Raw genomic sequence first — 72,089 nt, 5'->3', positions numbered from 1 at the left:
TTTCACAGGGGACTTTACGGGGGGAAAAAGAAAATCTTTTTTTAAATTAATTTCTACAGTAAAGATCACCTCTTATTTAGTATACCAATATTTTCCTTATGTGGCCACAAAGCTCTCAGTTCTGCTCAGGGGAAAAGCCTTATGCTGAAAAGTAAAGAATCCCAGTTGTTCACTTAATGAAAGCTGCGTGCTCCACACTTTGTTTTTGAGTAATTTCTGTAGCAAACTCATGTGAGCTGCATGTCATGCTTGTAGTAATCAAGTCCAAAGTTTGAAATTGACTCACTTGTTTTTCATGGTGACAGGCTAAGGAAAAGGGGTTTTGACTTGATTCAAGCTGCTGCAAAGAAATGAAAAGAATGATTTAAAAACCACAAACACTCGGATGAAAGATTACAGATACTGAACAAAACTGTCCACAGTAAATTGTTGATTGGAGTATCTGTATTAGGTGATGTTTGTAGTCTCTACATGTAGAGCGATGGAAAACACAGATTATGGCAGTGAAAGTAGAACAACAATGGAGTCTGACGCTTTGTTTCCACTTTTCAAAGGCTTTTTTTTTTTTGATAAGGCCCAGGAAATTGTTAGCGACATGCTGGTGGGAACCTATGGAAAAGAATACACACTATATCAATGGTGCAGTTCTTATCCCAAGAGCTGTGTTGGTGGGTGTGGGAATAGCATGCTTTCAGTGTGTGCTGTTGCAATGAGATAGTATTGAGAAACCAGGGCAGCGAACAGTACAGATTCAGTCTAGGGAACTAGGGGCTTTATTCAGCAGTAATGTGTGTAAGGACAGACAATGTAGCACTATATTTGGTTTAACAACAAAGAACTGTAAAAGGATTTGATAGTAAGGGATTGGCAGAAAGCTGAATATGTCTGCAATAAAATAAGGATCTTTTAAAAAGGTATTTAAGTGACATACTTATGACCTAAAAAGAAGGTATTTAAAATTATTCATTATCTCTAATAGACATCATTATTTTACAGTGTGTTCATTTAACACAGGAGGAGCACTATTTAATAAAAGCTTCAGGAAGTATGTAATATGCCACAGTAATTTGAGAATAAGATGCAAGCAATTGCATGTGTGGAAAAGCAGATTTAATAATCAGTTAAACCTTAGTATGAATCATATTGACATTTTTGAGATCTACTGATGAAAATTGCTATAAAAGAACTAGGTATTTTTTATTTTTATTCATTATTACTTAGAAGTGAATGAGAGCCCTTAAGACGCTCATAACTCTCCCCTATCCAGGGTTCATGCATACTGTTTTGGTACATAAATTACTGCAAGTTATGGCCCTAACTCAGCAAGATACTTAAGCACATCAATGATGCTACTCACATGCTTAAAGTTAAACACATGCTTAAGCACATGACTGAATTGGGGCCTATATCAGCTAGGAACAGCAAGCTACTATTTCTGCAAAAGAGGAAGACTGTCTTGCTGACAGAAACAGTACTTATATTATTATGCAGTTCAACCACCTAAACCTATGTTCAGGGGGCACTTGTGCCCCAAGTGAACCTTACGTTACTTCGAAAATATGCAGCATGCCACCCTACCGCACCTGGACAAGGCTGTAGGATGTCAAGTGATCATGTATGCCAGTAAAAGTGCTGATGAGGGCAGGGATACAAGTCAGGAAATTTAAAGTGGATATCTCTTCTAACCTTGTGCATGGAGACAAGTCAACCTTCTTCTAGCATAAAACTGGATTGATTTTTAAAAAATCATAAAGAAGTGAAGAACATCTATGGCAAGTTGTGAATGAAAGTAATTATTAATGGCTGGCACTTGATAGGTGCTGGAGAGAAGTTTCCATATTTTTTGATTCACCAGGCTAAAAAAGAATAAACAGGATGGTCATATATCTGATATAAGTCAAAAGAGAGTGTAATTCTCTAATCTTGCTGAAAATCAGTGTTAGGCTAAGAGAAGATATTCAGCTAACTCCTTCCACAAAGTGTAACTATTTCTGATCAGAGAAAACTTACAGTATCAATTTGATGGTTTTGTGACCTGCATGTCTTTCACTAGGGAGTGAAGAGAGGCATCTAAATTCATTGCAATATTTTTAAATGCCCTCAGGAATCCCTACTGTTGTATATTGAAGTACAATTATGTGTTCAACATTTTGAATGTTAAGTGAATGGCTACCACTGTGTCAATATTTTAAATTAATATTGTAGAAAGTGCAAGTTGCATTGTAAATCTATAGACAGTGCATTCCATACTACTTATGCCCCAAATAATATGGCATTGTCCTGATCCAAGGATAGCTTTTAGTGACCTTCAGCCAGCATCGCAGAAATTTTAACATTGAATCATTTGGTTGGTAAGATATATAAAAGCAAGAAATAGAAATGAAGATAAAATCCCCACCATTTCTACACACCAACTTTTAGAAAACAGGATGATAAGATTTAAAAGGCACATGAATATAATAAAATTGTCCTACCTGCAATTGCACATCTAAATGAAAACAAAAGGATATTAACTTAACCATGTTATATCCCACATGCATTCATAAAACATATCTTATAAAGACATTCTAATAATTCCCAGTGAATAGACAGGCTATACCATGTACGTCATAATGCTATAGTGTCCTGGAGGACATTTGCTGTTCATCTTCATGCACTGAACAGGTTAAATAAAATTCATGGTAAAATTGTTGTTGTATTTTGTTTTGTTCTGTTATTTTTATTTTCATGGGCAAGGTTTAGAGCAAGTAGAGTCGTCTTTGCAACATATTTTCGTCTATTTCAGTGTAATATTTTTCTTTTTTTTAAAGCGGCTACACTTCAAAGATAATGCAAAATTGGAATTATGAATATCACTGCTTTGTAGTGAATGTATTGCAAGCTTCTTAAATAATTAAATTATGTGAGTTCGGAAAATGGAGTGTAATTAGTCATTAAGGAGAAAACTCTAATGCTGCATAGGGTTTATACACTCCATGCAGAATATCTTTGAGCTTTACAGTGTTTGGGGTAATTTCTAATGCTGATGTGGTACAATCAACCATTATGTACCTTGTAACATAAGCACTAACTTGCTAATAAGCTATCTAACATGTCCAATATTTAATTTTATTGCAATCAATTAGAGTCATTGTGGAATACTGTATTTGTGCTTCTGTTTCTGTTTATGTAATCAAAAGTTAGATATAAGGTGACAGATAACAAAACATTATTCAGATTAATATTAAGGTTGTGACACTAACAAAAATCAAGACATTCAAAATTGATGGGACTGGCTGGCTCACGTGCAGTCCCTTTACTTGTAAGTCAGTGATTCAAATTTAAACCGAGTCATTATTGACTGAAAGCTGTCATCATCTAATGGCCATCTAGATATAGAAACAAATGAACTGAACTCTGTCCAATTCCTAGTACTCTGATTACTCATCTCAAAAGCCACTTTCCCACTTAGCACTAACTAGCTCTTACCAGGTTAGATTTCTCAACCCAGAGTCCAAGGACTGACTGGAGTTAGGAAGACTACACAGCCCTCTCATCCTTGTCACTAGAGATCAAGACAGAGGCACATGGATGGTGCACTGTGAAGAAACTTGCACTGCTGCTCCTGGACTGTTCATTTGAGCTTCTAGTGCTCTCAGTACAGCCATTTCACTAGCACTAAATTAAGCAGAGTACATAACTACGTGGTTAACTTCAAGCACCTGTGTAGTCCCTTTGAAATCTATGGGACTACTCACGCACTTAAACTTATGCATGTGCTTAAATACCCTGCAGAATCAGGCCAGACAGTGAATGGCTTGGTTTTTTAAGTAATGTTTAATGGAAGGTTATAAAAAAGGTATTATTTATCTATAAGACTATTTCTTTAGGTAAACGTGTTTAAGTCACTATTAAATACACAATATACAATTAGGGTTGGCTGAATAAATACAGAGCGCAGTCAATTTAAAAGTGTGGCTAACCTGAGTACGTTTGCTCTTTGAGTTCCAGAAATCACTTATCTGAACATCGATCGATACAGGTCTCCAAAATCTCCCCTAAATCCCACATTAACTCCTAGGATCCCACAAACCACACGGCAGGGATCAAGAACATTTTAGATTGTGTCCTGTGTTTAGACAATTTTTAATTTTTTTTGTTTGATGTTAGTGTTTCAACATTTGTCACTGTTTCATCTGACTCAGTAGTGAACCACTGACCTGCACAGTGTTAGGGGGCATATGCTTTTGCAAGGAGTTTTGAATGAGATGTAAAACCAGTTATGATCATTAACCATCTGGTTGCACTTCAGCAAGATCCAGGATGAGAAGCCTGGATTTGTGGCCTCAATCAAGATTGGGGTTATTACTTTTATCTACTTTATCTCCTCTTTAAGGACACTAGGTAGTTACTAGGTGAGTGGGAAATTCTGATATGGATTAGAAACTGGACACTTCAGTGGGTCAGCGGGTGGGGGATAGTAGGGAACGTGCTGGTATTTGTATTAAAGCAATGACAGCTTGTATTTTATAGTTACATTATTCCCTGGTTCGAATATTATGTAACACAGTAACCAGAGCCTGTGGAAATCTGTAGTGTGCTGTTCTATCCCTCCTGCCCAGAAAGCCCTGCCTTCCAAGATGGGGGGTGACCTTTTGCCTCTGCAGACACATCCTTACAGAAGAACAGCCTGTTCACCCTGAGGATGAGGGAAGAAAAAAGGTGCCCCATTTTTTCTCTCAATAACCCTCTCCTAGTGAGAATGAATAGCTTAGCCTGGAACACATCACAGTACAGAGTGATTGGGATTAATGTTGCTACTTTTAAAAGATTACTGGTGTCCAAAATTCAAACAAAATGTTTGGCTGTATTCAGAAAGAGAGAGAGAATAATGCTGAAAATGTCCTAATTCCAATACAGTCATCTATATTGGCTCACCCTCACCATGTATACTCTGATCAGCTTCATTACCTAATCCCAAATAGGATACAGCAGAGACAGAAAAGATCCAGAAAATGGCAATGAAATCAATAAGAGTGGGAAAACTTCCTTACAAGGAGAGATTTTAAAAAATGACAATTTAGAGAGGTCAATAAGAGGTAACAAATATCGGTGACACATAAAATAATTTATGGTCTGGAGAAGGTCACGGAATGCTCCTATTTACCTTTTCTCTTTCTACAGCAACCAGGAGATAATCGATGAAAGGGCAACAAATGTAAAACTGATCAAAGAAAATGTTTTACACAATGCAGAATTAACTTGGGGTCTTGAAGGGAGGGATTACATTGCCTGCATTGCTTAACAGCAGGTTATTTTATTTTTGTTGTGGTATCATTTTTTTAAAACATGTAAGTAACATGTGCTGTGTGTCAGAGTGAGTGCTGCATAGTGATTAAAACAGTCTGGAGTCAGCAGTTCGAAGTTCTGTTGGTAGAGTTCTCTTTGGTGAGTCACATAACTTCCCACAGAGTTCAGTTTCCTCCTCTGTAAAATGAGGTACTTCCCCACCCACAAGTGTGTTGCACAGTTTAATCAGGGCATGCTGCAAGGCCTACCTTTCTGCCCTGCCAGCTGAAAAAGTTGGGATCTAATGAGGAATGATGATTCATGGGGGGTGGAGGTTTGGTGGGGTAAGTGCCACCTGTCAGGCTGTATTGGAGTTTCACTTTTTGCTGCAGGTTTTGTTTTGTTGTATTTTTACTTTAAATAATGTCAAATGTGCCCAGAGTAGCAGATGCACTTCTTTTAATGTGTTGTTAAAAATAACTATAATGAATTAATTAATGCTTGTAACTTTCTTAGAGCCTCCAATGGAAGGCACTGTAAAAGAGCATAGCATTATCATTCAAGTATTTATTAATGGTTGCATATAAAATAAAAAATCTTTAAACACCTAAAAATAGAGAAATTAAGTTTATTTTTTTCTTAGTGTTTGCAAAAACACACACATTGTAAAATGACTTGTTCTTTTAAATTTATGTTAAACTGGTAGCAAAAAATACATATGGTTACATTCACTGCCAAAGATATGCTCTGTTGATCATCCTTTAGTGCATTTTGAATGATAGTTGGTCTATAGGGACCAGTGAAGACCTCCAATTAATTATTACTGGAGAACATGAAATCATAAACAAAATTCCTTGTAATAAATTTTTAAAATGAGATTGCATGTTTTATTTACAGTACTGGTCCATTTTGGGCTTTAAATCTATGAAAGAAAACAAACATGCTTTTTATCAAACTGAAATAAAAATATCAATAGTATTTCTTTCTTATCAAAGTAGGACACACAATATATAAAGTGGACTTCTAAAACTCTGTGGGGAGAAAAGCCAGGGATCACTGAACTGGAAGAAGAGATTTACTTTTTCCTGTTTGTGGTAAGTGAACGATAAGAATATATAAGCAGTAGGGAAACACCAAATGCTTCAGAGCAATGAGATTACTTTGTAGCTTGTAAAGGTAGCTAATACTGTTTGACTGTGTTTTAGGGGAAGTTTATTTTTTAAAAGAGCTATTCTAAAAAAAAGGTAATTACCAAATTCTTTAGTAGCAGAAATTGATTTCTCTTTGGGTACAATAGCAATAATGCATAGGAGATCCTTCCTAGAGATGATTACTATTATTACAGTAGTGTTCAGAGGCCACAACTGAGATCAGGGCTCCATTGTGGTAGGTGCTGTACACATGCATAGTAAGAGACCATTCTTACCCCAAAGAGTTTACAATCTAAATAGACAACAGAGACAAAGAATGGGAGAAAGGAAGTATTATTTTCCCCATTTTACAGGTGGGGAACTGGGGCACAGAAAGATTAAGTGATTTGCCCAAGAGAGTCTGTGGCAGAGCCTGTAATTGAAGCCAGATCTCCAGAATTGCAGTCCAGTGCATTAACCGTAAGACCATCTCCTCTGAGCTAGTCTACAAAGCCATTCCCGTCTCCTTATTTAAACACTTCCTGAAGACCCATTTCTTCCATGACACCAACAGGATGCTAACTGATTAAATCCTCCACCTATTTGTTTTGTTTATCTAAGTGAACATGTCAAAGTGGGGGAAGAGAGTCAAACATTAAGATAGAGGAGCATATGGACACTAGGGGTATGTCTACACTACCCGCCGCATCGAAGTTGTTCATGTAGCTGAAGTTGCGTAACTTAGATCGTTCCCCCCGCCCCTCCCCCCCCACACACACAGTGTAGACCAGGGCTAGGACTGAATCTTGTGAGTGATATGGGGTTAGACAAAGGGGTTGAAGTGGGGAATTAGGAAGGGGAAGATAATGTGTTTATCTTAATTTTTTTTTAAAGGAACTAATAAAACAGGTGGCCATCCTCACCAGATCACTTTGCTTGGGTCTTATATCTCTTCACTCCACCCTCCATCTGTCATTAATGTGTGTCTTCACGTCAGTCAGAAGAGCGACTGCAGCTGGGATACATATACCCAATGCTAGCATTCATCCAGCTGACCTGGCTAAAAATAGCCGTGGAGATGCAACAGCATGGACTTCAGCGGGGGCTGGCAACACGAACAGGCACCCAGTGTTCCAGCCAGGCTTGTACAGCCCATGCCGCTGTGTCGTCATTGCTATTTTTAGCCGTTCTAGCTAGATTAAAGCTAGCATGATATTGCCTACCTGAGCTGACTCTGAATCACGCCTCTGAGTGCACTGTAGACCTACATTTTGTCTTCTTGAATTGTAAACTCTTTGGGGCAGGGACTGTGTCACCCTTTGTGTTTGGAAAGTGACTAGCACATCACGGGGCTACCTCAATTTATAGAGCAAATAATAGCAAATGGGATTACGGGGCTTCTTTCAACTAAATTCACAGAAATTCCCATAATCCCCCTTCTCCTCACCACGTCACATCAATTCCTCCCATCCCAAATCAATTTATCTACTTTCCCCTGCTCCATCAAACCAATTTATCCTCCTTTATCTCATCAGATCAATTCACCTCTTTTCTTCTACTTCATCTAGTAACTTTATATAGAGCCATTTTAAGGCTTAGGCACTATAGAACTATGGCTAGGGCCTCTGCTCCTGGATCACACGCTGACACCAGAATCTCAAATTTCATTAAAAAGAAAATATATTAGCCGCCATGGCTTCAAAGGAGCATTTGTAACAGGGTGTAACCAGTATCTGCCTGAGTCTGCAGACAACCTGAAACAGCCAGAGATGTGAACAGCCCTCCGCATCTTTATTTAGAAACCTGCTGCTTGTGAAGAGTCCCACTGATACCCCTTCAATAGAAGGCTGTAAGGGAGGTGGCCCTCCCTGGTGGCCCTCCCTCATCATAACTGTGCTGGGATGTTGTTAGCAAGGATACACACACACAAGGTATGCCTGCACTGCCAAAAAAAAGCTGTGGCAGCGAGTCTCAGAGCCTGGGGCTCACAAGGCTCCTGCTACAGAGCTAAAAGTAACAGTGTAACACCTTAAAAGTAACAGCTTAATCCTGCTCATTCTATGAGACCCAGCCTCCTCGCTGGGTTTCAGAGTCCGAGCTCCAGCCCTAGTGGGAACGTCTGCCCTGCTATTTTTAGCACCATAGCAGAAGTCACGCAAACCCAAGTCTGTAGACCCAGACTCTGAGACTCACTGCCACTTTATTTTTTTTTGGCAGAGTAGATGTACCCAAAGAGTCCTCTGCGAGAGTGAGTGGGGGTCTGAGTCATCTCTCCTCTGGGACGAGGCTTCAGCCCACCTAAGGACAGAGAGCAGTGAGCCAAGGATAGCGGTGGCCGGGCCTGCTCAAAGAGGAGCATTGGCAGGTCTCCCATGAGCCAATTAGACAAAATGATGTCCATTGCCTGTACCACTGCTATCCCCAAGGAGAGGTGGGGGCACAGCATGGGGGTGGGGCAAAAGGGGCATCCTATGTGAGGTATATCTAGGATCCCAAACTGCTTTAATCCAGCAGAGAGTTTGTCAAATTTATTTAACCCCTTTCTGCCCACTCCATCTAATCAATTCATCACCTTCCCCTTCATTTCCTCTTTGTAGGCTCCTCAGCATTGCTATGTAACTGTGGTGCCTGCTACAATATCTGCCTGCTGTGGTGACTGCCTTCTCTTCATCCCTAGCCCTCAGGCCTGGGGAAGAGCCACCATGCAGATATATTCAGTTTTCCCTTCTACCCCCCAGCCCTGGGAGCAGCATTTCTGAGATCTTTACTGTCCTTAGCCCTGAGGGCCAGTGCTGCCAGGACATTCACTTTCCCCACACCCCTAGCCTGGAAGAGTGGCATGTGGATCCTCACCCACCCTCCAGGCCATTAGGGGTCTTCCTCTTTGCTCCCAAAAGGGGAAGGAGTGGAAGCTGCAATGTGGGCTCCCCTCACTCTTCCTGCTATGAGACTAGCATAGGGGGAAAGATGATTCCTAATCACAGATCCTGCTCTGAAGCTGCACCAGCTTGGCTTTCTCATCTCACCCCCATTATGAATTAAATGGCTTGCAGAAGAAGTGGTGGGTGGTTCTGGCTTCAGGCAGGGTAACCTTGGGCTCTGTGTGGTGGTTGGGGTCTGTGTTATGTTGGAGATCAGAGTAAATGATCTAATGGTCCCTTCTGACCTTACAGTCTGTGTGGTTGTTGTCTTCTCTCACAATAATCATATCAGGCCATGAAGTTCGAGAACAAATTCAGCAACTCATACAGTGTCCAATCTAAAAAGCTTCAATTTCCTTACAATATTACATTCAAAAGTTTGGATAGGCTAAACATTCCACCAAGATTATCAGACTCACATATAATGATGAGGATACAGCTGTTGCAAAACACACAAGACCGAACATTCACCAGTAAAGACAAAGATAATTTAAAAATGATCTAACTGATCACAGATCTAACTGAATACCTTGGCTTTGGAAAGATCTCTCTCATACAGGATCTGAAAGATGCAACAGAGAAGCTTGAATCAAGAAAATCTCCTGGGTGGTACCTCATCAATGGCAATATGATAAAGCATTTTTCCTCTACAAGGATCCAGCCTTTCACAAATCTCTTCCCAAAGCCTTCATCTACATTCAGCTATTTTCACAGTGACCTCTTTTGAGATTTTTGTTCAATTTTAGTCTGGCCTCCTCATCTCCAGGGTTCTGATCAACCTCAAATCAAACTTGATTCCTTTCCTTAATAAGATTTTAATGCCAGTATCATTCCAATATTAAATCTATTTCTTCCTTTTGCCTCTTGGGATGCTCTTCTTTGCTGATTTCAGCACTACAGATTCAAAATCTTTCTCAAGGTTCTTCCATAGGTGTTTGAGAAATACTATTCTCACGCATGTCTGTGAAATAGGACCAATCAACCTAATAACCTAATAAACCTAATAAAAGTTTCACCTATTTATCAGCTGGGATCTCACTATCTTCCTATTCCAACAAGTGAGTACAGGTTGAGGATCACTTCCAACATCCTCTAAAACATTCCATGTGCAGTTTATGGACATGCTCCTGTTCACCAGAGGTACATCTAATGCTGACTATGTTCCAGACGATCTTGGCATATAAACCTATGAATGACTGGACCAGTTTGTTCCTTTTTCTGGAGTTCCTGCTCTGCTCCTTTCCACAATGTACAGCCCAAAGGTGCTGGAGGTGACTAACTCCTGAATAATTGGATAGCTATTATTCTTCCAAAAACTCTGGGTGCTGTTGGTGCCCAAGTCATAAAGAGATTTCTCCAAGGAAATGCAGTGCTCGGTTGTACCTATCAGGCACACACTCCTGTGTGGAGACAGTATGGAGCCACACCACCCCAAAGGAAGCACTGGGAAACCAATTGCCTCTGGGAACACAGAGGCAGTGATCCCACGACTGCACCTCTTTATGGGGTACCACTGACTACTCCCTGAGCAGCTGAACAGCTCTCTGCCCCTTCTCACACCTCCTATTGCACACCCAAATAAACAACAGGTAACATCTAGCACTAAAATGGTCAAACTGTTCATGTGCATCCATCCATTGATAGTTTGTCCTCTTGACATTAATCTCAGTTACTTCTGCATCTTTGCCCTTCTTAAATTAGTATGCATCGCCTGTCTTCCTTGATCTGATACAACAGAATAAAAAAAAACATTGAGAGAACTCAGTGGCTCTGAGAATTTCAAGGCAATGGCTAAGTAGACCACCAGTAAGGACTTTAATTTTGTGTTTATATGTTAGTTATCAGAGGGTGGGAAGGAGGCAGATTTTAAATCATTAGGCTACTGCACAGCTAATGTTCACGCTTGATCTCATCACCATTTCCCTCCTCTCCAACTCTTTTACTATTTCCTACTGTTTGCTATACCAACTGTTGTGTCATGACTAACTGTTGTGTCATGTCTTAACTCAAATTGTGAGCTCTTTGGGGCAAGGTCTGTGTATCTATCTAGTGCAATAGGGCCCAGATCCTGCGAGGGTCTCAAGATGCTGGTATAATCCATATAATTAATAATAACTGCATACTATGCTATATTACTGTACCTTATGGAGATCTGCAAGGGAATTTGATGGGCATTTCTTGATCCACTGGGATAATCTTAATTTATCCATGGCTTTATTTGGTTCCTGGATGCTTTAAGAAGAAATGGGTTGCTCTTGGCATTTTCTTTCTTTCTATATCGAGTGGATCTTTTCTTCATCTGTTTCTGTATCTCTCTAATCCTTACAGTGAAAATGCTATAAATATCCTTTGTTTACAAAAATGCATGGCAGACTGACAGTGCATGAAAGGTACTGCTGTGTAGGTCCAACCAGAGATGGGAACACTATGATTGGTTCATCTCTCTAGCAAAGGCAACACCCATGGACGTTTCTGCAGATCAAAGGGCCTTGTGTTCATAAATTTGGTTTACTGGCAGTCCCAGTTCAGATTATGAACTGTCACTTTTGTTGCTACTGCTGCCGGTCAAAAATGAGAGAAAGCCATGAGAGTGGGAGAGTTCTTATGGTCCTAACATCAGAGCAATATCCCCAAAGACCAGAAAAATGCCCCAAAGACCTCCAGAGTGAAAAAGCAGATTGTCTTTAAGAAACATGCCCAGCACTAAGAATAGTATCGGAAAGGAAAACTGTAAAAGGCTGAGGACAGGAGCAACTGAGGCCAACACATATTTCAGTATTTCTTTTAGAAGAGTTACAATATTCTCGTGTAAAGTTATTGTGCCTTTAACAGAATTATTCAGTCGTGGCTGTTTTTTCTTCTTTTAGCCTTGCATACTGATTGCTATTGAACAGGAGCCTACAATACAAACTGTGCTAGGACTGATGTCTGATCTACATTTTTAATTACATTGTTGTCTGTGCCATCTCTTTAACACCCTTATAATTCCAGCAAGAAAGGAGAGAATAAAACAGTCAAATTACCCTGGGTACATGTCCTACAGTGGCCCTTTGTAGTACCTTGGACCAGTCAGAGCTGCAGCATGCAGACTCAATTATTTCCTGGTCTTTCTCCAAAAAAACTAATGTATGTCTCCAAACCCTAATATTGAAAGTTAGGGTAATCTCTAGAGTCAGACACCCTAAGAATACTAATCAGCAGAATTTAGCCCTTCACATATGTTGTAATTTGTTTTACATCCTCCTGTGAAAGTTAAAAATGAAGAAATATTAAATAAGAAGTGAGCAATTTGCAGTACTCTGCTTCTAAGTGCATCTACCCATGTCTGTGCGCTGTGAGTGGATGAACCTGGATGTGTACAAGGAGACATGAATACACATGGCAATCAGCTAATGTTGATTGAGTTGTCAATATTAGTATAATTTATTTGCATTATTCTGGTGTTGTCAAGTGAAGCTGTGCAAAAATATTCACCAAAAGTGAAATTCATGAGTTAAAACTTCACATTTAAAAAAAAAATCGAAACACTACTTTTCTCATTGCAGTTTTGGAAACAATTGCCATTATATAAAAATGATTGTTCTATCATCACTAAGCTCTCACTTGCTTTACTAAAAGTGGGAAAGTTTGCACAGACTGAGTCAGACTATGAACAAATCAAAATTAAGTTGCTTAACAAGATTCAAAAAGGGATTGGACATTTTTCTGGAAATCATAACTATTCAGAATTATCATATGATGAAAAAAAATTTAAAAGGTGTAAGATATTAAATCTCATGCTTCAGGGTTTAAGCCAATCTCTAACTATTAGAGATCAGGATGAGACCTAATGTACGGGGCAGATTGCTCCACACCTGCTTACTTTAGGGTTCTTATACATTCCTCTACGATATTTGGTACTGGTCATTGTTGGAGACAGGATACTGGACTGATGGACTTTTGGTATAATCCAGTATGGCAATTCCTATTATCTGTGTTCAGATTATTTTTAGTCCCTGGCACATATAGAGGGTATGTGGGACTACACACCTTCTGGTAGTGCCAAAAAGGATTGGTACCCTCTTAGCAGCTGACCAGCTCTGTAGACAGGTGAGGAGGTAAAGGGTGGAGACATGGCATGATCCTTTCCTTTTGGGATGATTTGTGATGGGTGCAACAGTCACTGTGCTTGCTCAGTCCTTTCATAAAAAAGGATTGGCCCCCTGGCATGGTCTTCCCTCTCCCCAAAGTTGCACCCAGGCATACAACTAAGGACAATTTAACCAACTCTGAAAAATGACGTGAAGAGTGGACAACATGCCCAATTGAATCCATAATGTGAAACAAGCAAGTTTGTCAGTGCTCCTTTCCAAGCACAGTGTTGATGCTCTTTTCCACATTCTGGTTATGGAACATACAGAGTCTCATCCTTGTGTCTCTGGTGCCTTTGAAACCATCCACCACCAGTTTTCTTGAGACCCTTCCTTCTTTGGCTCCCAAGACACTCTCCTTTCTTGGTTCTCCTCCTGTTTTGCTGACTGCTTATGCAGACTTACCTTTGGTGGTAGTGGTTCTTCCTCCTGCCTCCGCCTCTCTATAGGTCTTCCCTGGGAATATGTTGTCCATGGTCTCTTCTATTTTTGCTTCTACACTTACCCCATAAAATGATAAGAGGTTCCGTACTGTGTCAGACCATGGTCCATCTTGCCTAGTATCCTGTCCCTGACAGGAGCCCATATGAGATCTTGTGGAGGAGTGTACAGATTAGAGCAATTATGGAGTGATCTACCCCATCTCTCACTCTAGGCTTCTGATAGTCAGAGGTTGAGAGTCGCCCTGAGCGTAGGGTTGTGGCCCTGATCATCTCGGCTAATAGCAATTGATGGACTATCACCCATGAACTTAGTTGGTTTTTTTAAACCCAGTTACATTTTTGGCCATCACAACATCCCATGGCAATGAGTTCCATCGGTTAGTTACGTGTTGTGTGTGGGTGATCTCAGCTGCTCTCTGGTTCTCTGTTATCGTCTGTCTGATGTCCACTGTAAAATCCACCTTTCCACCATGACCGTCCTCTTTTACATAGACTCTCATCTCTTCCTGTCTGTCTGATATTTCTTTGTGGATGTCCTGCCCCTTCTTTAAAACAAAATTGGCAAAAAACAAATTTAGTATTCATCCTCCTAAGATTTCTCCTCTCCTTGCACTCTCTGTCATAGAGGATAGTTCCACTATCCGCCATGAGACTGAAGCCCCAAAGGAATTATCCCTCTGTTCTTTCCCAGGAATCCCTCCAGGAAACCAAGATGCAGCCTCATATTCTGAGCTGAGCCTAAAGACAGAGTCTAGCCTTAAGACCTTATTAGTAATAATTACAAAATAGTTAATAACTGCAAGCATTCTACTTACTGAATAGCTGCACAAAGATCAATAGGAGAAAGATCAGAACTGAGCCTTTCTGGTCCTATCTTTGTGGCTTATGAACTTCAGGACAAACTTACAAAGCAGGGTGCAATGGCACCGTCCACACAAACCCATATCTGCAAGGCAATAAACACAAGTGGCCATTTGCATGCATGCATCTGAATCTTCGTGGAGTGACTAAGATCAGGCTGGAGGTTATACATAGCCTGGCATGCTTTACTGGTCATTTGAAAAGTTGGCACATAAAAGAGACCACACCATATGTGCTAGCCACTGAGGGGCTGGCCACACCCCTAGCTAGCACCTCAGACCCCCTTAATGTCATAGAGTTCTGGCCAGCTGGGATCTCTTCACTCTCCAGAGTGCTAGGTACAGTGTTTGATCTGATGCATGTTTGGAAAGAAGGGGCTCCCTCCACTCTCACCTCCAGCATACCTGCATAGCACAGGAGCGGTTTTGTCCCTTAAGTATCATGGGTGGGATTTTGAAAAGCTCTTGGCTTACCTCTTGGGTGTTTTACCAGTGCGTGCATTGGGAGCAGAGTTAGGCCAAGGCTAAGTGCTTTTGAAAATCTCACACTAAGGAATCATGCATCCCTTTATCATTCAATTTGAAATTATTACTGTAATTTACTTTCAACATTTTTACTGGGGAAAAATGTTAACTATCAGATTATTTCTTTCAAAAATACATTTTTAAAAGTCATGCTTTTTGGGGGGAAGGGAGAAATAAAATGGAAAAAATATTCCTTTGTTGTAAACAGTTGTTTTATAAAAGTAAACAAATAATGAATTCTTGAAGTGCTCAGCCATCACCGTTTGAACGTCTGTGGCAGCATCTGAAAGACAAAAAGGGAAATAATTGATTAGTGGATTTTGTTTGATCTGTTCAGGGATCAAAGGGACAAAAACTGACTGCAGGGATGAAAGGGGGGAGAATTGCTTTCTGTACTGAGTTAGTTATCTGGTTATTCATATGCTCTTATTGTGTGTTAAAGTTGCATGTGCCTGACCCTCTGTCAGCCTGAGGGAGAAAAGTACAGTGTACAGTCATTTTGAAAGGTCCTTATTAATCATAGCTGAAGAATGTCATTTTAAAGTGTATAGATAAGAGCATCCTAGGACTATTTTTCTTCCTGTCCTTAACAGAACTGACACACAGTTGCCTGTATTCATAATTGTGGGCCCAACTCAGGCCATATAGGCCCCAATCCTACAAAAACATACATGTGCTTGACTTTCAACATGTGAGTAGACTCTGGGTCTTAGCCATCATACCCTGCTGGAATGATCAGACATCTTACAGTGCCCACTAAATACTGTGGGTGTAAAACGGTGCCTGCATTTACTTATACATTATAAGCACTAAAAAAAAAAATTCCAGCTTTTGAAAATCTGGCCCATTGTGTGCATATCTTAGTATGATATATTTATAAAATAATTAAACTGAAAACAATCATAGCTATATCATGCCATTTCCATGTATGATATTTTGGCTGTTGATTGCTTTTTGGTTGTGTTACGTATTATGTGTACACTGTAGTAAGTTACATATTATACCTCTATTGTAATGTAGATATCAAAGTACACTATACTGTACATTATATTATTAAGCACATTACACTGATTACCTAGGAAAACAGACATAAATAATATCATGCTTCAGCCTTTAACATGTCTGTTCCTTCCACTTGCCATAATCTGAATCGGTACCAGATATGTGGAGTTATCCTTAGAGCAGAAGGGGTATTGTCTGTCTCCTATTGCTACCATGAAAATGCTATCTTCCAAGTCCTCTTTGTCCTCAGCAGTAACAGCTCCTTTATGTTTCCCCTTCAAGTCCAGGTCCCTGAATACTAATCCAGCTAATTGATATGAATCCACATATAGCACATTAGTATTATTGTAGGTAGGAAAATTATGGTATATAGTATATTTTATATTAGGGCTATCCACAGAGGCTAATATCTCGGTTTGTTTTGTGGAGGTTGGGAATTCAGCTACTTGAGAGGCTTCATTCTGGGGGAAAAAACTATATAAGGCCTAAGCTTGGTAGCCCTTTCAGTGAGTTCTCCAGAAGATTAAAAATGTGGGGGACTTATTTGGTTCTGGAAGCAAAACAAGCTTCTAATGTTGTCTTGTTGCCTAGTAGCTCAGCCGAGCCGAGCCATGGATGAAAAAAATATAAATTGTGTGTGGAGATCCATGCCTTCATCCTCTGTTCCCTCCTCACGTCTTTCCAAACCTGCAAGATGTAGGGTCTAACCAAGGCCAGCATGTGTCCCTGGTCACTGCCAAGGAGGAAGTTCGCTTTAAATCCCTACAGGTACTGGGAGAGACTTCAAGAGAAACAACTTTATTTAAACAAGTGTTTGAGGAGATTAAGAGCACTTCCTGAAAGAGTTAGGGCAGGCAAAGGGCAGAAGACCCATAATGAAAGGGTTGTTTCCTCCTCATTCATTTGGTGTGAAGGGACTTCACGCTCTACCAGGCAGGCTGGAGCACTGCACACTTTGTGTGAGTGGGGTGGGAGGGTGACGGTAGGGAATGAAAATGTATGTTGAACAAAAATCAGGTACAATATTTGCCTTCTGAAAATGTAGCAGGAATTAGTTTTTTTCTTATGAAGGAGGAGTTGCATTGGAATTCTGACTTAAAGAACTGTCCTCCTCTACATACTGCATTGTAAGCAGTATTATTAATTATCTAATACTAATATCTTTAGCATTAAAGATGTACAGTAGTTAATAACGTTATCTGAGGGCCTGTACCCACTCCCATTAAAGTTAGTTGCAAAATTCCAGTTGACTTCAATGAGAGCAGACTCAGGCCCTGAACTAGAAGAAAATTTAAGTGCAGTACTTATAGAGATTATGAATACTCCTCTTCATGCTTACCATGTCATCTCATAGCCATTTTCATGATTTTGTCTCATGTCCATTTACTTACTAAACTAAACTGAGACCAAATGGATGGTTCACCTCTTAAGTAGCTGTGAGAGCTGGTAAAAAATATATACTTCAAAATATTTCAACAAAAAGGGGACACACATTTCAAAGAAGTTTTTAAATGAAATGTTCCCCATTTTTGATTAGTTCTTACTGTTCGTTTCTCTTTGTCCTTTCCTGTTTTTAAAAAAATCTGTCTTTTTTTTGCAGTGTATTTCTCTGACCCAAGAGAAAACTTTTACTGCCCTGAATATTTCCTAGTTACCAGTTTTGATTCCTGTCTACTCAAAGCTTGTATTTACTCTTTCCATATTACTTGGAGAAATAGCCTGTTCCCATAGAAGTCAACAGAAATTTTATGGGATTGGGCCAAAATATATATAAGAAATCTTTTAGATGTCTACATATCTCCAGTGTTTTGTTTAAGCTACTCAAGTAGCTACTATAGAAATCAAATAGCTTAGTTTTCTGCATCACTTTTTGATTTTCAGAAAATCATTCTAGTCCCTCAGTTTAGTGAATTAATTTTCAAATAACAGCTTTGTACTATAACTACTGAACCCAACTCTACACTGTACTCTTGAAGGATTCATTCAAGTACTCTGCAGTCCTAGTGATCCATTCCCTTCATCTCACATTGCCAGTATCACTTTGGTCCTAGAATAATTTAGACACCATTTGTATTACAAGATTTCCATACATAACATACACACCTGGCATGTTCTGCTTTCTCCCCTTTCCCATTTCTCAGTTGTTGTTTCTTTATTTCACCTTTCCTTCTGACAGGCCTTCAGTGCTCCTCTCAAGACTGGGACACTATCACTCTCTCTCTCTCTCTTGACTTTCAAACCTGGTCCATTTTTTCCCTATAATTGTCTTTGTAGTTCCAAATTCACCAATTTCCCTTTCAGTTCTGATACAAATACTCATCCAGACTCATTGATGTCACTGTCCCCAGCAATAGTTGCGCAACACATTTAACAAAGATGACACACAATAACTGTTCTTTTAAAAAATTAACTCATTTTAAAGATATTCACTTTCTTTCTACAAGGGACGATTACTCTGTAACATCCTGCATGACTGTAACATTCTCAGCAATATCACTGTTTATCCAGAACTGTTCATATATTTAATCATATGATGAAATAATATTGGCCAGGAACAGATCCCAGAGGGAAGTTAGGCAGAGGCCAGCACCACTGAGTTTCTTGTAAAGTCTAAGGCCAAGAATGAAACTTTAAAGAACACTTAGTTTTACATTAACAACCTTTCAACTCCAACACCACTTCTTTTTACATGGCCTGGCTTCAGTCCTATCGCAAAGCCTAATTTCCATGGGAATTACTAGTGGCCTTGACTTGACACTTTAATTAGGTAAATGCAATATTGAACTTCCGTAATCAGCATGACTAATGTTTTACAGTTGCTTTTCTCAGTACATTTCACTAAAACCAATTCACCAATCTGTTGTAGTAGCCAGGCAAGGTACTAACAACCTTCAAAAAGACTTTATTTTTTAAAGTGAAAACCTCTTTACCAAGCTGCTGCTGCACCCTCAAAAAGAAAAGGAGGACTGATGGCACCTTAGAGACGAAGAAATTTATTTGAGCATAAGCTTTCATGAGCTATAGCTCACTTCATCGACTAACATGGCTGCTACTCTGAAACCTGCACCCTCAGTAGCTCTCCCTCAGCCCCTTCAACTCCTCTCCCCTCCTTCCTGTTTCCTGTCCTTTCAGACTCCCAACAGCCAGTCCTCCCGATTCTAATAATTACAAGCAACATCTAAACACCACATTCCCTCCTCTCTTAAGAAACTCTCCCAATTACAATAAACATTGTTGTTCTAACCACAGGAAAAAATAGGAAACAAGGCACTATACTGTTGACAGAAATATTACACTAAAACACTATAGATACTACATAACATAGTCTCTAGTCCAGACAGGTGGTCGTCTGTGTCTGACAGGCCATCGCTCAAGCCCTGGTTCCAGTGCAATGTCTTGTTGTGTTGATACTACGGTGAAGTCATCCAATGCAGACTGGGTGTTGGCATAATCTCCTCTTGGTGCATAGGCAGGTGCAAGATAAGAAGCATTCCATACCCACCCATCAGAAAGTCGATAGGTGTAAGGTCCCTTCTTTTCTATGATTTTAAGAGGAGCTGTGAATTTACGGTCCCCTTTGCGTAAAATTCCAGGTTTTCATATTCTAACGAAGGAACCACACTGAAACTTTGGTTCCTTAGCACCCTGCCGCTTGTCTGTGAAAGCCTTATACTTTGCTTGGTTCTGTTCAACTGTTTTACTCACATCATCCTTGGTTGGGGCCTCAGGTCGTGCCTTTAACAATTCAGCAATGTTCAGTTTAGTATTCATCTGTTTCCCATGCAGTAACTCTGTGGGTAATCTTTGTGTTGTGGCATGTCATGTAGCCAGTATGCTTGCAAGAAATCAGTAGTGAAGGTTATCGACAATCGCCCTTCCAGTTTAGCTGTTTGCAAACTCTCTTTCAAACTTCTGTTAAACCGTTCAATTTCCCCATTGGCTTGAGGGTAGTATAGGGATAACCTTCTGTGTAAAATGTTCCTCTCTGCTAGAAAAGTTTCAAACTCCAGGGAAGTAAATTGACTACCATTATCTGAAACCAGTTCTTTGGGGTTACCATCCCTGCTAAAAACTGAAGAGAGGAACTTAATTACTGTAGCAGAAGAGATTTGCGATGTAAATGCTACCTCAGGCCATTTACTGAAATAGTCTATTAATGTGATGGCATAATGACAGTCAATTGGAGCAGTATCAAAGAGTCCTACAATGTCAATCGCCACTTTTTCCCATGCAGATTCAGGAAGAGGAACAGGCTGTAATGGAGGGGTACATGTCACTGCTGTCTTATCATGCATTTGGCAAGTGACACAGGATTTTATGACAGGTTTCAGAGTGCTTCAGTTTGAGAGTCCATCCCTGGCCACCAATACAGATCCCGTAGTCGTTGTTTGGTTTTGACAATTCCTTGATGAGTATTGTGTGCCAGGTGTATGAGTTTTGACTGTAATTATTCTGGCACAAGTAGCCGGGGTGTACCTCGTAGCACACAGCCATCAAGCAAAGAAAGTTCATCCCAAACTCTAAAATAAGGCAGCAAAACTGGGTCACGGTTTTTAGGGTTACTGGGTCATCTCTTTGTCAGAAATTCCCATAGGTTTTGTTGAATTGGACACCCTGAACAAGCAGCTTGAAATTGTTCTCTTGTAACTGCAGTAAGAGTGCTTGTAATAAGCACAACTATTACATCCTCATCCTCCGGTGGACCATCTGATGAAGGCAAAGGCAGGCGAGAAAGGCAATCAACTACCACATTTTCGTTTCCAGGCTTATATTCCAGTTCATAATTGAAAGAAAGTAGTCTTGCAGACCATCTAGAAATACAATATCCTGCTCTTCCCAGTCCTTTCATGGTGAGCAACATCGTCAAAGGGCTGTGGTCTGTGCGCAACTTGAATGTGCAGCTCCACAGGTAAGTTCTCCATTTTTCAGTTGCCCAGACACAAGCAAGTGCTTCTTTTTCGACTGTAGAATATTTTCTCTCAGCATTCATTAGTGTCTTTGAAGCAAATGCAACAGTCCTCTCTGTGTTGTCCTCATGAAGTTGTGTGAGGACAGCCCAAGTCCATAATCAGAAGCATTTGCGGGCAATGCAGGACTGAATAATGCAAGTACTGGACTATGTACAATCAAGTCTTTCACTGTTTTGAAACTAGCTTGTGCATCCGTTGTCCACACTAAGGTTAAACTTCCCCATAGTGATTCTCGTAACGGTTCAATGACAGAAGCATAATTGGGAATGAATTTTGCATACCAGGAGGTAAGACCCAAGAAGGAACGTAAGGTTTGCAAATCTTTTGGAGGAGGAGCATTTGAAATTGCCAGGATATGAGCTGGATCAGGTTTTAGTTCAGCCTGTGGAATTGTATGCCCCAGAAAGGAGAGTTCAGTTTTTCTAAATTTGCATTTGGACCTATTGAGCTTGAGGCCTGATTTGCTGATGCAGTTTAGTACAGACTGCAGGTTATTGTCATGCTCCTCGGAAGTATTTCCAAACATGATAATATCATCCAAATAGCACTGAACTCCATGTTGATTCTTCAAAATCAATGACATCATTTTTTGGAAGGCACTTGGGGCTGATGCAAGACCGTATGGAACACGTTTAAAACGGAATAGTCCTTCATGTGTAATAAATGCTGTGAGGTCTCTGCTATCTTCATACAACATAACCTGGTGGTATGCGCACTGCAAATCAAGAGTAGAAAACATATTTGCTCCATGGAGTTTGGCAAATATTTCTTCTATGTGAGGAAGAGGATGGCTGTCAATCACAATAGCTTTATTTGGCTCCCTTAAGTCCACACAAATGTGAATGCCTCCACCCTTCTTCTGCGTCACTACTATAGGTGAAACCCATTCTAAGGAGTTAATCTTTTCAATAATGTCCTCTTGAACAAGTTTTTTAAGTTCCTCTGAAACAGCTTCCCTGACTGAAAATGATAAGCACCGTAATTTCTATCATACAGGCATCACATTGTTCTGCATTTTAACTTTATGCAGAAACCCATAAGCACAGCCGAGGTTCTCCTCAACCTGGTGTGTGTACCACAAGAGTGCTTTGCTGAGGAAGATCAATTTGTCCATTAACTACCCTGAGATTTTAAGTAGCCAAAAAATCTCTGCCAAGGATAGAAGTTCCTTTGTGGACAATGTAGAACTCTGCAGTTACACAGCAATCACCAAAAGCAACTATTGCTGGCAGGCAGCCACGTACTGGAATATGGTTTTTCAAATAGCACACCAAGTGAAGCTTGGGTTCAGTAAGAGGCACATCTTTAAAGTAATGCAAATAAATGGAATCAGGTAGTATAGATATTGCTGAGCCAGTGTCCAACATTAGCTGAATAGAGTGTGATTTGCCTAGGGTATGGCAGAAATGTTTACCCTGCACTTTATTTGTTCTGGAATATGTGCAGTAGTGATTTTGTCCATGCTCAGCACAGTAACATCTGGTATTGTAACTGCATGCACCTGTTGATTGAACTGGCTCCTGCAACATACTTCAGCAAAATGGCCAATGATTGCACTGAGCTCCTTTTGCCGGACATTGTGTGTAGCTTGCAAGGTGTTGTGAGGATCCACAGTGAAAGCATGCTTTTACTGTATTTTGAATTTGCTGATTTGGTGGTTTTTCATTAGTTTTACTCTTGTAATTGTTTGTCTGCAGCTATAGTGAACTTTTCTACAAAGGAGTCACAGCCTGGACTGTGCCTTTTTTATCCATGCTCATTATTTTGGCTTCAGCTGTAGCTGACTCAATCTGGGTAGCAATGGTTATTGCTTTTTCTAGTGTAAGTTGTGGTTCTAGAAGTAAACGCTCTCTTACACAAAGCCTGGTTGTTTTCTCAAGGAGCTGGTCTCTAATCATCTCATCTGCCATATTCCCAAAGTCACAAGTTACAATCAGACTCCTCAGGGAAGCAATATACTGCATTATAGTCTCCCTTGGTTTCTGCTTACGCTGGTGAAATCTGTAGTGATTAGCTACTACATTCACTCTTGGTACAAAACAGTTCTTTAATGCAGTGAGTGCAGTCTCATATTTATCGTCTGCAAGGGGAAAAGTGTAAAATATATGCTGCCCTTCTGCTCCAAGGCAGTGGATTAGCAGTGCATGCTTTCTTACTTCAGAAATCTCTGTAGCATTGTTCCAAGCAGATAATTCTCAAACATATGGATCCAGGCAGTAAAAGCAATTGGAGGCTCACCTGGGCTTTGCAGAAAGGGTGCAGGTGGGATCAAAGGCAGAAGATCCATCCTCGTTGCCAAAATGTTGTAGTAGCCAGGTAAGGTACTAACAAACTTCAACAGGACTTTATTTTTTAAAGTGAAAACCTCTTTACCAAGCTGCTGCTGCACCCTCAGTAACTCTCCCTCAGCCAACTCTTCCCCCCTCCTTCCTGTTTCCTGTCCTTTCAGACTCCCAACAGCCAGTGCTCCCAATTCTAATAATTAGAAGCAACATCTAAACACCACACAATCACAATTTATTACCCTTGTCAGCAGTCAAAGCAGACACCAAAGACTGACATGGCAAGGAGAATGAGCTACCTTCTCATTCCCAAAGGTGGTTCCTTGAGGCATGTTGGCTTGGTGACGTGGAGAATTTGTGCTCCACCCACCTATGCATTTGTCAAGGTTCCTCCCCCAACTCTGAACTCTAGGGTACAGATGTGGGGACCTGCATGAAAAACCTCCTAAGCTTATCTTTACCAGCTTAGGTCAAAACTTCCCCAAGGTACAAAATATTCCCCCCCGTTGTCCTTGGACTGGCCGCTACCACCACCAAACTAATACTGGTTACTGGGGAAGAGCTGTTTGGACGCGTCTTTCCCCCCAAAATACTTCCCAAAACCCTGCACCCCACTTCCTGGACAAGGTTTGGTAAAAAGCCTCACCAATTTGCCTAGGTGACTACAGACCCAGACCCTTGGATCTTAAGAACAATGAACAATCCTCCCAACACTTGCACCCCCGCTTTCCTGGGAAATGTTGGATAAAAAGCCTCACCAATTTGCATAGGTGACCACAGACCCAAACCCTTGGATCTGAGAACAATGAAAAAGCATTCAGTTTTTTTACAAGAAGACTTTTAATAGAAAATAGAAGTAAATAGAAATAAAGAAATCCCCCCTGTAAAATCAGGATGGTAGATATCTTACAGGGTAATTAGATTAAAAACATAGAGAACCCCTCTAGGCAAAACCTTAAGTTACAAAAAAGATACACAGACAGAAATAGTTATTCTATTCAGCACAATTCTTTTCTCAGCCATTTAAAGAAATCATAATCTAACACATACCTAGCTAGATTACTTACTAAAAGTTCTAAGACTCCATTCCTGGTCTATCCCTGGCAAAGACCAGCATACAGACAGACACAGACCCTTTGTTTCTCTCCCTCCTCCCAGCTTTTGAAAGTATCTTGTCTCCTCATTGGTCATTTTGGTCAGGTGCCAGCGAGGTTACCTTTAGCTTCTTAACCCTTTACAGGTGAGAGGAGCTTTCCCCTGGCCAGGAGGGATTTCAAAGGGGTTTACCCTTCCCTTTATATTTATGACACGCCCCCCAAATCTCAGCTAGGGTGAAACACTGGCTGGGATTTCTTCCTGGAGCTCTAGGAAAAACAGAGTTAATAAGACACATGCATCTCTAAATATACTACCAAGTACATAAAGACTAACAATATTTTCCACATCTCAAGGACGATTTTAACCAGTTGATTCTGGGAAACTTTCACGGGAGAGTGCGTCAGCCACTTTGTTAGAAGCTCCTGAGATGTGTTGGATGTCGAAATCAAAATCTTGGAGAGCTAAATTCCACCGAAGAAGTTTTTTGTTAGTTTCTTTGACGGTGTGAAGCCACTTCAGTGCAGCATGGTCGGTTTGCAGGTGGAAACGCCGTCCCCAAACATATGGGCGTAGCTTTTCCAGAGCGTAGACAATGGCGTAACATTCTTTTTCAGTGACTGACCAGTTGCTTTCCCTCTCAGACAGTTTTTTGCTGAGAAACACTACAGGGTGGAATTCTTGATCAGGTCCTTTCTGCATTAAAACTGCTCCCACACCACGCTCGGACGCATCTGTGGTTACTAGGAACGGTTTGTCAAAGTCTGGGGCCCTTAGTACAGGGTCAGACATGAGTGTCGCTTTAAGCTTGTTAAAGGCCTTCTGACACTTTTCGGTCCACTGAACAGCATTTGGCTGTTTCTTTTTGGTTACGTCTGTCAGTGGGGCAGCGATTTGGCTGTAGTGCGGTACAAATCGTCTGTAATAACCGGCCAAGCCTAAGAAGGATTGAACCTGTTTCTTTGACTTTGGGACAGGCCACTTTTGGATAGCATCCACTTTGGCCTGTAGGGGGCTGATAGTTCCTTGACCCACCTGGTGTCCAAGGTAAGTCACTCTGTTTAGGCCTATTTGACACTTCTTAGCCTTAACAGTTAGTCCTGCCTCCCTTATGCGCTCAAGGACTTTGTGTAGATGTTCCAGGTGGTCTGCCCAGGAATCCGAAAATATGGCCACATCATCAAGGTAGGCGACTGCATATTCTCCTAATCCCGCTAGGAGACCATCTACAAGTCTTTGGAAAGTGGCGGGTGCATTTCGCAGCCCGAAAGGGAGTACATTAAATTCATACAGCCCGAGATGCGTGATGAAGGCTGACCTTTCCTTGGCAGATTCATCTAGCAGTACCTGCCAGTACCCCTTGGTTAAGTCCAAGGTAGAGATGAACTGGGCCCGTCCCCGTTTCTCTAATAGTTCATCTGTGCGTGGCATTGGATAGTTGTCTGGGCGAGTTACAGCATTTAGCTTACGATAGTCCACGCAAAAACGTATTTCCCCATCTGGTTTGGGAACTAGAACCACTGGAGATGCCCATGCACTTTCAGAGGGGCGGATTACACCCATCTGTAACATATCCTGGATCTCCTGTTCTATAGCAGTTTTAGCTTGAGGAGACACCCGGTAAGGTTGGACCCTAATTGGGTGAGCATTACCTGTGTCAATGGAGTGGTATGCCCGTTCAGTCAGTCCTGGGGTGGCTGAGAACGTTGGCGCATAGCTAGTGCACAGCTCCTGGATCTGCTGTCGCTGCATACGCCCAAGGGTCATGGAGAGGTTCACCTCTTCCACACCACCACCACATTTCCCTTCGTAGTAGACACCTTCAGGCCACTCAGCATCGTCTCCTCCGTGGGCTGTAAACTGACAAACCTTTAATTCTCTGGAATAAAAGGGCTTTAGAGAATTAATATGGTACACCTTAGGCTTTCGGTTGGAGGTGGGGAATGCTATGAGATAATTAACAGCTCCCAGGCGCTCCTGGACCGTGAATGGCCCTTCCCACGATGCTTCCATTTTATGGGCCTGGAGCGCCCTTAAGACCATGACCTGGTCTCCTACTTTGAAGGAACGCTCTCTGGCATGTTTATCATACCAGGCTTTTTGCTCTTTTTGAGCATCCTGTAAGTTTTCTCTAGCAAGGGCTAAAGAGGTTCGGAGGGTGTTTTGTAGGTTGGTTACAAAGTCCAGAATGTTAGTTCCTGGAGAAGGTGTAAATCCCTCCCATTGCTGCTTCACCAACTGCAATGGCCCCTTAACCTCATGGCCATATACAAGTTCAAATGGGGAAAACCCTAAACTGGGATGTGGTACAGCTCTGTAGGCAAAGAGCAACTGCTGCAACACTAGGTCCCAATCATTGGAGTGCTCATTTACGAATTTACGTATCATGGCCCCCAAAGTTCCATTAAACTTCTCCACCATGCCATTTGTTTGATGGTGGTAAGGAGTGGCAACCAAGTGATTTACCCCATGAGCTTCCCAAAGGTTTTTCATGGTTCCTGCCAGGAAATTAGTCCCTGCATCTGTGAGGATGTCGGAGGGCCAACCTACCCTGGCAAAAATGTCTGCTAGTGCCTGGCACACACTTTTAGCCCTGGTGTTGCTTAGAGCTACTGCTTCCGGCCATCGGGTGGCAAAATCCATGAAAGTCAGTATGTACTGCTTTCCTCTGGGTGTCTTTTCCGGAAAAGGACCCAGAATATCCACAGCTACTCGCTGAAATGGAACTTCAATGATGGGGAGTGGCTGGAGAGGGGCTTTGACCTGGTCTTGGGGTTTTCCCACTCTTTGGCACACCTCACAAGACTGGACATAGGTAGAAACATCCTTGCCCATTCCCTCCCAGTGGAATGATCCCCCCAAACGGTCTTTGGTCCTGTTCACCCCAGCATGGCCACTAGGGTGATCATGGGCTAAGCTCAAGAGCTTGGCCCGGTATTTAGTTGGAACTACCAACTGTCTGAGGATGCCAGTCTTCCTGGTGTCCACCAGAAAGAGTTTCCTTGTATAAAAGTCCTCTTTCTACAACAAACCTGGATCGATTAGAAGAGCTGAGAGGCGGTGGGTTGCTCCGTGCCGCCATCCAAGCTCTCTGGAGGCTTTCATCTGCTTCCTGTTCGGTCTGGAACTGTTCCCTTGATGCTGGGGAATCAGTTCCTCATTGGATTGTGGACCTAGGCTTGGTCCCTCTGGAAGCGATATAGGGGATGGAGCTGTTTCTGTTGACTGTGAACCGCTCTCCGCTGGTGCACTATGTTGGGATTCAGGCTCCGGCTGAGCCTCTTGTGTAGGGTTATCGGCTGCTGCCAGTTCAGGTTCAGTGGGGCCCTCTGGTGTTGAGGTTGCAAGTACTGGATTCAGTGCTGGCACGGGGTCTGGTGTTGGTTGTTTGGCTGGTTCCGGTTCTGGGACTGGTTCCGTCTGGGTCTCTGGGACTGGATCCACTACTGCTGTTGCAGACATTGGCCTGGGGTCCGGGTCCATCACCTCTGACTGGGTCCTGATAGAAGTTTCTGGAACAGAGCTAGGCCTCACGGCTTGTTTAGCCTGGCTGCGGGTGACCATTCCCACCCTCTTGGCCTGCTTCACATGATTGGCCAAGTCTTCCCCCAACAGCATGGGGATGGGATAATCATCATAGACTGCAAAAGTCCACATTCCTGACCAGCCCTTGTACTGGACAGGCAACTTGGCTGTAGGCAAATTGAAAGAGTTGGACTTGAAGGGTTGAATCGTCACTTGGATCTCTGGGTTGATTAAATTGGGGTCCACTAAGGAAGCATGGATAGCTGACACTTGTGCTCCGGTGTCCCTCCACGCGGTGACCTTCTTCCCGCCCACACTCACAGTTTCCCTCCGCTCCAAGGGTATCTGGGAGGTATCTGGGCCTGTGGACCTCTGGTGTGATTCCGGTGCAATGAACTGTAACCTGTTGGGGTTCTTGGGGCAGTTGGCCTTTACATGCCCCAGCTCGTTACACTTAAAACATCGTCCAGCTGACGGGTCACTGGGGCGAGGAGGGTTGCTGGAGAATGGGGTGGTGGGACGATAAGGGGTCTGGAGGGTTCTTTGGGAGGTAGGTGGGGCTTTGGGCGGCCCCCGGTAATAGGGTGTGGTCTGGGGTGGTCCCTTCTGGTCTCCGCTCCAACTGCGACCAGTTTTCTTCTTCTCTGCCACCTCCACCCATCTGGCTCCAATCTCTCCTGCCTCAATTACAGTTTTGGGTTTCCCATCTAGGATGTATCTTTCTATTTCCTCAGGAACACCCTCTAAGAATTGTTCCATTTGCATTAGGAAGGGCAAATTTACTGGAGATTCAACACTTGCTCCTGATATCCAGGCATCCCAATGTTTCACAATGTGGTAGGCATGTAGGGTAAATGACATGTCTGGTTTCCACCTTAGGGCTCTGAACCTCCGACGAGACTGCTCGGGTGTTATCCCCATTCTGACTCTCGCCTTGGATTTAAACAGTTCATACTTGTTCATGTGTTCGTTAGGCATTTCAGCTGCCACCTCAGCTAAGGGTCCACTGAGCTGCGGCCTCAGCTCTACCATGTATTGGTCAGTAGAGATGTTGTACCCAAGGCAGGCCCTTTCGAAGTTTTCTAGGAAGGCCTCAGTATCATCGCCTGCCTTGTAGGTGGGGAACTTTCTGGGATGGGAAGTGGTACTTGGAGAAGGATTACTAGGGTTTGTTGGGATATTCTGCTGAGCCTTTATCTTCTCCATCTCCTCCACATACTTCCTCTCTTTTTCCTTGTCCTCCAGTTCTTTGTCCCTTGCTTCCATAGCTCTCCTATGAGCAGCCGCTTGGTGTTGTTCTGCCTCCCTTTCTTGTTCCTTCTTCAGCCGCATGAGTTCTATCTGTCTTTCATGTTCCCTTTGTCTTTCCTCAGCCTGAAATTTGGCTAATTCCAGCTGTAGTCGAGCTGAGGATTTGGTCATTCTAACCTCTCTGTTTTTAACTAACTTTACACCCGAGGTTTAGAAATAAACAAAACTTGGCTGTAAAATTTTGCTGTGCTGGAATAGAATACCTATTCTCTGATAGTGATTGTCAGCCTACAGAAAAAGACAATTCCCTTGTCTCTGCTCTGGGCCCAACTTAAAGCAAAAAACCTCCAACTACTTGGAAACCTGCTTACCCAGCCCAAAGAAAAAGCAAATGGGTAGAACACACACCCTCTATTTACTTTTAGGAAGAAAAGAAAAAAAAAACCTCTGGGTTGGAAGACTGTGAATTTCCCTGCAGGAGTTAAGTACCCTGCCTCCAGGCAAAGAAAACCTGCAATTCACAAGATAATCCCCTTTTGTCTCTGCTTGGCCACAAAGCAGAGAAAAAACAATCTGCTTTCAGTTTCAACTGCTTTCTGGACTTCCTTTCCAAAGGAAAAAATAATTTCTTTTTAAAATCTGTATTTCTAGTTCAAAAAATCTCAACTGGATCTCAAAATGATTTCAGGTTAATCCCACCACTATGCCACCATGTCAAGGTTCCTCCCCCACTCTGAACTCTAGGGTACAGATGTGGGGACCTGCATGAAAAACCTCCTAAGCTTATCTTTACCAGCTTAGGTCAAAACTTCCCCAAGGTACAAAATATTCCCCCCCGTTGTCCTTGGACTGGCCGCTACCACCACCAAACTAATACTGGTTACTGGGGAAGAGCTGTTTGGACGCGTCTTTCCCCCCAAAATACTTCCCAAAACCCTGCACCCCACTTCCTGGACAAGGTTTGGTAAAAAGCCTCACCAATTTGCCTAGGTGACTACAGACCCAGACCCTTAGATCTTAAGAACAATGAACAATCCTCCCAACACTTGCACCCCCCCTTTCCTGGGAAATGTTGGATAAAAAGCCTCACCAATTTGCATAGGTGACCACAGACCCAAACCCTTGGATCTGAGAACAATGAAAAAGCATTCAGTTTTTTTACAAGAAGACTTTTAATAGAAAATAGAAGTAAATAGAAATAAAGAAATCCCCCCTGTAAAATCAGGATGGTAGATATCTTACAGGGTAATTAGATTAAAAACATAGAGAACCCCTCTAGGCAAAACCTTAAGTTACAAAAAAGATACACAGACAGAAATAGTTATTCTATTCAGCACAATTCTTTTCTCAGCCATTTAAAGAAATCATAATCTAACACATACCTAGCTAGATTACTTACTAAAAGTTCTAAGACTCCATTCCTGGTCTATCCCTGGCAAAGACCAGCATACAGACAGACACAGACCCTTTGTTTCTCTCCCTCCTCCCAGCTTTTGAAAGTATCTTGTCTCCTCATTGGTCATTTTGGTCAGGTGCCAGCGAGGTTACCTTTAGCTTCTTAACCCTTTACAGGTGAGAGGAGCTTTCCCCTGGCCAGGAGGGATTTCAAAGGGGTTTACCCTTCCCTTTATATTTATGACAGCATTATTGCCCATCCTGTGGATAATTAGAGAGCATCAGTGTACAGGTCAGTCAACGGGGGCACTATTCACAGACAGTGGTACATTTTAAATGGTTAAAGTACCTGTATTGATAAGATAAAGCGTGATAAAAAAATGCATATAAAGCCCCAGGTTTATTGTACTCTCAAAAAATGTATAAAACATTTACAAACACCAGCCCCCCCATACTTCTACTATAGGTCAGAGGAGATGCTACCTATACCCCATTGCCAGTCCTTTCCCACTAAATATACAAGTCATTGGGAACACAGTGTTTGTACAGCTTTAGTTTACAGTTTTTCAAAACGGATTGAGCTCATAAAAAGACCAAAGAATGCTCAAATTTAGTCTCAATTTATAACAGTGCCAAGTGGAGTCCTCTCCTTTAGCGCTTCGTTCTTGTTTATCCCCAGTTCCTGGAGCAGAGGAATCGCTCTTCCTCTGTGATCAAAGATTTGGGGCTTTGTGGAAATGTTTGTTTATTCCTTCTGAGACAAATCCTCACTCATTCAGTTGTCAGCCAAAAAACTACTCTTGACGCTTATTCTGCATAGGAACTGCCTGAACAGCTGTTTGTTGCAGACTGCCAGATCTACTCATAAAACTCACTGGTAGATGGAAGTCAGAGAAACTTCTAAACTCCCTTGTGCCAGAACACACTCAACATATCTCAAGAGATCTTTCCCCATTTCCCCTTCTCAAAAGGCTTCATAAGGGTAAGTAGATGAGATTCAGAGATTTTGCCTGTCTGGTCAAAAGGTCAGGTTAATCCCCCTCTCACTGTAAGCAGGCTTTGCCAAATTTTCTCTGTTTAGTGAATCTCATAATAGTCAAATCTTCTTGTGCAGCGCTGGCAGCTTGTGAGCCAGATTCTCAGATGGCTTCGCTCTGGGGCTTCCCTGACGCTACGCTGATTTACACCAGCTGCAAATCTCACTTCTCACCTGAAATTTTGGAGGAAGGACAAGAGTGACTCAAGTTCTGATGCAGGGTGAAAGGAAGATTCTCTTTATTCTATCCCTGAATTCTTCTTACCTCTGTAGCAGAACTAGTTGGAAAATGGAAAACATTTTACATCATTTTTCACTCTTCCCTTCCTTCTCTATTTTTTCCCATCAGAATTCTATTTTAGTGAGAAATATCCAGTCAGTTCTACTCTGCAGCAACATCATCAGAAGCAAGACTTCAGACAGAACTGAGTGGGAAGGGGAGGGTTCTGTATGTATCTATCTAATCATACACCTTGTCAAGGTTCCTTCCCCACTCTGAACTCTAGGGTACAGATGTGGGGACCTGAATGAAAGACCCCCTAAGCTTATTCTTACCAGCTTAGGTTAAAAACTTCCTCAAGGTACAAACTTTGCCTTGTCCTTGAACCCTATGCTGCTACCACCAAGCGTGTTAAACAAAGAACAGGGAAAGAGCCCACTTGGAGACGTCTTCCCCTCAAAAATATCCCCCAAGCCCGACACCCCCTTTCCTGGGGAAGGCTTGATAAAAATCCTCACCAATTTGCATAGGTGAACACAGACCCAAACCCTTGGATCTTAAGAACAATGAAAAAAGCAATCAGGATCTTAAAAGAAGAATTTTAATTGAAGAAAAAGTAAAAGAATCTCCTCTGTAAAATCAGGATGGTAAATACCTTACAGGGTAATCAGATTCAAAACATAGAGAACCCCTCTAGGCAAAACCTTAAGTTACAAAAAGACACAAAAACAGGGATATACATTCCATTCAGCACATCTTATTTACCAGCCATTTAAACAAAAGGAAATCTAACGCATTTGTAGCTAGATTACTTACTAACAGGTTCTAATACTTCATTCCTGTTCTGATCCCAGCAAAAGCATCACACAGACAGACCCTTTGTCGTTGTTGTCCCCCCCCACCCCCGCCTCCAGCTTTGAAAATATATTGTCTCCTCATTGGTCATTTTGGTCAGGTGCCAGTGAAGTTATCTTAGCTTCTTAACCCTTTACAGGTGAAAGGGTTTTGCCTCTGGCCAGGAGGGATTTTATAGTTCTGTATACAGAAAGGTGGTACCCTTCCCTTTATATTTATGACACACCTAAGCATTGATTCTGTGCTTACATCTTACCCTTTAATCTTTATGTTCTAACTAAAGAACAATAGATAATACTTTAATATCTAACCCTTCTCCTGAGGTGGTCTCACGGCTACAGCATAGGACTGAGAATCAGGGGACCTGGCCTCTAGTCCTAGCTTTGCTACTGACTTGTTGTGTAATGTTGCACAAATCATTTAATTTCTCCACAATTCAGGTTCTCTGACTGTGAAATAGGGGTAACATTACAACCCACTCCTTCCCCACACCTGCCTTTTTATAGCACTTCTGAGATCTGTGGATGCAAAGTATGCAAAGTGCTACATAAGTATTATTAACTATTAATGTCAAAGCACATCACAAAGATTAAATAATTCTCATATATCCCTATGGACTAGGTAAGCATTTTGAGCTCAAATTCACAGACAATAATAAAACATAGCTCTTATAAAGCATTTTTCATCAGTAAATCTCAAAGCACTTTGCAAGGGAGGTCAGTATCATTGTCCCCATTTTACGGGTGAGGAAATTGAGACACAGAGAAGGTAATCGAATTGTCAAGGTCACACTTCAAGTCATTGATAGTTCCAAGTCTAGAACATAGGACTCCTGATACCCAATTTGCCCCTGTAACCTACAGATTTTGCTCCCTCCCTAGCGTTGGGAACTTCTTCCCAGAGTAACAAGGTTTTTTCTTTCTTTCCCCCATCCCCAGTCTTTCCTTGCTCCTCATATTTATTTCTATGGGAATTTTATGATTATTTGTAACTGTAAAGTAGCCAAGAGTTTCTGAGCCTTCCATCCACAGGGTCAGAGGGTCCCTATCAGAGTAATGTAACCTTCTGTAGCCACTAGTGATTTATGTTAATATAATCCTGGAACTAACAAGAAATATAAAATCCATGGTGCGTACAGAAAGAAAAGGAGTCATAGGTAAAAGTGTTCTCTTGGAATTTAACATTACTGTATGACACAGGAAAAATAATTGGCCCCTACTTAAAGGTGTGAGTAAAACCTCCTTGCCAGTTGTCCATGGATATTAGCCTAATCTCAGTTATTCAAAGAGGTGTTAGCATGTACCCTGGGGATTTGATGAAAACGGGAATATATTTTTTCCCCCATCCCTCCTCAGCCAAAAAAAAATCAACCCGTTACCTGTGCTATGGTATGTACATCCAGGCACCACTGAATTAAATGTGAGTTGACTGAAAAGAGGGTTCCAGTAGTTTTGTTCTCCAGGCCACTGCAGTGTAATTAGATTCTCTCTCTGGTAGACAGAAAGATATGACCCAGATCCAGCCCTGAATGCTCTCATTGTACATAGTACCAATAGGGATAGCCGCCTCTTTCTGGATAAATAATTGTTTGTTGTAAGGGAAAGAGGGTTTGGAACCACTTTATGGAGAAAAAGTCAGCTCTTCTTAATTCAGGTTAAAGATCAGTTTCCATTATGAGCCTGGCTTTGTCTCCCTTCTCTCTTAAAATGCTAAATAACAGATTCAAAATTGGTATGTGAGAGCTAAGGCTGAGGTAAACATTTTCTATAATATGTTAAGTAAATCAGATAAGGGGTTAATAAGTTATGGGATGTTAAAAAGATAGATGTTCAGAGTCCAAAAAGTCTTTTATTACAATGTAGCATGAAAATGAAATGTAGGAAGGAAATAAAATATAGTTTACTGGATTCATCTAGCTGATATCTAGGGCACAGGACAAAATTTGAGTTGATTAAACTCTGCTATAAAATTGTTAGTAACATAAACAAGTACTTTATTGACTTTATACTCTATGAAGGGCTAATATATTCTATTTGGATAATAGCATATTGTATTTGATTATACAAATATGTGGAATATGCAGAGCAATAAGACACAGACTCTGCTGTACTCTGGTTAAGGCCAGAGATGGAATACCCTATGTGAAGCAGAAGTTCATTACTCAAATCTGAACTGAAGTTATTTGTCACTGGACCAAAAATAAAAGTAGCTGCTTTGCACTCTTGACCCAACAGCAGTAGCTTACTGCATACGTTGTTTATTCACTGAAAATATTTATACAGGGGTAGGCGTACGGGAGGGGAGAACTGAAACCTTGTGGTAAAAGAAGGGTAAATCACATTCTTTATCTGAAATATTTGCCAAGCAAGAAAGAGCCAGATTTACTTCATCCTCTCAAGCGGTCCACAGTTCTCCTTCTCAACCTTCTCCTCCATTCTTCCTTTTTCCTCTATGAAGAATTTAAAATCCACACACCATGTTGGGATACTATTATGAGGGTGTTTTTTTAATCCCTCTTTAGGCATCTGAGACTGGTATTAACGCCATCAGCATACTCCAATCTCATAAATTCCACACGTAAAATATACTGTTTTCTTTAAAATGCACATATATTTTACTCTAGATTGCCAAACTCCACCCGAAACATTTCTTATTCAATCTTCAAACAAACATGTAATTTTTCAAACATCACAATGAGCTCCTTATTTCTGAACCCTGTAGAAATCTCAGTAGGATACACTGGAATTTCCCTTTAATTAGGCCTTCTAATAGAAATGTCAAAGGGAGACACAGTTACCTTAAAGCATAACAGAAAATTAACAATTTGTTTAACTACCATATTTCTCCAAAACAGCTTCTTTTTGATGTTGGGAGGCCACGTAAATCAGGCCACATCGCCAGGAAAAAGGGGCAGCTTTGGTGCCACTTTCAAATTGAGTCAAATGGACAAATGTAAGCAAGCTTCTTGTCTCTCTATTTTTTCCTGTGCTTAGCATGAAGCTGTGACTTTTAGGAAGTGGCAACAGTGATATTTCGTGCACATTAAATGCTAGTGCATATTAAATGCAACAGTTCAGCCTCCAAACTGCATGCTTAGATTTCTAATAGAAACGCTTTTCAAGCAATGCACCGGAAATAATTATACAGAAATGTGTATTTAAGAGAAATAATTTAGTACAAAATGAAAAAAACACACAACATCTTAATACATAGCAGCCCCAAATGGATAATTTTAACTTTGCTATTTAAAGTTCAACTGGGATGTTTAAGCAGGGAAGGAAGTCAAAGAGGTTCCAGAATGAGGTTGTTATTACGGTGGTGGTGTCTGTCTTGTTTAAACCCCACTACAAAGACACATTTGTGTTTTATTTCCATCTGTTTGTTATGAGACAGACTATGACACCTTTACACACATTGAGTAGAACCTTTCTTCACAAGTAGCCCATTGACTTCAGTGGGGTCCTCAAGGTACAAGGTACTATTCAATGTGAGTAATGGTGTTGCAATCTATCTCTATGTCTCTATTAACCTTTCCCCCTGGGAATCTCCCTCAATGGCTACCATTGATGCAACTCCACTGGTAGTAGCAATGGAGGGGAAATCTAGCAAAGATAAGGCTACAGATGTCTCCACGCACATTAGCTACTGTTTTGTCTAGATCTGCGCATGTTAAATCCCAGTGCTTTGCCTACATGTTTGCGCCCACTGATGGAGCTGCACAGTGGGAAATGTTGAGGGTAGAGATACATAATGTCGACAAGGCTTATGAGTCCAAAGTCAGACTTGGTGTAAGAAAGAAAGGCTCTCTTTAGCTGTGAATGGGTGAAGATGACATGGTGTAAATAGGCTAATGAGATGTTACATTTCATCTGAGAAAGTGAGAGAATCCTTCTGAGAGCAACCATCAATAATATTGATAAGATTTAGTTGTACTGATTATTCTAAATGGAACTTAGAAACATAGATAAAAATAACAATTTTAGGCCTTTACTATGAAAGAAGACATCATAGAAGTGCAAAATAATTTAACGTTCATAGCAGACCACCCTTCAGACACATGTGGCATATTAAATGCAACAGTTAGTAACATGAACAAGTACTTGTTTATTGCTGTAGGTGCTTGCGTTGGACTCCCCACCCTGTGGCAATGTTTTTGGTTAAAACCTTATCAATTGAATTGGTAACCTACGATGAAGTTAATTTCAGCAAACCTGACACGACAGAAGACATTTAAAGCCATGCCCTTTTGAGGTTGAGCTCATTTCCATCTTCTGGTTTTTCATCATAAACCTTAGTCCTCTCCTTCTCTGGTGACAAATCTAGGTATCTCTTAAATTGTTTTATATCCCTGACTATATTCCCCATTCATGGTAGCTTGTGACTGCTGTTTATTTTCCTTTACATGAAATCATCTTGATTTAAATCTGTAAAATTCTAGGAATCCCCTACCTGACTTTAAAAAAAGCCACCTGTTTCCAGCTATCTCGTGACTAAAAAATCCAATGAAGTATCTGCCATTGCAGATCTACCTGTGGCACACAGCCATTGCCAGGTTCCAAAATTAACCAGGAACCGAAAACGTGTTCTTCTTCAAGTTTAAAACACATTTTAAAAAGTACTTTATAATCCCCAAATATCGGTCTAATGTGTATGCAGGCTTTAAAATGGCAAATAAATACATTATACAACAAAATAAACACAAGATGCCTGATTCTCACTTACACTACACCACTCTGGCAAGATAAAGAGACCTTAAAATATGAGTCAATTACATTTGCGTCTATTCTGAGACCTCTTTACCCTACATAACTGTATAATGGGGGTTTAACATGAGAATCAGGGTCTAGAGAGTTTCTTCTGCCTGCCTGCCGTTTTCTGAGATCAGGATCCTGCGTTTTCCCTGATTGTTTGAGGACATCCGGCCATCAAGTGTAGGGAAATGCTGTTGTTTTTCTTAACATCAGTTTTCCTATATTAGCTCTGGTACTTTGACCTTAACATTCAGCATATGCTTGAGGAATCAGCCCCTGTCTGGCTGAAAGGAGGCAGCCTTTTGGGTTGGAGTTCTATTTTTCTTTCAGTGCCCTCCTCCCCATGGCTTTTTCTTTCCTCCCTTCCTCTAGGCCCTGATCCTGCAACATCTTGCTCATTGGTGCCTCAAGCCACAGTGTATCTACCAGCTCTCCCTATAGGGACAGCAATCTGCCTCTGGAAGTTACAGGGCTTGGAGTCTTAATATTTGTCCAGTGTTTTGGATCCTTGGATAAAAGATGCTGTATTAGTGCAAACTGTTTCCATTTTACTCAGGGGTGAAAGTAACTTAAGGGACTTACCGATACACAGGGCCGGGGTCCTGAGCAGATGGGTGGGAGGGGGGTCCCCTCGGGTGGAAGGGGCAGGGCCTTTAAATCCCCAAGCCTTTTACATCGCTGCCACTACCCTGTGGCTCCAGAGGTGATTTAAAGGGCCCAGGGCTCCGGCTGTGGTAGCTCTGGTGGCAGGACTTTGGGTGCTGCCGGGAGCCCCAGGCACTTTAAATCACCACCGGAGCTACCGGCAGTGGGGGCTCTAGCGGCAATTTAAAGGGACCAGGGCTCTGGGCGCTGCCGGGAGCCCCGGGCACTTTAAATCACCACTGGAGCCCTGGGGCTGCCGGACGCCGCTGCTATCCCGGAGCTCTGGCAGCGATTTAAAGGGCCTGGGGCTCCGGCTGCAGAAGCGCCCGCCAGGAACCACAGGATGTTTAAATCACCGCTGGAGCCCCATAGTAGCTGCACAGCGGCTGGGAGGCCCGGGGCTCTGGTGGTGATTTGAAGGTGATTTTAAAACTAAGCTTCCATCTTTTTTACCCCTGTAATACATTCATCTTTTTTCTGGCAGTTCACTGAGGGTGAAAAATTGTGGACACAGTTCACCGTGAGCAAAAATTGTCCCACAAAAATGAAGGTTTGAAAATCAGGCTTCTACATCCATTGATTACCATAAAGCGCAATGTAATATAGTAGGTGAGTGCAGACCATGGTTATAAACGTCAAGGTCTATGGTAGGTACAAAAGCCAATATTATATCCATTAAAGGGGCTTGATTATTTAAAGGCATTTACACTGTTGGTTGTTTTACACAGGTTATTTACACTGTTGATTAAATTGCTTGCAAAGCAGTCAGATTTCCATACACAAGTAGTCTAACAGAAATATTATGCAGCCAGCAATCTGCCAGTTGTCTGTTGACAGAGACAGAGAGTAAGCCACTTACTACTGTTTTTACACAATGAATCATTTTTGTAAAAAATGTAGCAGTCTAATGAAAATTCAAATGTATTGCTTTCCCAGATTCAAACAGAAAACCAGGCACTTCATATACTCTGTAAATAAGCCTTGTTTGCCATCATGTATCAGCTAACAAGCAATTTCAGTTTTACATGCAAATTTCAAATAAAATTCTTCAAATGAAAACAGGTAGTTTCATTATGCCTCCATAAACAGACACTTTCAAAATATTTAGACATCTGTATATAATACCGTTTAAACTGTTTGTTCTAAAGCATAAATAGGCATCTCAGTGTTTGAGTTACTGCCTGATATGTTTCTCATTTAAGGAGAAAACATAAAAAATAATTGGAATAACCAGAGCCAGGAACAATGCTTACACAGCATGTCAGCATCTTTTATTGTGTCTTAAAGTAAATGCCACAATTGTTGGATTACTAATCTAGACATTTTTAACTCTGTACAGAATGAAGCCAAAACAAATGGTATACATAGTGGGTAAAATGCAGCCTGGTGAAGGGGGTACACAGTGTATCTGCAGAATTGTGGGCAGACTGGCTATTCAGAAATGTTGGCCTCATTGAATTCAAGGTCTCTGTGCCAGACCCATATAAGGCGACACAGGTTATTGGCCTTGGTGAGGGGCTGGACAGGAGTCGGGGAGAGAGCATAGGATTGCTAACCTAAGAGAACAAGGAGTCCGGTGGCACCTTAAAGACTAACAGATTTATTTGGGCATAAGCTTTCATGGGTAAAAAATCCACTTCTTCAGATGCATGGAGTGAAAATTACAGATGCAGGCATTATATTGACACATGAAAAGAAGGGAGTTACCTCACAAGTGGAGAACCAGTGTTGACAGGGCCAATACAATCAGGTGGATGTAGTCCACTCCCAATAACTGATGTGGCGGAGTCAATTCCAGGAGAGGTAAAGTTGCTTTTGTAGTGAGCCAGCCATTCCTAGTCCCTATTCAAGCCCAAATTAATGGTGTCAAATCTGCAAATGAATTTTAGTTCTGCAGTTTCTCTTTGAAGTCTGTTTCTGAAGTTTTTTTGTTCAGGTATGGCTACTTTTAAATCTATTATAGAATGTTCAGGAAGATTGAAGTGTTCTCCTACTGGCTTTTTTTTTTTTTTTTTTTTTTGTATTCCCATTCCTGCTGTCCAATTTGTGTCCATTTATTCTTTATTCTACCTAAGAGAAGGATTCCTAATCCATATATAGCACCGCATTCTGACCACAATGCTCACTATCGTGCCTTATAGCAAGCCCGTCTCTCCCTATTAGCAAAGCCATAGCATAGGCTTACCTTACAATTTCCTCTTTTATAGCATGATAGAAATTGTTGCTATACTTGCCACTGTCTCTGTGGATAGACTGAGCCCAATCCAGCTAATTAAAGAGAGATGTGCTATACCTGGGCATATATAGGGCTGCTAGTGGGCAGCTGAAGCGGGAAGACCTGAGACAGGCTGAACCCTGGGGAGGGAAAGCCACAGTGGAGTGGAGCTAGCTCCAGTGGTGGGTCCCTGGAGCAAGAGACCAGGGAAGCAGCCCTGTGGCCACTGCTCCAGCAAGCGAGCAGAGCTGGCTGAAGCTGGGAGGCTGCCAGGATCTGGAGTGCCAGAGACCCCTGTGAGGGGTGGCCCTGAAGCCTGGGATTCTGACTGAGTTAAGACGGTATTCTTGTTTGTTTGTTAACCTCTGCTATGAAAATAAACCCCCTTGACTGAAACCGGGTGCAGTCGCGCATGCTCTGGAGCCAGGGAAAAGCGATAACCTTGGTGACAGTCACTAATGTTACTAGCTGATTTTTTTTTAATATTCAATTAATAAACAGTTGTCCAAGGACAATGCAGGATGAATGTCTAAAAATGTGAAAGACAGATCATGTCATTTTAAGCATAAATACTTACCTGCTGGAAAAGCACCTAATAATGCAATGCGTGCTACAAGCCACATGTGTACCACATAGGTATGTGAAAGTGGGATGGTCTGATGACAGTGCTGAATCAAGTAGACACTTAGAGCTCAATCCACTGAAGTTAAGGGAGAATCTTTCCATTTACTTTGTTGGGAGCTGGATGAGGGCATGATAATATGGTAATTGGCAGAAATATTGTAGATCTCAACCATTTTATACATTTATGCAAGACCATAATCAACTTAAATATCACATTTCTGTCTTAAAATTTTTGGCTACTGCGATTACAAGCAATAGTTTTATCTCCTTTTCAGTTTGTTTACTTTGTGCATTTAACAACGCTTTGTGTGTAGTCAGTTCCCACTGTATTGTAAGTCTGTGTTTGTGCGAGTCTTTCACACAGCATCTGGGAAGAGAGAAACATTGAAAAAAATAGGTAAATGTGATTGCAAACCCACAGAAATAGGCACAGGGACTCAAAATAGTCACATTAGTTGAAACTGCTTTTGATGCAGTGCTAAAAACTGACTAGACTGTAAGTTGACTGTCGCTTTAAAATATAGCAGAACTATCCAACAGTTCATGTTAATTATACGAGCCTTTTACAAACAGTTTGCTCTAACATTATCATGAGAGACGAAGTCATGGCCCAAAACTCCCATTGAGTTAAAGACAGTCCTGATTTCATCAAGTATCTGCAATGTTGCATTTTTGTCTTCTTTAGCAAGGATTAGCTTTGAGGTCTAATCCCTGAGACCCAAGTTCAGCATCACACTTACGCAGAAGTCCATCCCTATTCAGCAAAGCACTCAAACATTTGTTTAAAGTTAATCACATGTTTAAGTGCTTTTCTGAATCAAGGTCCATGTAAGGAATAACTACACTACCTTGAACAGATTTACATCCTGGGAGGTTTCTGTTGAGACCTTCATTCTTTTAACCCTCATCAATATTTGTGGGGTAATGTTATACCATGAAAGCATGTATGTTGTGATAACTCATGAACAAGAAGCCCTCCAGCTATGCTGTTTTAGAACAGAATCACCTAGGCACATATATGCAATTCAGTGAAAAAAAAATAATTTAGCATGAAAAAACATATTTCTGAATCAAAAAAGAATGTAGGGTGCATATGTACCCCACATATATTGCACTGTTATCCTTAATTTTTAGTGGTTCTATGTACACATTCGCATCTATTGAGAGTATCTTGTATTGTAATAGTTAGCATATGCTAATTGATAATGCATTGTAGGGACAGTGGTTGCTGTATACAGTCACCCTAAAATAGGAGCTATTCCAAAGAGGTTGGTCCCTTCAAATCCAGGCTTGTTAGGTATCCTCAACACAGAGTGGACAGGTGCTGGCTCTCTTTGGCTAACACTCTTGAAGGGATTTTCTATCTAGGTATTGTGCTCCAAATGCTGTAGACTCAGGACACTCATGATAGGATTTTCTGTGTTGCACACTTCGTGATGGCAAACAAACGGGTATGATATTCTGCTTCTGATCTTATTAAAATGATTTGCAACTCAAAGTGAATCATGTGATGATGACATATTGGATGATAGTGACTTTCTGCCAGATTGAGTCAAGAGTTGCTCTGAAAAGGAAAACCATGTTTCCATTGACTATTCTTCAAGCTCATCTTCAGACAATGAGTTATAAGACTGGAAGATATATAGTTGGGGTTAATCTTTTCACCAACATTGTGCTTGCTGAAGATCTATTCAATGAAAATTTTACCCGGTTGGAACATTCCAATGAAACAAGTCAGCTATACCCAATAAGATGCATCCACATCGCAGCAGAAAAATTTGTCATCAGGGTTTGGTTTCCTATGTTCCAAAGAAGGGCAAGTTGGTAATAATACTATTGACAATGCATCATGACAAGCTTGTAGAAGGAGACAAAAAGAAACCCCCATAATTCTCCACTACAACAACACTAAAAGTGGTGTCAATAATGTGGAACATCTTGCAAGAATGTATTCCTGCAGGCATAAGAGGGGGGAAGGGATAGCTCAGTGGTTTGAGCATTGACCTGCTAAACCCAAGATTGTGAGTTCAGTCCTTGAGGGGGCCATTTAGGGGGTTCTGGGGCAAAATTGGGGATTGGTCCTGCTTTGAGCAGGGGGTTGGACTAGATGACCTCCTGAGGTCCCTTCCAACCCTGATATTCTATGAAAAAAAATAGGTGGTTCCTTTCTTCCATACGCTTGATGTTGATGGCATTGCAATTTGCATCATTTGGGTCAGCAACAGTCCTGCTTGGCACCACGCTTAACCAAAGAAGGCACTTGTTCCTCATCAACCTAAAATAATTACTCGTAGATGCACATATAACGAGACAAATTCTTGATACCGATTATCTCACCATGCCATTCAAAGCAGCATTCTCGTCACTTGGCTACCATCAAAAACCAGCCACCGCGGGAGTACCTAGAAAACTCGGCAGTGAACACTGCCATATTTGACCATTGTCATCTGGCCAGAAGAGCCAGAAGCAATGTGGAGACTGCAATGAATTTCTATACACTGACCACTCCACAATAATACTGATGTGTGGAAACTGCATATAGGCTCACACTGAATGAGACTCCTGCTAATTTTTTCAAGTTGCTTGTTAAATAAAGTTTTTTTCACCTAAAACATTAAGGGGTTGTTCTTCATTTCTGAATGCATTTGGGAGACAAAAGTCCCCCACAACACAGTTAATGTAACTTTTTTCTTGACACTGTGAATGAAGATTAAAATAGGTAAATTGATAACCAAGCAACTACTTGAAAACTGAGGACCAGTCTGCTTGGAGAGGAGATAAAATCACAGCACTTTTTGTAACAGTAGGGTTTTGCTCCGATCTTCTTAACTAAATGCTGCCTGCCTGTCTCTCTCTCTCTTTTCTTCAGTGTGTTATGTACTAGTTGACTGTCATTCTTCACCACAGAGGCTACTGTATGTTTATAGAGCCAAATCATGTAATATACAATCTATATGGGCTATTCAATGGAATTTATTCCTGAGCACCAAATTCAAAATATTCATCCTTAGTAGTCCAGACTCTTTCATGAAGAACAGTACTACATAAAAAGCATTTTTTTATAATTAATAAGTTTGTGATGAACATCAAGTCTCTTGCAATTTTCCTTCATTTACCAAATGAATAAATAAATTAGGTTTTAATATCCATTTAACTATGAGTTAAAATGTTTCCTGATAACAGCAGTGACATGGCAATATTACTAGTACTGAAATGTATTTTACCATGCTCACTGTATCTGTTCTGTATTTTGTTGATCAAATATCTCTGCAACTCTTCCTTAGTTACCTAAGACCATTTAGTTAAATTCTTCACATGCATAGTTAATTAGTAATTCTTGACATGGTATTTTGTGATTCTTGTGCTTCTGCTACTAAACAGAGATCTGACGCGAACATTTTAATAGACAGCTCAGTCACTGCCTTTTGCCCTAGTTAACAGTGGAACACTGTGTGGGAGCAATGTACTTCATGCAAGTTAATAGTAATTATTTGATCACAGTGGAGTTATCGCATATCAGCTATGTGTGGGATAAAACAGCATACTTGGCTGTATTGTTCTATGATCAGATCTCTTATAGGAGTGTAGCTTTTGGAATGTTATTCACAGAATGGCTATTAGCATGGTCTCTCTTGGGCTGTCTCACAGTGTCTGTTTTGCTAGGGAATCAGAGCCGGTCCAGTATGATTTTCTTCTATTACACAATGACCTACAGCTCTCACATGTTTTGGTGGCACAGCAGTGCTGAGGCTCACTTGATGATAATCATGTGATTATTCAAAATGTTATGCGATCCCTCCTTTTATCTTCTTTAAAGCACCTTATGGCACTACACAAATAATTGAAAATAAGTCAGAATATTTACATGGTAACTGCCAATGAACAATGAAGAAACAAACCTATAAATTGTATTAATTACAAGGATAAATACTTAAGTGCATGTAATGTATACAAAATATCCAGGGATGAATAACCATGGGCATTGTGCTAGGAGGAATACTGTCCTGAGTTCAGGTTAGACTCATAGCTTTTGAGGCCAGAAGAGGCCATCATGATCATCTAGTTTGACCTCCTGCACATTGTAGGCCACAGAACGTTACTCATCCTTTCCTGTAACAGGCCCATAATTCTGGCTAGGTTACTGAAGTCCTCAAATCTTGATTTAAGAATTTCAAGTTACAGAGAATCCACCATTTACTCTAGTTCAAATAAGCAAGTGACCTGTGTCCCATGCTGCAGAAGAGGGTGAAAAAAACCCAGGGTCTCTGCCAATCTGACCTGGGAAAAAATTCCTGACACCAAATATGATGATCAGTTAGATTCTGAGCTGGACAGCTGGGAAAAAAAATTCTCTGTAATAACTCATAGACCTTCCCATCTAGTTTTCCATCTACAGTCATGGGAGATATTTGCTAAAAGCAGTCGCAGATAGGCGACTCTCATCATACCATACCATCCATACACTTATCAAGCTCAGTCTTGAAACAAGTTAGGTTTTTTACCCCTACTACTCCAGTTGGAAGGATTTTCCAGAACTTCACTCCTCTGAAGATAGAAACCTTCATCTAATTTCTAGCCTAAACTTATAGATGACTAGTTCCTATCCATTTGTTCTTGATATTTTATTATTCGCAAATATGGATCAAAGCTACCTCTGGGTTCAGGATTGATGGACAGGATTCCCAGGCCTGTCAACCTAACAACCATATGCTCCTCTGGCCATGTTCAATCCATCTGCATCCCAGAAGCTTCAGGATAGTGGAAAGCGAGGGGAGTATGTATGACTATAGGTTCCATTATGTAGAATTAAGAACACAGTCATGTGACTCCCAGGATGCACTGCAGGGGAGACCATCCTGGGAGATGCAGTCCAGCTGAGGAGCCCAACCACTAGGAAGGAGAGGGGCATGAAGCATTCAAACTTCAGCTCCCATGTGGCACTGCAGTACTTTAGGCTGATGCTGTTTAATACAGAACTAACCCAGAATGAAACATTTCACTTCAATTTTAGGGAGGGAAAAATAAAAAAAAATCAGCAAAACTGAAATTTTGCCATGGAACATTCCAGTTATACAGAAACTTCATTGTCCATTGAAAAATCATTTTGACAGAAAATTCCCAACCAGCTCTGTTGAAGACCATATTAAATGACATGCAAACCCCAAAATGAACACTACAAGCAGACCAATAGCAAACCAGACAAAAATAGGGAAGGTTTAGAGAGCTGTGGAAAGGCCAAAATAAAAATATATATACATTAAGGTTGAGGGGGCCTCATCCTTAAAAATTTGACATGCCAAGCCGACTCCCTGTATATTATAAGATTTCAAAGTAACTCCTGTTTGCAGTGCATCCCCACCCAACACACATTCTTGCTTTCCTGTACCTGAACCTGTTAGGAAGCAGGAATTGTGCAAACAAATTGATGTGTGCCCAGTGAGGCTCTCCATACATTAATATGTTCTAAACTGAACTCCAATTTTTTAAAATTCTTACATCACTAGTTTTATATGTATTTATCCGACTGGGATCTCCCAGCACAGAGCCATGCTGCACAAGCTGGGGGAAATAAAAATGGGAGAAGTATCTGGTCGGGCATGGTTAAACACAGTACAGTGTCCCTTTACTGTGGAGAGGAAAGGGGCTTGTGATGCTGATCTGAAACTTCATTAAACCAAATAAAATTTCAGGCTCTCTCTTTTCCTGTCCATTTCACTATTGCTAGGCAGGCAGAAGGGCAGTATCACATTTTTTGTGATATTGGGAGGGGTGGCACGGATGGTTTTTGTGATACATATCTCCCTTTGAATGGAGACTCCATATGATAGCTGAGAATATAGTCAATTTCCAGTTGAATTGCCTCCCAGTCCTGTAAGCATATTTCAGCCAATTTCTGGTGTAGCAGAAACTCAGCTGGGTCTTGAGGTCCACAGTAGCACAAATCTGCTTGGTCCACCTTCATAGCTAACCAGACCTCTCCCTTCAGTAATACATAGAGGGATGACTATTCTCAGAAACATCTCTCTGACATAGATTGCTGGATCTCCTCCACGGCAGTAGAAAGTCACCTTTCTTTTCCATTCTGGTATTTGAAAAATGCTATGTTCTACAAATGTTGGCTGCCTTTAATAGGGAAACTGAAAATTTGTAACATAGCTCCTTGAAGGAACTGACACACATGACCCACCCCTCCCCGAGACACTAAGAAAATTTTATTTTTTTTAAGACACTATTCCATGTAACTTACCATTAGTAGTGTCTGCTCCTTCCTCATGGTCTGCAAGAGTTGTCTAAGAACTAACGAGAGTCTAACAGCCACATTCCTGGGATGCTGAAAAATATCAACATTATGGGCTTATACAGCAAAGTTAAGTTACTGAGATGGATTTCTTGGCTTCTTCCAAAGAAAAAAAATATATAGTGCTTCCCTTGTCTTCGATTTGGCAGCTCCCAAGAGGAAATTCATTCCAACAGGAGAGTAGGAGCAGTACCCCAGAGACAGCAGAGGCAGACAAGGACCCTGGAGGAGCTGCTCATTGGCACAGATAGGAGGAACCAGGAGCAGTTTGAGTCCCTCAGGGCACACGAAGATTGGGCTCTTCATCAGGAAGAAAGACTATGAACCAGTTCATGAAGCAGGAGGCACACTATAGGGAATGGGAGTATTCCCTAATGAAGGGTCTGATAAAACTGGTGGCCAAATACGTTCATGGCCAACTTGCTTCCATGGCCAATGCACTTGTTCATCAACCACCACCATCTCCTCCTCTTCTGGTTGCTGCCCAGCATACTATTGAAGCAGAGAGCCCAACACCCTAGGAATGACCAGGAAAAGCCTGCAGGACTCCCACAACCAAAACCTCCACCAGCACCCAAAACCCCTCGCAGGTAGATCTCCTTGAGTGTTTAAGAGGGGAACAGTATATCTACAGGAGTTCCTGAACCCACCAAGTGCCTGCCGCCTAACCCAGCAGAGGAGACATCCCCATTTGTCCCCAAGAATAATTCCCGCCCCCTTGTCAGGTGGAAGGCAAGGAGACAGGTTCAGAGATATTAACATTTGGCCATTGTTCATGGATTCAGTCCCATTATGTTTGTTTACATTTATTTTTTAAAATATTTTACTTACTTGTTCCATATAGTACTTTTAATAAATATTATAGTTTCCTTGACTTGTGTGTGGATCCTCCTCCTAAGTATGATGAACCTAAGATGTTTTTCAGGTTCAGGGTTGGGCCCCACAATTCATTGCATGAGAATTGGAGTGGTGTAACTGTCAAGTGTCATCATATTGTAAACATGTTTCTGTCTGACCCACCTTTCCGCTGTTTCCCATGTTTGTATTCATGAATCTGCCTCTATGGCCTGCTAAGAATTGCAGAATAAGTGAATAATAACATTTTTGGCTCACGTATGCACTTGCCCCTTTCGGTGGGCAAAGTATTTGGGTATGACTGCCACTGATGGCCCCTACATACTTAGGAAATCCCAGCCTTTCAAATCCAGCTATTATTTCTGGAACTTTTCTTATGGCAATCATCCCTGGGTAGATCACAGTATTCACTGTCTCACAAACCTGCACAACCAAGGTTTGTAACAAACCTTGTCTGGTGTTACCAGCTTCCACAGGGCAATAGCAACCCACTTCTGCACTTGTATGACTTCCCTGAGTCGAGCGTTCTGACATAACAATAACGCTGGTGGGGATGCAGGTATATGCATGTCCACAACATTATACCCACGTCCATTAAAATGTATGTGGCTAATTACGGCGGGTATAGGGAATATGCACAAGCATGTATACAGCATGTACACTGCATATTGCTGCAGTCATAGACTTAATTACTGTGCCTAAATATGGTGCTAACTTTTCACAGAACCAGCAAAATAGTAAATGCAGAACTGTCCGCTGAAAGACAGATAAAACATTTTCACAGTATACAACAACATTTACCTATTCAGCTAATTTTGTAGTCTTGTTTTTAAAAGTCCTTAAAAGTTTCATTCAAAGTTGTGGAATTCAAATAACATACAGAGAAACTGATTGGTGAACTTAAATAATATAAAGTCACATGGGCATCTACACATATGCACATGCTCACGCACACACACACGGAATTCTGCCTCCATCTAAATCAGTGGGAGTTTTGCTATTGACGTCAATGGAGCCTTGAAGTCAGTGGGAATGGGAAAGCACTCAGTGCCTCTTGAAAGCATTCAGGACCTTGCAAGGTGTGGTCTATCGTGAATACATATCTAGTAGATTATCTATTCTAAAATGTTTCTAATAATGTTACTGCTTTTCAGGGAAATACATTTTAGTCATTATCAGGATATCAGACTCCCTTTGTGAATCATCATTACAATTAATTATTTTGTAAACCCCCCAAATTAATGTAAATCATCTGCCAGAAGAAAAGAGAGTGTACGTGAACCACTTGTGCTTTTGCAACAGAACTCAAACATCTATCTGAACAGCATTTCCATCAATGTAACTGTTCCTTATTTTCTCTGATACATATACCAACATTTCAGCCGGAGTCTACAGGAAAGAATCTCATTTACAGCTGCCTGAGAAATACTTAATTTACTTTTTAATGAAGTTCATTACTTAAGACTTTACATGGAACAATATTGCTGGGAGCTGGAGCCTGACCCTACTTTGCCTTTTCTTTCTTCACATATTTGCTTTTATCATGCCAGTTTTACTCAAGTGACACTGAATTATGAAGATTTTTCAGATTTTTTTTTTTTTTCGAAGGAGCTTATCAGTTGTAAGACATAGATTTTGAATGTAGACTTTGATGTAACAGCCCCAGTGCCTTTCTTTTTTATTTGGGGCATTAAGTTCAATCACATATTCAAATTATCTGTTCAGGGCTTTAGCTAGAATTTTTCAAAAATGAAAATAGTGAAGGTGGGTTTTTCTAGGACACTTTCATTGATGTTTCATACGTTTTAGGAATTTGACTCAAGTCCAGCACTATCCTTTTTTTCAACTGCAGTAATTAAGTGTATAGCTGTGGTTGGTGCTCTCTTTCCTCTGTAGGTGTTTCAAATGCAAACTGGTTAAGAAAAACAATCAGTCTTGTCAAGAAAAAGTTGCCTTGTGATGCAACAGCTGGAAGAATATTTGGTCTATTTTATTCTTGACTGAATAAAATCCGGCACTGAAAAAGAACTACAATGAGGAATTCTCTCTCCTGGAAAAATATGGTAAGTCCAACATTGACATTTACTGACCAACGTAATGAAAAGCAAATTACAACAATCTTTGTGACAGCTGTTGTGCTTTATGTAAAATCATCTGCATAATTTCTTTATGTTTAAGGTGCTGGAAAAACAACAACAAAAAAATATTTTAGCAGAACCACCACATATGATTCCCGATTAAAGAATACATTTGGCCATTAAACCTTTTAACCAGATTTTTGGGAGCTGTTCACTGAGCACAGTTAACATGATAAGATAGCTGAGTCTTTTAAAAAGAAATTTCAAAGCAGATGGAAGAGCTGTGTGAGTCTGGAGATATTCTCTTTCCACTTAAAGCTTTCCAAGCAAACTCAAAGCCTAGCCAGTTTGCCTCCAAAGTCCCCAGTTGGGAAAATACGATCTTTTTTAAAAAAGTCTCTGGCATTATAGCCAGACAGTTATTTTTTAAACTTAGAAAACATAATCAAACGTCATTTAAATCTTTCATGAAGATAAAAGGAACACAAGGGGAAGTGGAGTAACAGCCAGTAAGTAAAAACCAAAACCAAGGTGGCAATCTAACCACAGAACAGTGGCACTGTTATTATAGTCACCAAAGTCTGAAACACTACAGAAGGATTTACTGTAGTTACTGTTGCTATTGTTGCTGGCAAATGTTTTTGGGCTTGACATTTATTCTCTCATAGTTTTCCATGCCAGACCTTTCCAGTCCTTTTCCATCCCTTGTTATTCCTCCAGACTTCTGAAAATGGCCATATTTATAAAGCTTTTTATATTAAAACAAGAAATAGTTTTAAAAAATAGTTTGATTTTCAAGGGTCAGGTTCCAATAGAGTTACTCGTGTTGAGTAGTATCTTACTCCACAAATAATAGTCTATTGGAAGTCAGTGTGACTGCTCATGATATTAACTGGAGTAAGGGTATCAGAATCTGGCCATGAATGAATGAGACTGGAATAGAGAAAGACTGAAACATGCCAGAGCAAAGAGAAAAATTAGAGATGAGCTAGAGGTAGAACTTTCCACCTCAACTCCCTACCTCAAACTTAGGTGGTTCAGATGAAAACGGAGCATGGACCACAACCACTCCTGATTCTGGTTTTGAAAAACACAAAATCCAAGTAATAACATTTTGCAAAACCAAAGCATGACTTCCTCGGCTCATTTCTACTAACAGATAAATATGAAATACAAACAAATATACTGTCATGCCTAACTTAAGGAGGAGAATACATACAACTATTCATTTTAAAAAGTCAGAAAGCCAGTGATATAGCAAACAGGAGTGAAAGCAATTTTAAAGATAAGATGTAATCACTGGTCCCTCTAAGCTGTGCGCGTGTGTGCGCTCACACAGAACCTAAACCTACACACGGCGAAATACCGCATGCATGAAAATTTGCACAGAAGCACAGCAATTTGCACAGAAGAAATGTTTTGCACACATGGCCTGTCAAAAATTAGAGGGAACATTGGATATAATATATTCAAAAAGTTGGTAATTGAAAACTGCAGGGTTAATTGTTGCTTGTTGTTTGTAGAATGGGAGTTTTTCTATTAATATACTATCCATAGGTGAGCTGCAGAAGTAGTGCTTTTCCATGTGCTAATATGTTAGTGTTGTTTTTTACTGTCAGAGCTGCAGTGACCACATCTCAACTTTCATTAGTGATTCAATATTTTATTGGAGTTAAAATAATAGTTGTCCACATTTTGGCAAGAGAATACACAGAGCTTTCGGCCCATTGCTCAAGAATTTGCAGTGACATCAACAGAGAAGGACATAGCAGCTGCAGCTTTTTGGACATCAAAAGTGTCAGCATCAGAAGGAGCAGCAGCCTGAGCAGACTGTACTGATGGCACTTCTTTCTTGCTTTGCCTTGAAAAAACTGTTACTTTCGTTTGGCTGTCCGAGCTCTTCCAGGCCATTTCTGCATACAGTGGTTGCCATTAAAAAGCCAACATGTCACGACAGTTCTCATACAATGGTACCTGAGTTACCACAGTTATTTCCTATCCTAACTATCAGGCAGGAGTTCTTCAACATTTACATACACATCTTAGTGGTTAACTCTCAAGATCAGGGTCTGATTTAGCATTATTCATTATTAAACCATATTGTTTAAGGTAAAAACAATGTATATCAGCATCTATTTCACTATTAACAAGCATCCATTAATATTTTTAGTTATGAAGTGGTATTTAATTTATCCAACAGTAAGCCCATGTTTATATATAAATGGCGAGATTTCGTTTCAAATGCTTACTCTATGTTAAATCTTAAGTAATTGTTAAAATCATATTTATTGCACTATGACTACTATGTATCTAAGATACTTGTCTTATTTAGTTATTAAATGTTAAATATTTCATCACTTTATTATTATACAATGTCCAGTATTATTAGAGTTGTCTTAAGTCTATATTTAATCTTTATTTAAGACTTTATGTAGGACACAGGGTAAAACTGCCTAAGTGACTTTAAGTGACTTAGGAATCTAAGGGCCATATTTTAAAAGATATTTAGGTGCCTAAAGATACAGATAGATGCCTACTATGAATCTCAAAAATGCCTGACTCCCATTGAAATCAATCATTTTTGAAAATCCCATTTTCAAAAGTGACTTAGGCATTTAGAAGCCTAAGTCTTATTGATTTTCAAGCATTCTCATCAGCTTCTTCTTTAACAGATAGATTCTATATGCCCTTCAATGGTGTTGCATAGGCTGCGGAATAAAATTAAGCCTGTTAATGGTGTGCATTTTGTTGTTGCAGGTGCTAAAATATCCAGGATAAAATCTTGGCCCCACTGAAGTGAGTGAGAGCTTTGTCATTAGTATGCAAGCATAGAATGCCTCAACATTTTAAAATAACATTTTGAAAATAGGAAGGGTAATAATTCCAGAATGCTACCATTCAACTGAGAAATTCCTAAGGGCCCTCTTCCATTAATGAGATTTTACCCCTACCACAAGTCCTAAGTGCCTAAATCTTGCCACAGGTACAGCATGAAATGGTAAAGAGCTAAAAGCAGGAGTTCACCAAGTGTACAAATGATTTGCTTGTCACAAATCTGTTACTGCAAAAATCCGGAATGTGTTCATCTGACACAGATGACTACAAAACTAGTTGGCTGACAGTCTAACCTGAAGCTCTCGAGAAAGCTTCTGTGGAAACATGTGTTGCTAGTCTATATAATTCTGATATAATGACCTTACTTGGTGTGAACTGTACTAGGATTGTTACAAATATATTTGTAATAACCAAGATTTCTCACATGTGTGTGTGTGTTAATTCTTTTTGACCCCCCACAAATGAGGGCTGAAGAAGTAATGTATGAGGAATGAGGATGATTCTTGGGGATCTCTGACTGTGATTAATAGGATGTCAGGAATGTTTGTGACACCTTCTTAGTCTATAACTATGTCTCTTTTCTTCTGGGACACTCAGCTATTTGTTATCTGCATAAAATGTTGGCTCAGTTTACCGATTAAATATGGCCAAAAAATGATAAAGGTAAAAATACCACAGGCAAAAATGTTTGCAGGTCTGTTTTTGATTTATGTTTTGTCAAATAATTATTAGATTAATGTGGTAGCAAGTGCGTTACAAGTAAATTCTTTATGCAACTGATGGACTCCCATTTTTAGCCACTTCCAATTTGAAAAGTTAAGCGTTTCTAAATCTTCTGGCACAGGCTAACTGCAAGGCTGCAATTATGAATATAAAGAGTGTTTTTGTATTATTCAATGCCCGTCCAAACTCACCTATTAGAAAATCAGAAAGAGAAAGGGGCTATAATAAGCCTTAGGCTTAGTGTTCAAGTCTTTCCCCTATGAAAGTCTTTCAGTCTCTTTAAAAAAATAAAGCAGAGACAGAAATAAAACAAAAGCAGATCTGTAGTGCTGCAGAACATCTCAAAAACCTCGCTTCATTGCTTTATTAAAGTTCTGAACAGGTTCAATACAAAGACTTTCCTTGCCCTTTCTCAGATGAATAAGCCTTTCACAATCTGTTTAGTAAGTGGAAAGGGGGAAGGGTAGTTAATGTACAACAACAGCAGCAACAACAATGCAAGAAAGATTCTATTCATGGGGGGGGGGAGGGTGGAAGAGACTTGAGGGATTGATGAGGTTTTAGTTCAGAATTCAAGAGAGTGCTCTAACCAGGTCCAGACCTATCTTGTAGCTTGAAAGCTTTTTTGTCTCCAGCGAATTGATGTAGTTTGGGACCTAAAACTTACTTGCAGCTAATGCAATTACAAAGAGCCTTAAAATGAGAGTTGGTAACATATTTTAGTACTTATTGTATTTTTCTCTTCATCTAGTTTAATTTTTCTATGTCTAAGACAATTCCATGAAGAATAGCATACACGTATTCAGTCCAGCCTTGCAAAAATGTTAGGGGAATAGTACCTGGCTGACCTTTTTCTTACCTGCTTTAAAGACACAAAAATCTGACGCAAATATCACATTTGCACTAACCAAATCAACACTAAATGCTCTGTGAAGTGGATTAAATGTGTTTTTGTAGCTGAATACAGCTTTCTTTGAGTTCCTTTTTGGGGCACGTTGCCTTTGGCTACACTGAGCATACGTTTTACATTTGCCAGAGTATTTTGTGATTCTGAAGTTCCTTGTGAAGACAGTATCTAGTCTGTCTGTTTCTAAGCAAACAGAAAATAAAAAGCCAGCACACAGTTCTTTAAACAAGGAATTTGACCCACCACCACCTTAGGAACAGAGATAAATTGCATGGAATTGGCAGCTAAGGTAAATTTTTTATGAAATTCAGAACATGAATATAAGAGTTCAACAAGATAATAATAGACCATTTTACTTCCTCAAATACTGTGGAAACACTAATTAACTAATCTTACAACACTTTGGTAAAGTACAATTCCACCCTGGAAAATGACTTTAGGAAAATAGCATTGTGGGGTTCCACATTCATTGTGTCTCGCTGATTCCTGTTGTGTTGCATGGGCAGAGGCATACAACAAATCCTGGCTAGGGTAAAATAGGAACAGGTATATCAAGGTACATTACTTACAGAGGAAGTGACTCTCTGCCTAACTCATCCCTGTCCAGGACTTCAGAACTTCCTGTACTTGCACAGAGTCAGAGAGAGAGGCACAAAGGAAGTTCGTAGGAAGGGTAGGCAATATACAGTCACTTCAATTTCTGAATCAAATGGGCTCTTTTTAATGTTTTTTTCTAATAACTGTGAAACCAGCACAGCAACCTGTGTGTTCTGTGGAATCTGGGACTGTCAAGCATGGTATTTCTAAGCCAACTTTGTAGAAACAGGTTAATTAATCATGGCAATTTGCAATCCTATTGTTTGAACTATACAGCAGGTAGCATAGTAGCAGGCCGTACACGGAAGTGTGATTACTGCCAATGTTGCTACTTATTCTGCACTGCTAGGACACCAAGGAAAAGCTATCTGCTATTTGTATGAGATGACCTGGACTTGGTAAGCTGGTGACATGGTTAAAAACACACCATTCATTGTTAATTTCTTTACATGTTTCTCTGGACTAGGCTGCACGGTGCTAATGGCCGGCACAATGCAATATGACATAACACTATTGTTGTGGTCTAAAAGAAGCTTTAAAGCATACCATTTTCACATTGTCTTTTTGCTATCGATTGCTTTCTAATAACCTAATAACACTCCCAAACCACATCTCTTACCAGTGTAGATACTAATATGTCCACACTACCTACAAACTTTGTATCTGTTTGGCATCAACAAAAAATATTATATATTTCATTACTCTGGCACTTTCCAGTTAGAAAATCACAACCCTAATGTTAACTTTTTATAACACCTAGATGCTGCTAGTATAATTACACAGAGGGCCTCTCATTTCACAAGTTAACCATAATCAAATTATTTTATTTTACTAATTCAATTGACTAATTATTGTGATTTTCATTGTCAAGCTCTTACCTTTGTGATAAGCACATACTTTTTTTAGTTTAATTTCAATCCTGTATTATAAACATATTTGTGATTCTTTTCATGAATTATATTTATATTGTTTTTTCCTGCATCAAGAAACATAACGCTGTCTTTTCATTCTATGACATCACATTCAGAAACACTTTGCCCTTTAGCCTAACAGGATACTAAACTATATTGAAATGTATAGAATTGATTACAGAGATGGAAGAATTTATTTCAGAAAATTTTAAACCAGTGCAAAGTTTGTGGATTCAGAACTTTTGTTGGATGGACACATTTTTTGAGGTTAAAATTTCATTAAAATGTAATTTATTGGGAAGCAATTTAGACCATTCAAGAAATGAGTGGCAATTTAGATCCATCTGACCCTAGACCTAGCTTAACCTTCATTCTCATTCTTATGCAAAGTCAATGAGACTGTTAGTGGAGTAAGGTACTACTCAATGACTGACAGATACATTGTGTTTTAAGGATCTGCCCAAGCAAATTTTGAATTCACTTTCTGCGAACTTGCTTTGTAGTGAAATTCAGTCATTTGATTGATCACGGGAAGCGACGTTCAAAGGAAGGGTGAACATGACCAACAGTGAATTCATTTAAAAATTCACATGAAACATTTTGGAAAAATTTTGCATTATTTACCCAGTGCTAAAAGATTCTAATTTTACTATGTCTAATTCACAGAGGAGTTTCATGGTACTAGAGAGGATATTACGCAGAGCTGCTTGAGAAGGCCTGAAGTAAACTAGTTAATTATCATAGTATAATACATTTTAATACGTTGTGTTGTGTTTTCTTGTGGCTATACTGTTGCATGTTAGCTCAAGTCCAGACAACTTTTCTCAGTTCTGTCCCTATATATTGTCCATGTCCTGCCGCATGTTTATTTAGTATTTTGTTAAGGACTGAATCCTACAAGCCACTGAAAGAAGCTTGGGAGTCAAAGCACCAGCACTTAACATTTCCTCAGAGCCCGTGCAAGGTGGCTTCTGCATAATACAGAGAAATGAACATGACACTCAGCAGTGGGAGAACACCTCTACCCTTGCCCTAAACTGAGCACTGGTGAGTTAGCAATTCAAAGGGCATGATAGGAGGCAATGTAGGATTTTGAGAAGGAACAGAGGTTTAGGTATAGTTCAGTAAATGCAGATGGTGTGCCCAGAATTTGCAGACGCTTTTGCTGCAAACCAGAAGCAGTGCACTCAAGGGTGTTTAAGAGCTGCACTTGAAATAGAGAACAAGAGGAGCCATGAGGACCACACACTGATAAAGGAATGTGTCCGATGAGTATAAGAAAATGGCATTTCTTACAGTCAGCTGCTCGGTGCCTCATGACCTAAAATATTGTAATTTTCAAACGGAAGCTTGGTAAGCATCTTTTACCACCTAGCCCATTTATTTTTAGTCCATGGAATTTCATGTTGTTATTTAGAGGCACTATTTTCATGCCACTTTCTTTAAGGTGATACCAGCATTTCAATCCTTTAAGTATGTCTCACACATGTGCATTGCTCCCAATGGCAATAAGTGCAGTATTTATAACTCTGTAAGAAAAATGTTTCTCTGGACTAAAAATTGGTCAAATTGCTAAAAAAGCAAATGGTCAAACGAGGAACATATTTTTTAAAAATGTTAAACATGTCTGGCCATTTACATGAAAAGAGCTTAAAAATATGTTCTGATGTCTTTCGACTTTTTCCTCTCCTTTCTTTTTCTGAATTCCACAACTCTCAATGCTTCTGTTTATCAAAATGAAACCTATAATAGGACTGAGCCTCCATTGTCTTGCACATGCTGTAGTCATGTATATGTGCACAAAGTGAAGGAAAAATGGGTGTGGCGTGTTGCCAGATCAGGATAATACAAAGTTTGAAAATAGATATATACACAAAATACAAGACTGGGGAGAATCAGACCAGTCATCTTAACTGTGGATTTTTCTGGAGGCCATTTTGTTTGAGGAGTTAAATGCTTAGCCTCATAAATATATAAATAAAATTTACCAGTCAACATAGAAATTCAACTAGCTTATCCTTTACCATAACAATTATTAATAATAAAAAACTAATGATTTATTACTCACCCATAGAAAAAGGAACACCTGTCATGGGCAAGTCGAATTTTGGAAGATTGTGGTTGAGTTATTTCCTAAATCTACGGGGAGTGCTTTGTACAAAACCCAGTGTAAGCAAGAACTTTTTTATCATGATTTTTATGCTACTAACTTAGCATGTATGCAAGGCAGCCAAATTGACACAATAAACTTAATAATAGAAACGTGCTCTAACTCCAAATGTAAACTGACTACCAAAAAAGAATCATGAAATTATAAAATAGACAAAAATAGGAAACAAAATTAATAAGTGAACAGGGAATCCAGAGCAGAGTAAATTAACCTCGTTGTTTTACTCTATGTTCTACTAGAATCTTCAAAACAGTATTTTTGGCAGTATCCAGTGGGCAACAGTGGCTGTTATTGAGTAGGCTAACTACCTTTAAATTCCTCCTGGCCAGAGGAAAAACCCTTTCACCTGTAAAGGGTTAAGAAGCTAAAGATAACTTCTCTGACACCTGACCAAAATGACCAATGAGGAGACAAGATACTTTCAAATCTGGGGGGGGGGGACGGGGACGACAAAGGGTTCTGTCTGTCTGTGTGTTTTTTTTGCCGGGACCAGAGCAGGAATGCAGGTCAGAACTCCTGTAAAGGGCTAATAAGCAATCTAGTTAGATATGCGTTAGATTCTGTTTTGTTTAAATGGCTGATAAAATAAGTTGTGCTGAATGGAATGTATATCCCTGTTTTTGTGTCTTTTTGTAACTTAAGGTTTTGCCTAGAGGAATTCTCTATGTTTTGAATCTGATTACCCTGTAAGGTATTTACAATCCTGATTACAGAGGTGATTCTTTTACTTTTTCTTCAATTAAAATTCTTTTTTTAAGAACCTGATTGCTTTTTCATTGTTCTTAAGATCCAAGGGTTTGGGTCTGTGTTCACCTATGCAAATTGATGAGGATTTTTATCAAGCCTTCCCCAGGAAAGGGGGTGTAGGGTTTGGGAGGATTTTTGGGGGAAGGATGTTTCCAAGCGGGCTCTTTCCCTGTTATATATTTGTTAGACGCTTGGTGGTGGCAGCAATAAAGTCCAGGGGCAAAAGGTAAAATAGTTTGTACTTTGGGGAAGTTTTAACCTAAGCTGGTAAAAATAAGCTTTGGGGGTTTTTCATGCAGGTCCCCACATCTGTACCCTAGAGTTCAGAGTGGGGAAGGAACCTTGACAATCCAGTGGGCAACAGTGGCTGTTATTAAGCATGACAATGTAATTTTCCATTAAGAAACCATACTTGCTTATTTCTTGACAGAGTACCATCGAGTTCCCTAATAAAATGGTTTTAATCAAATGTTTGTGAATATTTTCAGAATGTGACAAATGATAGTGTGATGCAAAAGGAACAAAGAGGAAGAAATGTTACTTGAAAGAAGTGCAAAGAAACTTCACCATGGGGGGAATCTCACCATGGGGGAAATCTTGCCCCATAGAAGTCTCCACATGGAGTTTTGCTATTCACTTCAATGCAGTGAGGATTTCACCCAATATTTTGATCCTAAAATAATTAAGGGATGTAGCTTTGCAACACTGACACAGTGCTAAAGGGAGGGCAATACTGAAGTGTTCGGTGAATTGTTTGTCACATGGCCATTCTAAAGACTGTGCTGTCAGCAGATGTAGCAAACAGAATTGGCATTTAAATTAAACATGAAAGGCCAGATCCTGAGACCTGTTAGTCTGTTTATGGTACAGCCAGCAGACCTAACCTTGGCCTAACTCACAAACTGAGGATTATCCTAGTTTCCATACTCAGGCGAAACTCCCATTGAGTTCACAGTCAGTGGGAGCAGTTGCAAAGCAATGGGAGACCACTCCAATCTGGCCCACTGCCTGTTGTCACTCAGCAAAAAGATAGTATAGTTGCTGCCCCATTTCAAGACTTTGTTGTTGCTATCGCTATCTTATTGCTCCAGGTTGACCCTCTAAACCAGCCAAATCACATGATGAGGAATTTCCAAGGGCACCAACACCTTTGTCATTTCTGAAGATGAAACCAGACTCCTTGCCCAGCTCCAAACCTTCGTACCCTGACCTGCTGTGTGTCTGTGTATAAGTTTTAAATGGGTGTGGGACTGTCTGTGTGTTGCACTTTCCCTCCCTAGCTTCACTCCATAAGCCAAAGATGGCTGCCATGGTACCTCTGTGAAATTGTGAATGTGTCAGACTTTTGAGCTACGTATGGATTTTGCAAGCTGATCTGTGAAACATTTTGGGTTCTTGAAATTTCACAGACACGTAAGTTCTAAAAGGTTAAAAAAGAAAAAAATATAAAATGAACTGGCAAAAAAATAATACATGACTTCATGAAAGATTTTTCAGCCATTTTGCCCAGCTCTAACTGTTGGATCTGGTTGGAAAATGGATTTTTTTTCCATGAAAATTTGACAAAACCAAAAACCAAAATTATTGTAATTTAAATTTCCCACAGAAAATTTCAAGTTTTTCATCAAAAACCTGAAAACGTCCTGCTTTTCATTTTCTGATGAAAAAGCAAACTTTTTTGAGGAAAGCAGATAGTTTCTGTGAAATTTTTCATTTTGCCAAAACCCCAGGTTTTTTTCCAGAAAAAACTTGGAGCAGAAAATTTTGTATAAGCCCCACTAAATATCTCAATGAAATACTTTTGGGGAAGAAGTTAGCAGAATAAAACAACAAGTGTCCTGTTCATTACATCAGCAGCTGATTTTTCGAGGCACTCATGCTTGCTCCATTAAGTTGAGCAATGGAAATGATGGATCTGCTGACTCAAGCGGGTTAATGTTGACAATGAACAATTATTATTTTTGACAAGAATACCAAAGGGTTTCAAGATGACTGTTCTAACTGAAAGCAGATTATGAGTTGAGTTTTATTACTAACTGTCAAGCATAGCTGTCAGGCATATAAAAGTGTGATATAAAGGAAGATCATTTTATTATAGTAGGAGACAAAGCAGAGATCGAATGATGACCTTTCTTGTGGTAGTTTTTTCAATTACCCACAGGAAGAAAGAGGCAGAGCCCCCAGCATCTTAAAAAGGGAGATGAGGGGAGAAAACATCCGGAAGAGGACATTTCCCTCCAGATAGAAAACAGTGACAGCACATAGCACAATGTGATCTTAATGAAGTCAGGATTTGTGTTTGGCTGTGGGTGCTAGTGTTTTACTTCAGTGTCTTTTCTTGTTGATACAGTAGGATTGTACGAGGGGGTGATGGGACCCTCTCATTAGCCTCCTAGGGAGTGTTCTCAGGGACTGAGATAATCACAAATGCAAATGATGTTTTAAAGTGGGCTTTAGTGGGGCTGGCTTTCCCATGGTCTGTCAGTACATGTTGTAAAACAAACTTACCTTGATGTTAGAGCTGTTGGTCTTTGTTAGGGCTACCTGAAGGACCACAATACTGCAGATAGAGATGGAAAATGAGAATAGAGCACTGAGTCTGTTCTTCTTGCTACTCTCTGGTCAACTGTGTTAACAGCTCGACAGGTTCCAACTGCCACAAGAAATAGTGTCATAGAATCATAGGGTTAGAGGGGACCACAAGGGTCACCTAGTCTAACCCCCTGCCAACATGCAGGGTTTGCTGTGTCTAAACCATTCAAGACAGATGGTTATTCAGCCTCCTTTTGAAAACCTCCCGTGAAGGAGCTTCCACAACCTCCCTAGGCAGTCCGTTCCATTGTCCTACTGTTCTTACAGTTCAGAAGTTTTTTTCTAAGATTTAATCTAAATCTGCTATGCTGTCATTTGAACACATTGCTTCTTGTCCTTCCCCCTGTAGCTAGAGAGAACAACTTGTCTCTATCTTTCTTATGGCAGCCTTTCAAGTATTTGAAGTCCACTATCATGTCCCCCCTTAATCTCCTCTTTTCCAAACGAAACATACCCAGTTCCTTCAGCTTTTGCTCATATGGTTTGCATTCTATCCCTTTGATCATCTTTGTTGCTTGCCTCTGGATCTTTTCCAGTTTCTCTACATCCTTTCTATTAATTGGTGACTAAAATTGGGTGTCCTTTCCTTTGTAGAAGGGACCAGCTTCCTCTTCGGCATCTCTTAAAGGCATCATAATCTATGTAATAGGGGATTCATCACATTTGTAGATTAACCAAAGAGCAGTTCTGATCTTAAATCCCAGATCTAAAGGCCTGGGAAGTTTGAGTCTAGACCCTAACTTCACTGCTGACCTCTACCTGAATAATGGGCAGAAGCAGAATGCTGGAGCAGAACAATCTTAAATTTTACTGAAGGATCTGAACTTTGCTATTTGCCCATCCTAACTGTATACAAGAGGGAAGACAGCTATGTCCTTACCTGAATGAATCTGGAGAAAGTAAACAATTCTGAAGGCAAAACAGTGCAGCATGGCATGGAGGAGCCAAAGGCTGGTTCTGCAGAGATATTCAGGACCTTACTGTATCTGTCATGTCATACTAGCTGCTGACACTTCCTGATTCATATCCAATATCCTGCCAGGGAACATAATCTTGTTTCCCTGAAAAGGTTTTTCTCCATTGATAAAATAAGTTATGACCCTGTTTCTATTGACTGGGCAGTCCTGTGGAAAGCTTCATTTGGGCCTACACTTTGAAAGCAAAGGGTAAAATCCTGGTACTTACCCCCATTTACTTCAGTGGGCCAGGATTTCACCTAAAGTCACCAAATAAAAGGAAAAAAGGAAAGCAAATAAAATGACTTCCTAGCCCAGCAAGCAGACACAAGGAAGGTAGGCAAAGCTTTTAGAAACTTTTAGAAACTGTGTGGCTCAGCAGAGCACAGTGAAAGAGTTCAAGTGCACATTAGCTTCAGCCGACTATCTTATTTCCCTCACAGACAAGACTTTTTAAACAAGGACTGATTTTATTAAAAAATGAAATGAGGTGTCAGATGAGAAAATAACAGAAAAAAATAGCAGGAATGGACAGAAGAGAAAAAGAGAGGCAAAAGGGGAGGTGCCTTAGTGCAAAGATGAAGAGAATTTTGAAAGTTTTACGTTCTTTTTTTAGTCCTTCCTTCACCTCACACTATCTTCTTTGCACTTCTTTCAAGTAACATTTCTTCCTTTTTGTTCCTTTTGCATCACACTACTCCAGAACTCAGCTGGGCCACCAGGCAAAGCACTTATACTAGACGTGGCTATTTTGGCTGGTGAAGTATTGTCATATATGTTGCATGGAAATGTCTTGCAACATATGGACCATCTGTTACACCCTCCTTGTTTGGGGGGTGAGTTTTCCAGACATTTATGTATTTAATTTGAAGAATATGTAAAGAACCGTTTCATGGAATTGCTGACATTTCTGACGTTTTACAAGGGAACTTCCCAATTATGCATAGAGGAAATGAATAGCCAAAATAAACAAAGGAAAGGAAGACGGTTTATAAATGGTACATTTATATTGAATTTGTGCCTTTGCAAAAATGTCAAAATTACTACAGTGTGAGCTGAAGGTGCCTGTCTGATGCCAGCCTTCCTGTTAATTTTTCTGGAGAAAATCACTGCACTTTCACAAAGGTTTTTTTTTAAAATTGCGTGCTCAGGAAAACTTCCGTTTGTCTATCTGAATTCATAAAAGATCGGCTTTAAGTTTACATGCTGTTGTAGCTCTTGGAGAATTTGTTGTCTGCGTATGTACGTAATCTCATCGCATGCATGTACAACTGGTGGAATTCTGACTGTCTTGACTGACCCACACACAGCACTCAGTGCTCTGCTGTGTCTAGTCTCAACTGGGTGCAACAGAGTTGGGGAGCTGCAAAGGAGTCAGTTGCATCTCCCCTATCCTGAGGGCAGCCAAGGTCAGTTCAGCCCCCAGCATAATTTAGAAGTGCTTCAGTAACACTCCCAAGGATATCCTGGCGCAGTGGACTTCATGGGGCCACCTGCCTGCCAGGAATGACTGAAACACAGCATGCTCCAGCCACTTTTCCTCCTGCCCCGGCCTGGCTTCTGTGCAGGGGGCATATGTAGGGCCAGCCTCCCGGGCTTTACACCATCCCAGGATACTTCACACACATAAGGGTTCCCCCTATAACAGCTCAAAAGGCTTGAGAGTAAGTCTACAGTATGTGCAAGCTTGGAGAGAAATATCACTAGACTCTTTGCCCAAAGAAGTGAGCTGTAGCTCACAAAAGCTTATGCTCAAATAAATTTGTTAGTCTCTAAGGTGCCACAAGTACTCCTTTTCTTTTTGAGATTACAGTTGAACAGCCGTCAAGAATTCATAATACCTCTTGCTGCTTTTTTTTTTGTCCGTGATCATTTGCTAATCAGTCTATCTTTAAATTGTATGCTGAATTTTGCCTCCATTTCACTCTCGCAAATGATGGTCAGCTTTGTCCTCTCTCTTGTCCTCAGTCCATGAGAGCCATGTAATGGTGTATTGCCTAATCTAAAATGTGCAGTGTAAACACTTTTGCAGCAATAAGAAGTTGTGTTAAAATGCAATACTGGCAGAAGGGGTGAAAGTTTTCTGAAAGGAATAAACTGATTCTGAACAGTAAATTTAAAGCTTTGCATTCCTTCTCATTTCAGAACTTGGGTGATGTATCTGATTATTCTTTGAGACAAAGGATGCTGCTGCATGGAATGCCTTTGCATTTGGCTGCATGTCATTAGTAATGATAGAAAGCAGAGCACATGCTGTTCACCAGTGTGCTGTAGATACAGGGCTTTTGGATTATGACACAGAAGATGGTCAGATATTGTTGCTTCTTGCCAGTTGGCACTGGAGTTGTTTGTCACAGGCCTGAAGGACACATAGGACAACCTGTCTAGGAGATCCTGTTGAACAATATACTTTCAATGTTGCTGATAACTTTTTCCAAAAGATCAAAATTAATGCATGTAGGAGGAAGACAGGGAGCAGAGAGGCAGCAGGAGGTTCAGAGACTTCACACAGATAGTTCCGCCTTCTGATCCCCAGGATCTATGGGTGAACGCTGTGCCTCATTCCATGGCATGGTGGGGTTGTCTCCTTTAATGAAAAAAATTGAGAGAAAATCCTCAAGGAAAAACTTTATAGTCTTCCTTTACACACTATCAGAGATTTTACCTCATAAGGCGATGATCAGGCCCTTAATAAAGATATCAGCTTTTGCTGATAATAATGTCCTCTCCCTCCCTCTCAGCTCATATATATGTGTGGGTACACACACACAAACTTTCTGAGGAAAGTCATGGTATATAGGGGAAATTATGTGACTAATTAAGCAAAGAATAGTATATACTCCAGCAGACGGAATACATCTTTTTATTTAATGAAGTTTTTTTGGGGTCATTTTTTTTTAACCACCAACTTGCTGCAATTAGGAGGTTGTTGGAGAGATATCAATTGAGATTTGGGGACTGCTTTCTGAAGATGTTTTGAATTAACAACTAATTGGTAGCTTTCTTTGATAACTGTTTTATTGTTGGGTTCAGCTAGATGAAAATCGACCACAAAGGGAACTCAATTTTGTTTGTCATTAATTTTAACTCTGTTTCACAGATGATTTACATATATGATATTTTCCCAATTTTTTTGTATCACTCTTGAACTCCAGCTAGCAGCCGTTGGACTGATGTAGTGTCATTTTCCATGTATTTATATTACTTAAAATATCCTGTGTTACATTAAGATGGGTTTGTACAAAAGGGTGAAAAAAGCAGTAAGAAGACCAAAATGGGAGTTCTTGCAATTTATGACAGACTAGGAAATGAGTGGCCCTGAGGACTACATTTATTTCATCCCAAGTTATGCTTGAGCATTGTGGTCAAAGGAAAGCAGACATACACTATGGGTATGTAGCTGTACTTTTGGGGAAGACATTGTACATGTACCACATAAATTAAAAAGAATAAATTTGGTGCTGAATCTGCAAACCCTTGTTCATCTGAATTATGCCATTGCCTAGGACTCTCTCCTGTAAATAAGGAACTGTAGGATCAAGCCTATGAATCATGTGAGTTAGGACTGGCAGGATGGAACTCTCAGAGGCAGCAGAGAGGACATCTCACTAATGATAATGCAAAGAGACCTGGGCATACGGCACCTGATTCAAAGCCCACAGAAAGACTCCCATTGTCTTCAATGAGCTTTGGATCAGGCCCATGGGAAGTAAGAGAAAACAGCCTTTTCGGCGGGATTAGACTCTTACAGGAGGGCACATTTGATATTTGTCTGGAATTAATTGAAGAAGTGATTAGCACAGACAAAAGCAGGTGTGTATGGGGTCAGTTGATGTAGAAAAATGAACATTCAGATATTTTTGTTCAGGATTTGAGTTTGTGTGGCCAGCCATTCAGCAGTGGACTGAGTATTCAGAACTGGTTTCTTCCTTTCAGGCTGCAGCTGAATTGCAGTTCTATTTAGCAGAGAAGAGAGGGTTAGCATCTTGATGGAGAACACCATTTGTGCACTGGTGTCGGGAATCTGGGCCACTCTGTTGTGATTCATTTAGGAGTACAATAGAATTCACTTATGTGGTACCTTGATAAACAATATAGTCAGTGATCCCTACTTCAAATACTTACTAACCCTGCAACCACAGGGGTGCTCCACTTCTCTGGGCTCTTCAGTGGAACCAGCCTGAGCATACCACTCGTGTGGAAAAATTGACAGGGGAACTGATACAGTGCACTGCATTTCACTCGTCAGTGAATACAGGGCACACCTAGGCTATTTATGTGACCTGTTGGGTGCTGTCTGCAAGCCAGTTTATAATTGTGATTTGGTGTCATTAACTTCCTAGTTTACAAACCACTGCTTCACTTCAGGTTGCTTCTCTGCTGTATTTTAGTTGTTTAAATTGTAGTTCTACTCCAAAAAGTATCGATGTAAAAATGTAATCTTCTCACTTAACAGATGTGCCTCACAAATGTATTCAGAGTCATAGGCATTGCTGACTGGGGTGACTCAGATATGTTTTTAGTTCTTTTTGGCTATGATTGCACACCTAAGAGAATGAGCTGGGTTCTGTTACTTCATGTATCATCAGCGGAATTGCACAATTGCTCACTAATATCCAGTCAGTAACATGTTTGCAATGGAAGGACTGGAGTTGTACAAATGCCACTGATGGCATAATTTGGATTACAGGACACTTTCTCTGGTGAGGCTGTGCAAGAAGGAAAGAATCCAGCTTGACCCAGATCCCATTTGAATCTGCAGCTCGGGCAGTTAGACAATAAATCTTTTAAGTTGAAAACTGAGCAGATATGTTTTAGAAATTGCTGAGAGGCAATAACCACGGATTACTCCCATGCCATGTTCACAGCCACTTTTCAGAGATGAACTGTTAATTAAATGGTAAGCTTCTATTATATATATTTTAATACATTTCAAACTTTTGTAAAATAGATATTTTTAACAGTCATTCATTAAAGTAAATGTTTCCCAGGGGGAAAAGTGCCTTTGATAATTGGGGTGATTATGTAAATTGTTTGCAGTGAAACTTGGAGTTAAGCAAAGCTCATCTGGTTTTGAGTTGCCATATAAACTCGAAATTACGACCTTGGTTTTTTTTAAAATGTTGCCAGTGTTACATATATAACTGTGCTCATTTAATGTACCAATCATAGTAGTATCTAAGTCATGTGCACAGTTAAGAAAAGTAATATTTTGTCTCAAAGGACCATACATACAATATTCCTGTTGTTTTCATCATTTTCTGAGGCGATTGTCACAGTTCAGGGCAGCTGCATCTCTGTTCCCTTTCTGTGGTGCCTCAAGGGTGTCCATTCTAGGTTCCTGGCTCCTCAACTGTCACCTCTGTTGGGTGAAGATACACGTCTCTCTGGGGTTTTTCCAGGTTGCACGTTTCATACTGTGATATCCCCAGCAAGCCAGACTGCCTAAATAGGTCAGCATCTGTGCTTTGCTTTCTCTCCAAAGACTATGAACAGCTGTTACAGTCACCAGGCACAAGCTCTTTATAAGCAAGCACATTTGTTCTTAAGGTAAAAGCATTACAAACAAACAAACCAATAAAGGTTTCTATATGCATGGTAAAAGCTTACAAGAGGTCATCCATAGGTAGGCCAAAGTCCTTCCAACACCTTCCGGTAAGGATTGCCCCTCCCTACCCCCACCTTGGATAGAAGGTTTGCTGGATCAAAAAAAAGGGCCCCAAGTCAGTTTAAACTCAGGCTATTTATTCAAAAGTCCTTTCATTCTCCAGATTCAACTAGCATAGAAACTCTCCAGGTGGTGGTATGTCTCTGGAGATGTTACAACCTATGTGAATTTGCCTTATCACCTCCCCTTCCCCCCCACCACACACTATTCTTAGTTCCTAGAGGAACTGTGGTCACCCTCCTCCCTGGAATTACATGCAATCCCTGGCATACAATGATACATAAACATAATACAGGAAATTGCTCTATCTGTCACAGGGGTCATTTGTTCCTAGGCAAAGACCATGACAGCTAGTCTGTAGTTGTCATTATCGATGGAGAGTTTAACTAAACAAAGGTGCACGGCATTGTTCCCGCAGTTGGCAAAAAAATATGGGATCATCCTGATCTGTGGTGATAGGGAGTTCCAGAGCTGAGGAAACACCATGCAAACACCCAGCTGCCAAGAGTTTATCTTGTGGGCTATCACCCACACCATCCCTGTTAATCACACTGCCCCATGGAGAAAAAAGAGGCCTCTCGGATCACCAACCTACTGAGGGCGATAAAGGTTTTCACCAAAAGGCCTCTTTTAAAGAGCAGAGTGACTAGCTATGATAAGAAATAATACATAATAATAGCTATAAAGAACAAAAGGCACTTCTGAATAATACTTCTATCAAGTGTTTAAAAGATTAAGATTTAGGGCAAAAGTCTGAACCTCGTGTCCATGTTAACAATCTGAACAGGGTTAATTAGGCCATTACTTTATAATTAAACTTCTTTAATTGTTTAAAGAAAAGCTTGGATTCTGGAGTCCAGTTCAGGGAAAAGGGTAAATTTCTGGCATGCATGGGACCATGAATGCAGGTTACGGTTCCGCATTCTCATAGTACGACATATAGGCTGAAACTTGAACAAGGGAGAATGGATTAAGTCCCTTGGAACTCCAAAGTAGAGACCACTCAGGGAAGAGGAGTAAGTGCCCATCATGACCTTTGGGGGCCTGACTGTGAGGAATGAGCAGCGCCTTCACACTGTGACTATCTAGGTTTTGTCACTAAAATTATCATTTCCACAGCACTAGCACAATAACTTTGTATGAAGCTTCACTGAGAGGGTCTAGGGTGTTGACAGAGGTCAGTGTCTACTGGGTTCAGCTTGCTGGAAAATATTTGTTTCCACCACGGTGTGCCAGTTAAGCAGACTGTAGTCTATTGTTGCATAAGGATACAAAATAGCAGGTAAACACAGTGTGTAGAAACTGTAGTGAAACCAGAGCTTTTTTTTCAACTCATTTATCAAAGCACATATTAAGGCAGGTAAAATAATAATAAATCTTGAGCAAAAAAAAGAGTATTTTAATAAATAAAGGATTTTTTTAAAAAAAATCAACGCAGATGTGCTGGATTTTTGCCTCCTCTTGTTTTAACCCATGACTGATACATAGGCTGGAGTTTAAAGACTCAAAACTCCTTATAGTAGTTGATTCTCGGGGGCTATTACCTTAAATGTAAATGCTTAACACAGATATTGTGAAGGTGGGTTTTAGAAAGGAGACACCTAATTTGTCAGCAATACAAGACAGTCTGTTCATACAGTAGGTTAGAAAAGTGAAGAATGTTAGAAATCAGAGATTCACAAAAGCCTCCCAGAATTGGCTGTGAATGGAGTCTCCCATTGTGAGTCATTATAAGAAACACACTGGGTAAGAGCCTGTGATGGACTGAAATATCAGAGCTGCTCCTTTAGTTCAACAGGCAGAGCACTTACCTGTGATGCTATTTTCTGAAGGGTCTACATGGGTTAGGCACCTAATTCCTCGTGCCTTTCAATGGGAGTTGAGCACCTAACTGCCTTAGGTGCTTTTGAAAATCCCTCCACCAATTTCTAGTCTCACAATCAACTTCTGCTTGTGAACATATTATACTGGAGATTCTGTCAAGGTTGGCCGGTCAAAAGTTTAACCTGTCTTTTTTTCCCCCATCAGCAAAGATAATCACCAAAGGTCACCCATAAGTCTTATGGGGCCTCAACAGGGCAAAGTCCTTCCAATCTTTTCTTTCTGCAGATGATCACAGTTATCTTTTTTTCCAATTATGTTATTTCTTAAGGAAATAAAAACATGAAAGAAAAATATACCAGTCAGGAGGTCCACACTCATAAACAACCCTACAATAATAAACCAATGTGCCCACCTGAATAGGGGGGAAAAAACCAAATTGACATCAAAACGAGATTTCAGTTTCCGTCTTCCAGAGATTTATTGTCCAGCACATCAAAGACCAAGGACAATTTTTAAGTTCTGAAAAGCAAAAACCATAGGGGGTATCCCTTTAATTGGCCCCAAATGCCTGTTTGTTGAAGAAGGTGTATAACGGCCTCTCCTGGTGGCTATGAATGATCCTCGGACTCATCATGGACTGTTAGATAGGAGGTGCTGCTTGATAAAATACTACATAGAATCATAGAATATCAGGGTTGGAAGGGACCTCAGGAGGTCATCTAGTCCAACCCCCTGCTCAAAAGCAGGACCAATCCCCAATTAAATCATCCCAGCCAGGGCTTTGTCAAGCCTGACCTTAAAAACTTCTAAGGAAGGAGATTCCACCACCTCCCTAGGCAACGCATTCCAGTGTTTCACCACCCTCCTAGTGAAAAAGATTTTCCTAATATCCAACCTAAACCTCCCCCACTGCAACTTGAGACCATTACTCCTTGTCCTGTCCTCTTCTACCACTGAGAATAGTCTAGAACCATCCTCTCTGGAACCACCTCTCAGGTAGTTGAAAGCCGCTATCAAATCCCCCCTCATTCTTCTCTTCTGCAGACTAAACAATCCCAGTTCCCTCAGCCTCTCCTCATAAGTCATGTGTTCCAGACCCCTAATCATTTTTGTTGCCCTTCGCTGGACTCTTTCCAATTTATCCACATCCTTCTTGTAGTGTGGGGCCCAAAACTGGACACAGTACTCCAGATGAGGCCTCACCAATGTCGAATAGAGGGGGACGATCACGTCCCTCGATCTGCTCGCTATGCCCCTACTTATACATCCCAAAATGCCATTGGCCTTCTTGGCAACAAGGGCACACTACTGACTCATATCCAGCTTCTCGTCCACTGTCACCCCTAGGTCCTTTTCCGCAGAACTGCTGCCTAGCCATTCGGTCCCTAGTCTGTAGCTGTGCATTGGGTTCTTCCGTCCTAAGTGCAGGACCCTGCACTTATCCTTATTGAACCTCATCAGATTTCTTTTGGCCCAATCCTCCAATTTGTCTAGGTTCCTCTGTATCCTATCCCTGCCCTCCAGCGTATCTACCACTCCTCCCAGTTTAGTATCATCCGCAAATTTGCTGAGAGTGCAATCCACACCATCCTCCAGATCATTTATGAAGATATTGAACAAAACCGGCCCCAGGACCGACCCCTGGGGCACTCCACTTGACACCGACTGCCAACTAGACATGGAGCCATTGATCACTACCCGTTGAGCCCGACAATCTAGCCAACTTTCTACCCACCTTATAGTGCATTCATCCAGCCCATATTTCTTTAACTTGCTGACAAGAAT

This window comes from Eretmochelys imbricata, chromosome 6, assembly GCF_965152235.1.
Source record: "Eretmochelys imbricata isolate rEreImb1 chromosome 6, rEreImb1.hap1, whole genome shotgun sequence".
Lineage (NCBI taxonomy): Eukaryota > Metazoa > Chordata > Testudines > Cheloniidae > Eretmochelys > Eretmochelys imbricata.
This window is presented reverse-complemented; position numbering follows the sequence as displayed.